The sequence below is a fragment of the Garra rufa genome, chromosome 8 (assembly GCF_049309525.1).
Source record: "Garra rufa chromosome 8, GarRuf1.0, whole genome shotgun sequence".
NCBI classification, from domain to species: Eukaryota; Metazoa; Chordata; class Actinopteri; order Cypriniformes; family Cyprinidae; genus Garra; species Garra rufa.
The window spans coordinates 20,837,069-20,909,157 of NC_133368.1; the positions used below are offsets into that span (position 1 = coordinate 20,837,069).

The 72,089-nt window shown below is 41.1% G+C and overlaps 1 protein-coding gene and 1 long non-coding RNA gene across 2 annotated transcripts; both read right to left on the reverse strand.

The window, feature by feature from the left end:
• Window positions 1-34,152: 34,152 nt before the first annotated feature.
• stac3 (SH3 and cysteine rich domain 3) lies at window positions 34,153-55,848 on the reverse strand. The gene is made up of 13 exons (XM_073845622.1): window positions 55,708-55,848; window positions 50,141-50,201; window positions 49,975-50,053; window positions 49,750-49,906; window positions 47,565-47,662; window positions 47,409-47,469; window positions 44,833-44,930; window positions 44,672-44,738; window positions 44,086-44,132; window positions 38,040-38,131; window positions 37,840-37,891; window positions 37,359-37,496; window positions 34,153-36,804 (listed from the first exon to the last, which is right to left on the reverse strand). The coding sequence occupies exons 2-13, from the start codon at window positions 50,155-50,157 to the stop codon at window positions 36,706-36,708; spliced, it is 1,005 nt and encodes a 334-aa protein (XP_073701723.1). The 5' UTR covers window positions 50,158-50,201; window positions 55,708-55,848; the 3' UTR covers window positions 34,153-36,705.
• A 5,352-nt stretch (window positions 55,849-61,200) lies between these two features.
• LOC141340503 (uncharacterized) lies at window positions 61,201-62,434 on the reverse strand. Its single transcript, XR_012356584.1, has 2 exons — window positions 62,320-62,434; window positions 61,201-61,567 (listed from the first exon to the last, which is right to left on the reverse strand). It is a non-coding gene; the product is annotated as an uncharacterized lncRNA (long non-coding RNA).
• Between the last annotated feature and the right edge of the window lie 9,655 nt (window positions 62,435-72,089).

Below are 72,089 nucleotides of genomic sequence, written 5' to 3' on the forward strand. Positions count from 1 at the left end.
CGGTCGGCGGTGAGCCCGGGTGCGAGGGCCCGTTCATCGCTGCTTGCAGCTTTAATTAGGGCCCGAGCACCGATGGTGTGAGGACCCTATTGGATCTGCTTCGTTTATTATTATTATTAGGGCCCGAGCACCGATGGTGTGAGGACCCTATTGGATCTGCTTCGTTTATTATTATTATTATTATTATTATTCTTCTCCAAAATGAATCGCATTTTTGAGGGCTTAGACATACCCGAAAACTCATGAAACTTCGCACGCACATCAGACCTGGCGAAAATTTACGTCTGATATGGGTTGCAGAAGTGGGTGTGGCAAAATGGCTCGATAGCGCCACCTTTACACGTTCCGCGGTGTGCGCTTTCAGTTGTGATTCACGTACATGCACGAAAATCGGTACACACATCTAGCTCACCAATACCTACAAAAAAGCCTCTTGGAGCAAAATTTGACACCCAACAGGAAGTCAGTTATTTTTAATTTTCTTAGCAAAATTTGTGTAATTTTTGCCATTTTCAGGCGTCATACTTGAACGAACTCCTCCTAGAGATTTATTCGGATCAACGGCAAATTTGGTGAGTCTAATCTAAAGCCCTTTGTGACGTTAAATTGCGAAGATCTAGAGTTTTCATCGGAGGGCGTGTCCGTGGCGGTCTGGCAAATTTCGATGCTTCGCCATGAAAAAGGAAGTTGCTATAACTCAGGCATAAAATGCCCGATCTGCCCAAAACTTCACATGTGTGATAACACTCCTGACCTGATGACATCTACATGTCCATATTCAGTTTTACTCATAGCGCCACCTGCTGGCAACAGGAAGTGTCATGCTGTACTCTACAAACAACTCCTCCTAGAGATTTATGCAGATCAACACCAAAATCGGTCAGTCTAATATAAAGGCCTTAGTGATGTTAAATTGTGAAGATCTTGAGTTTTCGGTAAAGGGCGTGTCCGTGGCGGCCTGACAAATTTCGAGGTCTTGCCATGGATATAAAACTTGTTATAACTCAGCCATAAAATGTCCGATTTGCCTCAAACTTCACATATTCGATAAGAGTCCTGGCCTGAATACACATGAAGGCCAATATTCTATTATAATCACAGCGCCACCTGTTGGCAACAGGAAATTACTTGTATCAAACTCCTCCTTGAGATTTAATGATATCAACATTATATTTGGTCAGTCTGATCTAGAGGCCTTAGAAATGTTAAATTACGAAGATCTTGAGTTTTCATTAAAGGGCGTGTCTGTGGCTGCATGACAAAGTTTGATGTTTCGCCATGGACATAGAAGTTGTTATAACTCAGCCATAAAATGTCCGATCTGCCTCAAACTTCACAGGTTTGGTGAGAGTCCTGGCCTGAAGACACCTAAAGACCAATATTCAGATATTATCATAGCGCCACCTGTTGGCAGCAGGATATATCATATCTTTCACTAACTCAAACATACCAAGGTCAATCTGCACCAAACTTCATATGTTTGATGAAAGTGGTGGCCTGAACACATCTACATGTCAATAATCAGTTATAGGCATAGCGCCACCAGCTGGCAGCAGGATATTTGGCACATTTAAGTGACATTGACATATTTCTCCTATTTTTACTGTATTAAAAGCATACTACCCACCATTTGCTATGTTCCTAAAGCCACCGGTCGGCGGTGAGCCCGTGTGCGAGGGCCCGTTCATCGCTGCTTGCAGCTTTAATTATTATTATTATTCTTCTCCAAAATGAATCGCATTTTTGAGGGCTTAGACATACCCGAAAACTCATGAAACTTCGCACACACATCAGACCTGGCGAAAATTTACGTCTGATATGGGTTGCAGAAGTGGGTGTGGCAAAATGGCTCGATAGCGCCACCTTTACACGTTCCGCGGTGTGCGCTTTCAGTTGTGATTCACGTACATGCACGAAAATCGGTACACACATGTAGCTCACCAAAACCTACAAAAAAGCCTCTTGGAGCAAAATTTGACACCCAACAGGAAGTCGGTTATTTTTAATTTTCTTAGCAAAATTTGTGTAATTTTTGCCATTTTCAGGCGTCATACTTGAACGAACTCCTCCTAGAGATTTATTCGGATTAACGGCAAATTTGGTGAGTCTAATCTAAAGCCCTTTGTGACGTTAAATTGCGAAGATCTAGAGTTTTCATCGGAGGGCGTGTCCGTGGCAGCCAGGCAAATTTCGATGCTTCGCCATGAAAAAGGAAGTTGCTATAACTCAGGCATAAAATGCCCGATCTGCCCCAAACTTCACATGTGTGATAACACACCTGACCTGATGACATCTACATGCCCATATTCAGTTTTACTCATAGCGCCACCTGCTGGCACCAGGAAGTGTCATGCTGTACTCTGCAACAAACTCCTCCAAAAGATTTAATCAGATCAACACCAAAATCGGTCAGTCTAATAAAAAGGCTTTAGCGATGTTAAATTGCGAAGATCTTGAGTTTTCGTTGAAGGGCGTGTCCGTGGCGGCCTGGCAAATTTCGTGGTCTCGCCATGGATATAAAACTTGTTATAACTCAGCCATAAAATGTCCGATTTGCCTCAATCTTCACATGTTCGATAAGAGTCCTGGCCTGAACCAATCTGAAGGCCTATATTCTATTATAATCACAGCGCCACCTGTTGGCAATAGGAAATGACTTGTACCAAACTCCTCCTAGAGATTTAATGATATCAACATTATATTTGGTCAGTCTGATCTCGAGGCCTTAGGGATGTTAAATTGTGAAGATCTTGAGTTTTCGTCAAAGGGCGTGTCCATGGCGGCCTGACAAAGTTTGATGTTTCGCCATGGACATAAAAGTTGTTATAACTCAGCCATAAAATGTCCGATCTGCCTCAAACTTCACATGTTTGGTAAAAGTCCTGGCCTGAAGACATCTAAAGGCCAATATACAGATATTATTATAGCGCCACCTATTGGCAGCAGGATATATCATATCTTGCACTAACTCACACATACCAAGGTCAATCTGAACTAAACTTCGTATGTTTGATCAAAGTGCTGGCCTGAACACATCTACATGCCAATAATTAGTTATAGGCATAGCGCCACCAGCTGGCAGCAGGAAGTTTGGCACATTTAAGTGACTTTGATAAATTTTTCCTACATTTACTGTATTAAAAGCATACTGCCCACCGTTTGCTGTGTTCCTAAAGCCACCGGTCGGCGGTGAGCCCGGGTGCGAGGGCCCGTTCATCGCTGCTTGCAGCTTTAATTATTATTATTCTTCTTCTTCTCCAAAGTGAATCGCATTTTAGAGGACCTAAACATTCCCGAAAACTCACAAAACTTTGCACACACATCAAACCTGGCGAAAATTTACGTCTGATTTGGGTTTCAGAAGTGGGTGTGGCAAAATGGCTCGACAGCGCCACCTTTAGACGTTCAGCGGTGTGCGCTTTCAGCTGTGATTCACGTACGTGCACGGAAATCGGTACACACATGTAACACACCAAAACCTACAAAAAAGCCTCTTGGAGCAAAATCCGGAACCCAACAGGAAGTCGGTTAATATTAATATTCTCAACAAAATTTGTGTCATTTTTGCCATTGTCAGGCGTCGTACTTGAACGAACTCCTCCTACAGATTTATTCGGATCAACGCCAAATTTGCCGAGTCTAGTCTAAAGCCCTTTGTGACGTTAAATTGTGAAGATCTAGAGTTTTCATCGGAGGGCGTGTCCGTGGCGGCCTCGCAAATTTCGATGTTTCGCCATGAAAAAGGAAGTTGCTATAACTCAGGCATACAATGTCCGATCTGTCCCAATCTTCACATGTGTGATAACACTCATGACCTGATGACATCTACATGCCCATATTCAGTTTTACTCATAGCGCCACCTGCTGGCAACAGGAAGTGTCATTCTGTACTCTGCAACAAACTCCTCCAAGAGATTTAATCAGATCAACACCAAAATCGGTCAGTCTAATAAAAAGGCTTTAGCGATGTTAAATTGCGAAGATCTTGAGTTTTCATTGAAGGGCGTGTCCGTGGCGGCCTGACAAATTTTGAGGTCTCGCCATGGATCTAAAACTTGTTATAACTCAGCCATAAAATGTCCGATTTGCCTCAAACTTCACATGTTCGATAAGAGTCCTGGCCTGAACCAATATGAAGGCCAATATTCTATTATAATCACAGCGCCACCTGTTGGCAACAGGAAATTACTTGTATCAAACTCCTCCTAGAGATTTAATGATATCAACATTATATTTTGTCAGTCTGATCTAGAGGCCTTAGAGATGTTAAATTGTGAAGATCTTGAGTTTTCGTCAAAGGGCGTGTCCGTGGTGGCCTGACAAAGTTTGATGTTTTGCCATGGACATAGAAGTTGTTATAACTCAGCCATAAAATGTCCAATCTGCCTCAAACTTCACATGTTTGGTAAGAGTCCTGTGCCCGGTTGCATAAAGCACCTTAAGTTTTTCCCTTAAGTATGACACTTAAGTGTTATGCAGCAAGCAGATTCAATCCAAAAACATTCTACCAGACACGATCGGCAACTTTATATGTTAAACATATTTATTCACGTGTAATTCATTGCTCAAATTACATGCATAGCTCAAATTTTGATTCTTCTGTAATATTTTATTTCTGTATTTTCCTGTATATTACCGGGAGATGACTTAAAAAAGACACATAAACCATATATTGTCGCAATCGTGTTATTTTGTTTACCTTTCAGCTTAGCTACAGCGATTCATGCTATATTCCATCATAGATACTTCTATGAGTCGGGATTGGTATGTCAGCGCAAGAGCGCCCTCCGGCTTCGAGTATGAATGATAAAATAATAAAAATGTCATAAAATGTCACGTCATGCATAGAAGTATCTCGTCTTTTTGTATTTAAATATAGATTTATTAACACGAGTCCCTTAAAAACTCGAAATGGACAGAAGTAATGAGAGGTCTTTATTTGTTTTCCAACCCAGCTGGCATTTTAACGTGGAGTCAGCGTTGAATCAACGTCACTACGTCAGGTGTCAGTGTTGGATAACCGTTGGATTTTGTTTAGATTTTGCAAATCTAAACAACAGTTAATTGATCAGCATTGTTTGAATGTTGGAACAACGTTATTTTTCTACTGATATATTTCAACAAAATGTTTAAAAGTCATGGTTGTAAAAATAATGTTGATTTGACGTACAACTCAAATTTTATTTATATTTCTTTGTTGAATCCATAGTTAGTTAACAACACCATTTCAACCATTTGGTATTCAACGTTGTTTTGACGTTGAATGAATGTTTTTTCATAAACTGACATTATTTCAACCACATTTAAACGTTTAAGGTCAGTCGAATGCCAGCTGGGAAAGATGAATGAAAGTCTTATGGGTTTGGAAGGAAACAAGGGTGAGTAAATAATGACAGAATTCGGTTTTAGGTTAATTATCGCTTTAAGTTTATGTCTCGTGTGATCCTTCTCTTTCATATTTGGCTTTTTTTTCTTTTCCTTTTTGTTTGCCTTATCCAGGTTATTGTTTTTTGTGAAAACTTACACCGCTATCTGCGTTAACAAATAACGTATCCATGGCAACAGTAGATTTTTTTTAATGGAAAACGTACTCGGTTACTAACGTAACCTCGGTTCTCTCAGAGAGGGAACGAGTACTGCGTAAGTATCTTACGCTTGGGGAAAATCCTTTCCGCGAGAGATATTGAAGCCAAAAAATTATCCTTAATTTTGTATTCATGTAAAACGCGTTGCCGCAGTGTGCAGACATAGGCGAGGCGGCTCGCATGCCTATTGGCTGCCCTGCTGCAACTGCAGCACCTATCGAGTGAGGCTTGGCGCGGTGCCAGCTCCAATGAGGGCATTTCGCGCCTAATACGTCATCTCCCGCCCAAAGTGGCGTGATTCAAGCCTATAAATATCGCTCGAAGGTAGCTACACACTGGTTTTTTCATCATAAAAGCGCCCAGAGCATGCGCTTGCACGGCAAGATACGCAGTACTCGTTCCCTCTCTGAGAGAACCGAGGTTACGTTAGTAACCGAGTACGTTCTCTTACGAGAGGTCTCTCGTACTGCGTAAGTATCTTACGCTTGGGGACCCCATGTAAAACGCCGTGCATGCCAGGATCTGATACCATAGACCCAAGGGCAATAGCCCGGGGTTCATACAGTTCATAATCACCTAAGAACTCACAGGGAGTCCGGGGAAGAGGGAGGGGCAACGCCGCACTCTTCCACATAGTGCAGCGTCACTCAAACGCTAATTAAACGTACATACAGGGCGGGGTTACGGCCTGAGCTGACGTAAGAATAAGGGTCTTCACACAGTTTGCCCAGACACATCTTGTGCTATTACTTTCACTGTCGACCCTAGAGCTGTGCTCAGTAGACGCAGCATTCCGAGCTGATAACATCAGGTCAGACAACACTGAACATCTAGACTGACAGCAATCTGGCCTGCAAGGCGGGAACCTCCAGGTTGTAAAACCTTATAAATGTAGACGGAGAGGCCCAGCCCTCCACCGTACAAATGTCTTGTAGGTTGATCCCACTCGACCAGGCCCAGGACGAGGCCACGCCCCTCGTGGAATGTGCTCTGACACCCAGCGGGCATTGCATGCCCTTGGACTCATATGCCAGTGCAATAGCATCCACTATCCATCTGGATAAACTCTGTTTTGACGCAGCCATTCCTTTAGAATGCCCGTAAAACGAGACAAACAGCTGCTCTGTCTGCCTAAAAGCAGACGAGCGAGACACATAGACTCTTAGCGCTCTAACTGGGCATAAGAGTCTCGCGTCAGCCTCTTCATTCACAACCGGTAAAGTTGACAGGGCGATGACCTGTGCTCGAAACGGTGTGTTAATAGATTTTGGCACATATCCATGCTTGGGTTTGAGTATAACTTTAGAGTCATTAGGTCCAAACTCCACACATGTCGCGCCCACGGAGGGTGCGTGCAGGTCTCCCACGCGCTTCACTGAAGCGAGCGCTAGGAGGAATATAGTCTTAAAAGACAGGTATTTTAAGTCAGCCGCCTGTAGTGGTTCGAATGGTCCGCTCTTCATAGCGTCCAACACCACAGAAGGGTCCCACGTTGGGACTGAAGGCGGTCTGGGTGGATTTAATCTCTTAGCTCCTCTAAGGAAGCGGATGATTAAATCGTTCCTTCCTATTGACTGACCTAGCGTTGTCCTCGAGAACGCTGCTATAGCCGCCACATAAACTTTGAGCGCGGACGGGGACCTGCCCTTGTCCAGTAGCTCTTGTAGGAAGGAAAGTACATCTGTCACTCCACAGTCGGTGGGTGAAGATCCGCGGGCTGTGCACCAGCCCGAAAATATCGACCATTTCGAGGAATAGAGCCGTCTAGTAGATGGAGCTCTAGCCTGTGTGATCGTTGTTATCACTCCTGTGGGGAGTTCATCATATATTCCCCGGTGACCCATACATGAAGGGACCACAGCTCGGGGTGAGGGTGCCAAATCGAGCCGCCCGCCTGCGAGAGGAGGTCTCTCCTCACTGGTATTGGCCATGGTGCGATGCTCGTCATCTGCATCAGCGCTGGGAACCAGGGCTGGTTTTCCCAAAACGGCGCTATCAGCAGTATTGAACATCCTTTTTCCCTGACCCTCTCTATCACCTGAGGTAGGAGAGAGACGGGGGGAAAGGCATAGAGATGACGGCGGGGCCATTCGTGGGCCAGCGCGTCTCTGCTTTTTGAGTAAAATTCCAGACAGTGAGCGTTGTTCGGAGACGCAAACAGGTCTACTTCCGCTCTGCCGAATTTTTTTTTTTTTTTTTTCACAGTAGTTGTACTGTCTGTGGGTGTAGAGACCATTCGCCTGCTGGAACATCGTTCCTGGACAGTCTGTCTGGCCCTATGTTTAGAAGCCCCGGCACATGCGCTGCTTTCAGCGAGCGCAGGTTGTGCTGAGCCCATACCAGGAGGCGTTCTGCAAGTCTGTATAGGTTTTTGGACCTGAGACCGCCCTGGCGATTTATATAGGAAACCACTGACATGTTGTCCGAGCGGACTAGTACATGGTTTCCTTTTATTTGGGGACAGAAGCGCATCAGCGCGTTCTGTACTGCCAGCATTTCGAGGCAGTTGATATGCAGGAGCTTTTCCCGTTCTGACCACTGGCCAAAAAACGGTCTGCCCTCGAGCAGAGCCCCCCATCCCGAGGTGGACGCGTCCGTAGACACCACTTTTATTCCCGAGGAAGTCCCCAGGCTTACACCTAACTGGTACCAGTCGATTGCTCTCCACGGTTTCAGGGCTGTGACACATTTCTGATTGACCGTGATACGAAACCGACCGGGCGCCCACGCTTGACGCGGGACGCGCGCTTTCAGCCAGAACTGCAGTGGGCGCATACATAGCAGACCCAGCTGAAGAACTGATGACGCTGAGGCCATGAGACCCAGCATCTTCTGAATTTTTTTTTTTTTTTTTTGAGCGGAACGGACGCGCCGCAGCGGAACGAGCCCGCTGTGCGCTGAATGTCTGCTGCGCGCTGTGGTGACAGCCGCGCTATCATTGACAGCGAGTCCAATTCTGTGCCCAGGAAGGAAGTTTTCAGACTGGGGGACAGGGAGCTCTTCGCCCAATTGACTCTGAGACCCATATTCTCGAGGTGATCAAGTAACATGGTCGTATGCTGTACAAGCATTGAGCAAGACTGCGCTAGAATCAGCCAATCATCCAAATAGTTCAGTATGCGCACGCCTTTCAGTCTGAGAGGAACGAGCGCTGCGTCCAGGTACGGGGTGCCTGGGACAAACCGAACGGCAGGACTGTGTACTGATATGCCTGGCCCACGAAGGCGAATCTCAAAAATCGCCTGTGACGTGACGCTGTCTGTATTTGAAAATACGCGTCTTTCAGATCCACTGACACGAACCAGTCTCCTTGGCGAACCTGCGCGAGGATTTTTCTGGTCGTAAGCATCCTGAACCGACGCTTCACCAGCGCTTTGTTCAGCTGCCTTAGATCTAATATGGGTCTGAGACCACCGTCCTTTTTTCTGTACCAGGAACTATCTGCTGTACAGCCCTCCTTCGCTTTGAGCTTGAGAAAGGGGCTCTATGAGCCCTTTGCTCAATAGTTTCGCCACTTCGGCTCGAAGCAGGTGTGCTGCCTCTGTCTGCATTGTGGTCTCGACGTGCGCTGTATAGAGGCGCAGGCGTCGGTGAAACTGTAGCGAATAGCCTCCTTTAATAATGTCCAGCACCCATTGTGAAACCCCTGGGAGCTTTTCCCATGCATTTACATGTAACGCAAGGGGGTAGGTGCGAAGCGCGCTCCGATCTGTCAATAACGGGGTCGCTTCGGTGCGTTGTGACGCACGAGTGTCTGTGACATTCGAGGCTCGGGGTACACTGACCGCGGGGACTGCTATCTTTGTGTGTATATGTGGTTGCGTAGTAACGGGCACATTCAACACACTCAGCGCAGCCTTTAGCCGCGTAGACGGGGCGTCGTCCGGTTTCGTTTTTACAGAAACCGTAAGACCTGCCTGATGTGATATGTGTGGGCACTCTGGGGTGGGCACATTTATCACATGTGAAGCGCAGCCGATTCGGGTCGACTTTATGTGCGCGGGGTTTGTATGACAGGATGTGCTTATGTGTAGTGATGGGCACTGGGCAGTGGGCATGCGAGCTACACACAAAACACCTTCGGCTATGGCCGGAACACCCGAAAATACACTCCTTTGAGGATTTAATTGGGTAGCCGTGAGAACGGCTTTTGAGTGCAGACAAGCAGGCTGCAGCGCCGGCTTGATGACTGCGGATAATGCTGGAACAGCCACATTTCTTGGAGCTGAGCGAGCGAATACTTTCGGTGGGAGTCTGGCAGCCGCGGGACTCGCGCACCGGCGTTTAACACTCCAAACAGCGCACTCTTGGTTTCGTTTTTACAGAAACCGGTTGACGTGCATAATGAGGTGTCTGTGAGCACTGTGAAGCGGGCACATTTAACACTCCAAACAACGTTCGCCTGCATAGAGCGAATGCACTGTTGGTTTCGTTTTTACAGAAACCGGTTGACGTGCATAATGAGGTGTCTGTGAGCACTGTGAAGCGGGCACATTTAACACTCCAAACAACGTTCGCCTGCATAGAGCGAATGCACTGTTGGTTTCGTTTTTACAGAAACCGTTTGACGTGCATAATATGGTGTCTGTGGGCACTGTGAAGCGGGCACATTTACCACGTGTGACGCGCAATCGATCTGAGTCGATTTTATGTGCGCTGTGCTTGTGTGTAGAGATGAGCACTGGTTAGTGGGCATATTCTTACGACACGTGAAACACCATCGGCCGTGGCCGGGACACCAGATAATACACTTTATTGGGAGTTTATCTGTGTAGCCGTGGGAACGACTTTTGTGTGCAGGCAAACGGGCGACGGAGCCGGTTTGTTGGCTGCAGAAAACACTGGAACAGTCACATTTCCTGGGACTGAACGAGCGAATAACTTTGATGGGGGTCCGGCAACAGCGGGACTCGTACACCGTCGTTTTCCTAGTTGTGCTAGGACGATTTCGGAGGCTCAGGTTTCAACTCAATCCTGGGCCGCGGGCCGCGTATGGCGGGGCGGCGGCCAGACGAGAAAAACATCAGAAAGCGTTAGCCACGGGTGCCTCTCAGCAACGGTGAGAGGCCATGTTACGCAGCGCTGACGCGGCTAGGCGGCGGCGAAAATGCGGCGGAGCAGGTTTGACGTCTGACGGCAAGCTTTAGAGGGGAGGGCCGACTTAGCACGCCGTCCAGCGGAGGGCAGACATAAGTGGGCTGTTATCGCCTCTTCTGAGCAGCATGCGCGTTCCCGCTCTGGCGGGAAACGGAAATCCTCTTCCTCCTTCATGGCCCCCCTCGTCAGCGGCGTCGATGGAAGCGGTGGCATACAGCGGCCGCTTTACATCCGGAACAGAGGCTGACGAAGTCGATGAAGCAGGCGGGCGAACCGGCGAGCTTTGTCGGCTGGGGGAAGGGTCCGGGGCCCGCTGGGCACGGCGCTTTTTACGGCGCGACACCGCGCGGGCGGGGGAGCAGTCTCAGTGAAGAAGGCAAGGCAAGTCCTCAGAGTCGCCATTGGCATCTGCACGAGCCGTATGAAGGCATCTTTAAAAAGATGCTTTGCTCTCTTAGAGAAACAGTGTGTATCGCAGCGGCGACACACACTGTAGATTATAAAGGATATAGGCGCCGGAAAGTGCAGCAGGAAGGCACGGAAGGCGGCGTGGCCAGCAGCTCCAATGGCTCGTCCCGCTGAGATGCTTGCAGTCGACGGCGGCTTCTTCTCCGGCTCCAGCGATGCGTGTGCTTCGCTTGAAGGATGAAAAAATCAGTGTGTAGTTACCTTCGAGCGATATTTATATGCTTGAATCACGCCACTTTGGGCGGGAGATGACGTATTAGGCGCGAAATGCCCTCATTGGAGCTGGCACCGCGCCAAGCCTCACTCGATAGGTGCTGCAGTTGCAGCAGAGCAGCCAATAGGCACGCGAGCCGCCTCGCCTATGTCTGCACACTGCGGCAACGCGTTTTACATGAATACAAAATTAAGGATAATTTTTTGGCTTCAATATCTCTCGCGGAAAGGATTTTCCCCAAGCGTAAGATACTTACGCAGTACGAGAGACCTCTCGTAAGAGAACCTGCGTCGCTGTTGTAAAACACTTAACGGTTTTCCTTAACTAAGGGCAGTGTTCAAGGGCTTATATGCAACACCCTTAAGTCATTCCCTTAGTTAAGGGGAAATCATGCCTTAAATGTCATACTTAAGGGAAAAACTTAAGGTGCTTTATGCAACCGGGCACAGGTGCTAGGATGTGCTCACGGATTTCATCATTTTGCAACATATTTTGGGCTTCCAGGGGTAGTTCAATGAAAAAGTTTCCCTCTTTCATGTATTTGTTCCAGTCGTGTGACTCCTCACAGCTGTTACATGTTGCTAATTTTTCATCAGACTGCGTCACAGCAGAGCACTTTTTACACACTGGATGAAGCTGAAAGTGTTTTTGGACTTTACCAAATGTTTTATAGAAACAGTACTTTGATGTGGACACAACATGTTTTTCACTAACTGCATTGATTACCTTAAGTATGTCCTCAGTGACAGCATCAGTTAGATTATGTTTTAACTTTAATGCCAATATTAATAGTTCATGCTGCTTTCTCCTTTGGTCAGAATCATCTGGACTGTCATATTGTAGACCAGTACATGTGGCCTGATCTACCACTCCTTGCTCAGCAAGGTTCACCCTCTTCAGTTGGTTGTCCTCCTCCATTTGATCCCTGACTGACTCATCTTCTGAAATGGTAATAGATTCATCTCCACAGTCCTGTTAAAGATCGTATTACTGTTAAATGTACTGTTGTCAAAATTAAAAAGTGTGGCAGTGCTCAATGTCATAAACAGTTTGGTTTCTGAGCATTTGTAATCAAATCAAGTGGTGTGTGGATAACAGATCTTGTTTAGACAATTTTGGTCCTTAGAAATTTTGTTGATTTATTTAAAGATAGTTTGTTAGTCAGGGTTGTGTCTATAGAAAGCCGTCATAAAAGATTGACACTGTGTATGTTAATGGGAGTATATGTGAGAGTGTGGCACATGTTCACATAAAAGTGCAGCATAGGTCCACTCTTTGTCATGATCAGGGCTGTGGGTTTTCCCTCAGCCTCTCGAGGTCGCTGTTCCCCTGGCACTGCACTCCCTTAATCATTCACGTTTGTCTTGTCACTTGCACTGATTACACGCACACCTGTTCACAATCACTTCTGGACTATAACAGATCCCACTATTCACTCTGCATTCATGTCTGCATTGTCTCGTCTCCTGTGTGTTTCTGATCTTGGCTTTTGATTTTGTTATTTAGTCTTCTGTTTGTGCCGTGTTGGCCTTTGGTTTTGTTTTGTTTGTTTAATTATATTAAAAGACTACTCACCTGCATTTGGACCCAGACCTCCTTGTTATTAACGTGACAGAATGCAGACATCACTGATGGGTCCAGCGGGGAGAATTTTTTTTGAGGGGGCAGCAACCACCTGCTTGGTTCCGGGCACTGAGGGGATGTCCTTTGAGGCGGCGTCGGCAGCTCGGTTCGAGTTTATCTACGCCTGCCTGGCGGCGATGGACACCCGCAGTGCCGAGACGGCGCGGAAGCGCCCCTGCTTTGCAGAGGAGGTGGCGACAACCGCCATCTCTGTTCCTGGCGCTGAGGCGGCGGCGCGTCCTATCCCTGACACGGAGGCGGCTGAGCGCTCTGTTCCTGACACAGAGGCGGCTGCGCGCTCTGTTCCTGACACGGAGGCGGCTGCGCGCCCTGTCCCTGACGCTGAGGCGGCTGCACGTCCTGTCCCTGACGTTGAGGCGGCTGCGCGTCCTGTTCCTGACGTTGAGGCGGCTGCGCGTCCTGTTCCTGACGTTGAGGCGGCTGCGCGTCCTGTTCCTGACGTTGAGGCGGCTGCGCGTCCTGTTCCGGACGCTGAGGCGCCTGCGAGTCCTGTCCCTGACGTTGAGGCGGCTGCGCGTCCTGTTCCTGACGTTCTGGCGGCGGTTCCTGAGGCGGCTGCGCGTCCTGTCCCTGACGTTGAGGCGGCTGCGCATCCTATTCCTGGCGCTGAGGCGTCTGCGCGTCCTGTTCCTGCGCTGAGGCGGCTGCGCGTCCTGTTCCTGGCGCTGAGGCGGCTGCGCGTCCTGTCCCTGGCGCTGAGGCGGCTGTGCGTCCTGTTCCTGGCGCTGAGGCGGCTGCGCGTTCTGTTCCTGCCGCTGAGACGGCTGCGCGTCCTGTCCCTGGCGCTGAGGCGGCTGTGCGTCCTGTTCCTAGCGCGGAGACGGCTGGGCTTTCTGTTTCTGGCACGACGGTGACTGCGATGCACGGACCTGGCCCGCCATCCCTCCCCCTGAGTTGCCCTCCTCCGTACCTCCTCCCTCCAGACTTTGGGAACGTCTGGAAGCCGTTCCGTAGGGAGGGGGTACTGTCATGATCAGGGCTGTGGGTTTTCCCTCAGCCTCTCGAGGTCGCTGTTCCCCTGGCACTGCACTCCCTTAATCATTCACGTTTGTCTTGTCATTTGCACTGATTACACGCACACCTGTTCACAATCACTTCTGGACTATAACAGATCCCACTATTCACTCTGCATTCATGTCTGCATTGTCTCGTCTCCTGTGTGTTTCTGATCTTGGCTTTTGATTTTGTTATTTAGTCTTCTGTTTGTGCCGTGTTGGCCTTTGGTTTTTGTTTTGTTTGTTTAATTATATTAAAAGACTACTCACCTGCATTTGGACCCAGACCTCCTTGTTATTAACGTGACACTCTTACCTGAGAAACACTGATGTCCTCTACAGTTCACACTGGAGGCTTCTTGATGTGTACATGATGCCACATCCACATCTGCAGAGAGTGACCTTCTGTGCACTGTGGGTTTTCTGGTTAACCAATTCTCAGTGTCTCCTATAGGAGTCAACAATATGACAAAAGCAAATTAACCAATACTTGATGAATATGCTGAGGACATGGAATCAGGGTGATATTATTTGTATGTATATATATTATATATATATATATATATATACACGTTGTAGACTTTATGTAGACGTTGTTATATGTTATTACATGATATCACATTATTACTAGCTGAAAATAACACATTACTTACCCTATACACTATTGTTCAAATTAAACCCAATACAAATCAGATTTCAAATTTCATACCTGCTGAACCATCATGTTGTAGACTAGTACATGTGGTCTGATCTGTCAGTCCTAGCTCAGCATGGTTCACTTTCTTCAGCTTGTTGTCTTCCAGCATTTGATCCCTGTCTAATCCATCTTCTGTCATGGAAATATATTCAGCTCCACAGTCCTGCTAGAGAGGAACAATGCATTACTGTTAAATATTGTCAGAATTATAAAGTGCTGAATAATTCTTTGATGTTTTGCTTTCTCACCTTTTGTAATTTCTAAATTAGCATTATTATTACTATTATTATTATTATTATTATTATTATGTGCGTGTGCGTGTGTGTGTGAGAGTATACATGAGTATATATATATATATATATATATATATATATATATATATATATATATGTATATGTGTGTGTGTGTGTGTGTGTGTGTGTGTGTGTGTGTGTGTGTGTGTGTGTGTGTGTATAATTATATTAAACCAGGCTGAAGCTCAAATTATTTTAAAGTATTTATTTGAATAAATATTTTAAAAAGGCACTTTTACATATGTGTGCACTAAATTGGATGGTTTAAGTGCAGAGGACAAATTATGTGTATTGGTTATCATATACTTGGCTTTCATATGTCACTTTCACTTTCATTATTCCAATCTTTTCAACAAATTGTGGCCATCTAGTGATCATAAAGATGAATCGCACATATCAAACTGCTGTATTCTTTTGGTTCTAGTTGATTCTTTTATTTTATGTAAATAATGTCCATTGATGAAATTATAAATTTGCACTATAAGTAAAGTAAATTAAGCATAAATGCATCAATTAAATCTGTGATCTGTCTATTTTAACTGCCTCAGAAAGCTCTTTATTCATGGCTGCAACTCAGTGACTCATGTAATGATATTTCAGATGTCAGAATGCTTTATAAATGCTGTTTCCTGTAAGTTTGATAAAAAATGTTGTCAGTAACAGAGCCACTGTTATGTTCTCAATCAAAAGCCTGTCAGAAATTTAAGTGTTTGAGTAAAGGTCTGGAGATTGTTTTTCTGAGGGTCTAGTGTCATTAACAGCCCCGTCACTAAGAGGAAACTGAAGGAAGGACTAAATCTTATCTGGTTTTCTCCACATTACTGGAATAAATACACATATAAGGTTTGACATACAGTTTCTTTCTGATGCATGTTACATGTAAGCAATTACTATTTCTGCCTTCCATAGATTATTTCCATTAAAATGAATGTGCACTTTCCCTGTCTCTGTGTGTTTAACAGTTATGGTAAATGATCAAAAACAAAAAAGCATGGTCACTTCCCAGGCTAAACTGGTTGTCAAATATTCCCCTTGGCTTCTTTCCATCACAGTCAGACACGAAGATAAACTGCTGTTTCTTTTTCAAGTTCACACACTGAGCTCAATAAATCATTGATAAACCAACTTTTGGGAATGTAATAGTTTTATGACTGAAAATCACATTTTATTATAGCTTTGTCTGTCTAATCATTAGAAGGCATTGCTCACACTCTCACATGTCAATTGACATTAATAGACCAATAATATGCTTGTTTGATCACATGCACTGCTTACCCTGCTGAAAAAAAAAACAGCTAAAACCAGCCTAGGCTGGTTGGCAGGTCTAAGCTGGTTTAAGCTGGAAGTAGCTGGTTTTAGCTGGTCTCCCAGCCTGACTAGCCTGGCCAGGCTGGGAAAGTGGCCAAACCCTCTCTAAAACCAGCCATCCAGCATAGGCTGGTTTTAGCTGTTTTTTAAGCAGGGTAATCTGACAACCACCAATTCAGAGTTAAACAATCAAATCAATGTGCAAAATGTCAGGATATTTAAGATCTTTATTTAAAAATCTACCTAAAGATCAGGTGTGGTAAACCAGACTTTGAAACACCATTAATGTTTTCCTTTTAAAATATTTGTAAATAACAAATAAAGGCGATGGCCTTGGACAGCTGAACTGGTTGTCGGGAATTCCATGTTTGCATGTTTAAAGTTCACGTTCGGTTTTAATAAATACTCTAGAGGTACTGAAGAATAACAGTGAAGTCTAAACTCACATTTGAAGCAAGTTTCATCAGGGTTTTCTAAGGTTTGTTCATTACTGAGCTGTTCATTCACCCAGAAAAACAAGGTAAGAACTGTAGCGTCTGGACCAATCAGACATAGTTATTTGTTACATTTAACAAATTATCCTTAAAACCAACAAGCCAACTTCAGGTTGGCGTTCCCCATACCGAAATGTAATATATGACATATATGTCCCTATATCAGAAGTGCTACTCTCATATATGTTAAATATAGGGCAATATATTATTATCACATATATACATCTTCTGGATATATGTAGATATATGTTTATAACATATATGAATTTCCCATAGTACAATTTGTATATAAACATATATTGAAAGTATATATATGGTCAACTTTTATATGGTATTGCATGTTATGACCATATATGTTTACAATATATATTAAAATTGTATATTGTATTATATGATAAGACCATATATGTTAACAATATATATCAAAATTACCAATGTATATATTGAATTTATGTGAGTTTATTAACCATTTATGCCTAAAAGATACTGCTTATTGTAAATCACATAACAAAATATTTTTTGCTTAACTTTATTGTTTCAATTCAGTTTTCTGGGGAAAAAATACAGATGAATATATAACCTGTTCAAAAAATGCCAATGTACTAGTTACTTGTAGTAAAACGAATGTATTATGGAGTTATTGAGGGGGAACACACTTCATGTAACTGTTTGTCCATATGTGCTGTCATCATCAATGAACTAAAACGCATTTCATTAAAATACATGAGCGATTGAGTGCATGTCACAATACCGCTACTGCGCATGCGCCACAATTCAAACTCACCCGCGCTAACGGCAGAGTCTGAGCAATGGCTGGGCAATGATACAAGTCATCTGCGGTAAGATGTTTTTCTTAGTAAGTGGAAGGATAACAAATGGGCCAATACATTCACATAATAAACGACAATGATTTTATAGACGGGCACGAAGACAGACCGACTTCACGGATTGGAAAGAATGAAACGCCTTTGAATGTGGCAGCGGTGCAGGTAATGTATGCTAATTTACTCAACGCTTTATACCTAACTTACGCTAATATTTCATAGAAACTAAGTGTTATATGATTGTTTTGGTCTGCAAGAGCCTCTGTCTCTATATAGAGCAGATAAGTTTTTTAAAATATTCCCTTGCATTGTTTTATATATGATGTTATGATTACAGTTGCATTGATGTGTTTTGCAATTTGCTTGCATTAAAGTTAATTTTAGCTAACGTTACTCGGTAGGTTAATGAACGATCTGTATGGAGATACTGTGAGCTCATTGTTTTCACTGGATAAGCAATACCACATTTGGAAATTATTTAAAGCTGTCTGACAAAAATAACGGATGAAAATTATGTTTATCTCTGAGATGTAGTCTAGACTAGAACTATAAAACTGCACAAAATGGAATTATTTAAATAAAAGCACCTTGAATTCATATAGTAAATTACAGTACTTGGTTATATTGCATAAGTGCATTGACATGTCAGTGACATGCCTAGAGAGGGTGCATAAGAACATGCATGTTGTGTACATTGCATAAAGGTAACAGTACACCAAAGGATGTGATTATGGGGTTTTAAAAATATGGTTAATCTATCGTAGTAAATTTTGTTCATATCTTTGCTGATAATTGTGCTATTCTCGTTTGTGTCCCATGAATAGGTAATGTCCTGAAATTCTCAGAAAACAGAAATGGAGGCCGAACCTGCAGATGTGGATGGCAGTGATGTGAATGATGGAGCGTCTACACAGAAAAGGTTAAATATGTAGACAAATCAAATCAACAAAACATGTGTCTCCGTGTACTATTTAATAAAATTCTAGTGCACTTAATCTATAAATAACTGTAGAGGTTTTGGATATGGTAAGATTAAACTTATTTTAGTGAATGAAGTACCACATTTTAGCTATCATGTTGTTAGGGTGGGTACACAAAATATTATTTTATCCTTGCTTCAAGAAAATCCTCAATCTATCTGCTTTCTAACAGCTTCATATGGCCGTAAACATTTATCTTAAACGTGGCTTTAAGCACTATAGATTATTAAAGTTTCACTTTCACTGTGACAAAGGCAGTAAATGTGGTGCAGGAAACTATTAATTGATTATTCTACAATTAATTGCACTATAAATTACACTACAATGCAAAACACAGTAAATTGATAAACTGTTTGGCGTGATGACGTTTAATGCCTCCGACAGGCCCTGTAGTCCCATTAAGCATGTTAGCAACCATCTTTTTTAAGAAACATAAGAGTTTAAAAATTAAAATACGAATCAAAAGTGGGGTTTAACTGGTGTTTTTTTATGTCATAGAATAAAATGTTAAAGGATTATGAGTTTGTGTGAACGGCGGACCTTATTTTAGGGGATTTAATCAAAATTGTCATTCAAAAATCCATGTAATAGTTCCACCCTGTTTTCTCCAGGCCAAAACAATGCACATATTAGGTATTATGAATGTCAACACTTTATTTAATTGATACTAAATAGCAAATTAAATTGTAACCTTAGCTGTGAACTCTGTCATTGAACATTTGGGCTACTATATTTTAGTTCTTCATGTATATAGAGACATATTATTTGAATGGGCATGCAGGCTGTGCTTTGTTGTTCTGCCATGTCCTTGTGGTATCTGGGAATATTTTACAACTACAACTTACAAACATATATACATAATTAGTATTCTGCAGTTTTAAAAGAATCTTTAACTTTACCAACTGTTTAATATTCAGTATATTTGTCATCTTATAGTAGTTTATCACTTTGGTACAGTGTTGGATTGCAAGTCTTAAGTATATGGTTCAGAAAATTTATTGTAATTATCTTATCAAAATCTAACTTTTATCTTTTTTTTTTTATACAGATGCTGGAATCCAGACATTTCTTCTCCTGGGGCCTTCTGGGGATGGCAATAAACCAAAAACTAACCAAGCTGTGGGAATACAAACCTGTAGACCTTTAGCTGAACCATTACAATTGATGTTTTGTTTCTTATGCCTGTTCAGTGTTTTGATCAGTTATATATGTAATTGTTTCTTTTTTTCTGTTTGATTGTGCATGTCAGTAACATTTTTTTTTTCCTATTTAAATAAATTCTGTTTAAATAAAGATGTTTCTTTGTGTAACATTTAACATTTAAGGCTCAAGGTGTGAATTGTGCAATGCACTGCAACTTTGTAGAGTGTAGTGTCTCACCTGTGTCCTGTATTTAAAGATCAAAGATCACATATTAAAATATTAAATATGCATGAAATATATGGTTTCATATATGTCTAATTTGTATATAACATAATAAAAAAATGCATATATCACACATATATTAATAAGTATATATATTCCATATATGGCAATACATGTATTATACATACATAAACATATATTTTTGTATGGGGTAGACTTATATGTCAATATATGAAATTGTTCCATTTTCTAATAGGAATCATATATGGATATGGCATATACAAGACATGTATTTAATACATGGTTATTTCATATAAGCACATATATTACATTTCGGTATGGGTCTAGAAACAACCCCCAATTCGACAAACATTAAGGGAACTGGGCCTTAAGGGCTCAGTTGCCAGGGCAACTAGCTGATAACACCAGTTTTACGATGCAAAGGAATGCAGGTAGACTAACTATATGAAAGACATTTGGCCTGTTGAAATGGACTCTTCCCTAATTCATAGGAAAACCTTCCTATGAATGAACACACACACAGCCTCAAATCATTGTGTATATTATTGTGGTTTATGTACCTTGTCTTTTGTATGGTGTAATGTTTTTATGCATGTGTTACTATAGATATAGATAGATATATTATGTAGTATAACCACGCGGTCATGTTTGGTATCTCTGAATTCGTATTTTGATGATCTAAAAGATGATGCATATTATATGTTGATACACATGTAACATATTAGAGTTTCAAGAATCTGTAGTAGTGTTGCATGAATACCCAATCCAGGCAGACATGCAAATTGCCTTGCTTTCAGACAAAGAGTCATAAAAGTTTACATTATCTCCAAATCTCCCGCTTGGAATTCAGCCTCTCTCATTGGTCAAGTCCATCTTTAGATGTGTGATCTTCCCAGATGTTAAAAGGGCTCACACACCGTTCCGCCAGGGGTTCTTCTGAAAAACTCGATTGCTGCCTGTGGGGAGGGCCTCCACAGGCCCAGGCCCAGAGGGGGGCCTTAACATATGTAGCTGTGTGGACTCTCCCCGGTCTAGAAGACTCAACCACACAGAGTCAGAATACTCCCACTGGAGTTCATTTCACCCAACCATGGAACTTATCATCATGAAAATGACCACGATCAGACATCTCTCTATCTTCACTCCTGGCCGTCTCTGGATCCCCAGCTCTGAAGTGCGGCCTGCAGTTCCTCAGGACTGCTTACACAGGAGAGAGACCTCTCCTAACTTCAACAGAGTCAAGAACAACCTTGGAGTTTCAAGAAATTGCAACTTTGGCCATCAAATGGAACCATCCAGGACTTCTTCAGAGGCTCCACGAGACTCTCGTTCGGATGCAAGTATCGTTTCTTCCACTAATCAGAGGTTTGGTGTAAAGCTATCGTATGCTATGTTTTCGAGTAGAAACTGATGGTTCTTTTAGATGGTCAGCTCAGCCTCACACCCTTTTCCTGTACTGTTCTAACCATCCTCCTACCCTACCCTGTATGAGTGAGTATATGTTTGTTTGTTTAGATTAGTTATATGTTAGTCGTTAGTTAATAAAACTCTTGTGCACAAATTACATGAGTCTCTGATTCTGCCTTGCAAATTAATGTCCCTTTCCGATTTCCAATCAAGCTATATGCTCTAATACATTATTACTGTAAGAATGTTATTTTTCTGTGGCCAAGAAAATATCATTGCTTAGGGTTGATATGAAATTACCCCGTATGTTCGCTAGACAAACAGATTAATTGATGCCGATTCAATTCTGCTACAGTTACTACTGGCGGCTGATATAAATAATGGTAATTAATCAAAATTAATTGTAATTATTTATATACATTTCCCTTTTGAGCCAAATTCACTACAGAACTTTAGAACTTTTTCTTTAACACAGATCCAGGACTGGAACCGTGTATGTATGAAAAAAATGCACAGCTGTGTTAACGTAACTAAGAAATGAAGGGTTCAATCATTTACTTTAATATAGTATGTTCTTAATTAATCACGGCTAAACTGCTTTAGTATGTCAAATGTGAGTAGGTGTTTTGATATATGTGTTGTTCACCAGGTCATGGAGATTCATCGGTCCACTGTGATTCTGCTGCTGCTCTTGTGTGTGTCATCCTCCACTCATGGTCAACCAGCACATATAATGTCTCGTTATCGAAACTTCCTCAACCAACACTGGGGTCCTTTTGTGAATGTGGAGATGTTTACCAGTGAAATCCGAAAAAGAACATCATTGTCTCTGGAACGGCAGGTGACTGCAAACCTGTCAACACCTTCATACAAGCGAATCAAGCTGATATTAAAGCAGTTTGTGGCAGAGGAGTGAACTATAACCTGTTTCAGAGTGGCACGCAATTTCCTGTGGTCACATGTAGACTAAAGAGTGGGCAGTAGAGCCCTGCATTTAAGCCCGAGCCCGTCGGGGCCCGACTTTTTTATGCCCCTAGGGCCGGGCTTCGGGACAATTTTCATGTCATAGCTCGCACGCATATCGGGCTTCGGGCCTGCTTTAGAAAAAGCGCCAGTAATGCCTAACTCGCGCATAGACATTTCCAGCCACGTGCAATGGAGAATATAATGAGAAAAATTACCAATGGCGAACTTAAAACTGTGAAAAACGCTAGAGGAAAGGCAAACTTCTGGTCAACTTTTCAAATAGTGACAACTTTAAATGATGAGCCAACTGGTTATGCACAATGCACAACTTGTAAGTCTGTGCTAAGATACGATAGCAAGAAAACGGTATCATCTCATTTACAGAGACATTTTGAACGTGGAGGATGTAGCGGTCCAGCAGTCAGCAGCAGTAAACAGATGAGTGTAAGTGATTTCCTCCCCAAACCAATTCCCTTCACAGTGAAATCACAAATCACAACTGCATGTGTGAATTTCTGCTGTATGGACATACGGCCGTTTGAATCAGTAGCAGGTGAAGGTTTCGTTAAGTTAGCACAAGAGCTAATAAATGTAGGCGCAACCCACGGCCGTCTGTCAGCGAAGAATTTATTCCCTGACCCCACTACAATCTCCCGAAAGTGCAAAGAAATGTTGATTGCTAAGAGAGGGGATGTGGTTGAAGAAATCAAGGGGGTCATGTCGTTAATTAATGTGGGAATGACAACGGATGATCACTGTAAATTGAGCTACATGTCAATTACATGTCACCAGTGTTGTAGTCGAGTCACCAACTGTCGAGTCCGAGTCGAGTCTCGAGTCCCAGTGTTCGAGTCCGAGTCCAAGTCCGAGTCACCAAAGAAGAGTCCGAGTCGAGTCCGAGTCAAGTCACCATTACCAGAGTTCGAGTCCGAGTCGAGTCTCGAGTCCCGTATTCGAGTCTGATTGTGCCTACATGTCTCCACTCTGGGACTTTCAAAAAAACTGATAAAATGTATTAAAGATGTTCTACATTAAACAAAAATGACACCACTGTCACAATTGCAAAGGGAGTTTATTTACTGATTTGACATATACACTTTTCAACACACTTTGCAACTTTACAACGCCATCAAAAGTATGTGTTTACTTCCATTGTTGTGAACTTGTGATTGAGAACTAGCGTAGAAAATTTACAAATTGCATGTTTAATCATGCTGCATTTTCATGTTGCATTTTAAAAGCATCAGATTTGAAAGCATGGTACTGCTCAATCTTGCACGGTGAGGCCTCATCAAAATGCCTCCATGGCTAAATACCCTTTCAATGGGTGCACTGGTGGCAGGAATACAGAATACCTGAGTGGCAAGCTGATAGAGTGCAGGGAACTTGACTTTGTGCTGCTGCCAAAACTCAAAGCATGGGACTGAGTCCTGCTCGGCGATCAGGTCAAGATATGCAGTCAACTGAGCATGGACAGATGGCTTGTTAGTCGAGGAGGGAGTCTTCCGATAGTGGGAGAACATTTTCAGCTTCTTCTGAGGGGCCTCAGGAGGAGATGCTGCAACATCACCTACCCCTGGCCCTGTTGCAGCGGCTGATGATGGTTAACTGTTGTTTCTCGCCTTCTGCTTTGATATACTCTGAAACAAAAGGAGGCAGGAGAGGTATGGGTAACACTTTACATGATGGTTCATTAGTTAACATTAGTTAATGTATTAACTAACATGAACTGACAATGAACAATGTATTTGTTCATCTTTATTAACGTTAATAAAAATACAAGTATTCATTGTTGTTTCCACATTAATATTAACAAGATTTTAATAAAGTATTAGTAAATGATGAAATTAACAAAGATTAATAAATACTGTATAAGTGCAGTTCCTTATTAGTTCATGCATGCTGACTAATGTAGTTAACTACATTAAACCGTATTGTAAAGTGTTACCAAGGTATTTTATAAATATGTTATTAAATAGGCTTACATTAGTAAATGTGGACATAAAACTCATAAAGGTTTTTAACTCACTTGTCTGCATAAAAAAAAACATTTCTCACCTTTAATTTGACTCTTTAGTTGCCCTTTAATGCTATTGTCCAGCTGCACATCATGTTCTAGCCACTGGAAATCAAATGCTGGGTCCAACACGGATGCTACAAAGTAGGCAATGGCGAAAGGAAATTTGGTGGGACCTCTTCCTTCTTCTGGCTCACATCCTGGCATCATCACTGCACTAAAGATCTCTGTAAACCTTGCTTTCATGGAGTTCTCCAGAGCTCTCACCAGCGGCCCACAGTATCTGACTCTTTCTCTTACTTCCTGCAGATGACTGTGCAGAGTGAGGACACAGGGCACAACAACACTGACAGTGACAGTTTTCTCTCCCTGAGTCAGGTTGGTTGCCTCTAAGAATGGGTCGAGAACTTCGATCAGTTCTTTAAGCTGAGCATATTCTCACTGTGAAAGGATTAGACTTTTGTGCCCCTCTGAGTCCAACACATATGCTAGCATTTGTATGTCAAAATTCACATATGCCTTCACTTGCTTCAAAGTAGAATTCCATCGCGTAGCATTTGCTGTTGGAATCGTTGCATCAGCGAAGGTTGCTTCAAAGCAGTCTTTAAACGAGGTGCCACTGTGAAGGAGGTTGGCGGCACGGGACAGCTTGGATAGGGTGCCTGACAGCCCACTGGCTTCTTTCAAACCATCTTTTATGACCAACTGCAGTGAATGTGTGAAGCACGACAGTCTCTGCATCTTACAGTTTTCATCCAAAGTAGCATTGACTGCCTCTTGGTCTTCTGGTGTCAGATCTTGCCAGATTTCATCCTCCTGCTCTGGCTCTGCAGCCTCATCTTCCTCTGGCAGAAATCTGGCCTGGAATGCTTTCCTCATATTGGATGCATTATCAGTGATGACAAAGTTGATCTTATTTTTAATTAGATACTCTTCAGCACAGCATTCAAACATCATTGCAATCTTTTCTCCGGTGTGTTTGCCATGGACTCTTTCGCAGGTAAGAAGATATGACTGAAGGCTGAGTGCATGTTTTACCTCGGTCACTGTGTGTGCTGTCACTCCAAGGAATGAACGCATCTTGCGATCACTCCAAATATCTGTAGTAACAGCAACACTCGATGCTTCAGCCAGCTGGCACTTTATCCATTCCTTTTGAACTTTTACCATTCCTGGAATGGTCACAGAAGAGATAGTGGATCGTGCTATAGGCCTATACTGAGGGTCCAGGACATGAAGGAAGTGCCTGAAGTCCTCATTGTCGACAATGGAGAGAGGCAAGCAACAGCTAATGATAAGATCTTTCACAAGGGCATCACTTATAGCCTTTTGACGTGGATGCTTGGAGTCATAGATCCCTTGTGGTCCCGTATGGAAAAATGATGTAATAGCACTCTGACCTGAAGCAGCTGGTGTCAAATGTGATGCAACGGAGGCACAGTATTGTTGGTACCTAGTGGAAGAAATTGTATACAATTAAGCCAAATCAAGCAACATTTTTCAGGCACTCTTTCTTACAGCTAGAAATGTGTATATCACATCACTAGAATTGTCTTTGACCTTAGTTAAAATCATTGTTAACTAGCTGTGGCACGATTATATTTATTTAATAGTTAAATATTTTTTATATATTTCTAATATATAAGTAACATTAAAGGATTAGTTTACCTCAAAATGAAAATTTCCTAATAATTATTTATTTATTAACAATTTATTTTCCACTGAAGAAAAAAAAAAGATCCTGGATGGCAGTGGGAGGAGTACATGATTAGGAAATTTCCATTTTTGTGTGAGCTAATCCTTAATCACTGTATTACAGAAATACACTCAGCGAAAAAAAGAGGACACTGTATTTTAAAGATACTTAAAACGTAAAAAACAAAACGATATGCAGAGAGTGAGAGAGAGAGAGAGAGAGAGATTGTGTGTGTGACCGAATTATTTAACGTGTGTGTGTGTGTGTGTGTGTGTGTTAGAGGGCTGCATTGGGATGGGACCCAACGCAAATCTCGCGGGAGCGGGCGGTTTGAACTTTGCTGCGGGCGGGAATGGGCGGCTAAAAAAAAGCACTGCGCAGTGCCCTCTCTCTTCCCTCGCCCGATGCAAATCCGTTCTGTACTTCTAACGGCATGTCAACGGCACAACGCGCTGAATTAGTCTGTGTGTTGTAATCTATGGTTGTAATGAGTGTCGCGGCGCTCCCTCCTCTGGCTGCATACGGCGATTACGTGAAAAAAAAAGTACTTGAAGCGTTTTAGATGTCCCCGATAGCCCAGGCTACTATTCCCTGCAAGCCAGGGAAAGAAACAAACATGAATCTCTTTAATAACAGCAATACAAATATGTTTTTTTCCCTGCGGGACGGGAGAAAAGGCGAAATCAATGCATTTCTATTATCGTGCGGGAATAAATTCACAGAGTTTTGCGGGTGCGGGCGGGAGTGGACATACATATTGCGGGAGCGGGCGGTAATGGTCAGAAATTCGGCGGGCGCGGAATGAAGAAAACAGTCCCGCGCAGGGCTCTAGTGTGTGTGTGTGTGTGTGTGTCTGTGTGTGTGTGTGTGACGGCAAGCGACTGGCCAGAAAGCAACGTGAAACGTTAGTCTGACATGTTTCTTGTCGACACCACAGGATTTTAAGAGTCAAAATTGCAAAAAAAAAAATGTTTAATCTGACAGAGTGACTATCGCAACAGACAAATATCGCAAAAATCTGATCTGGCACAGTGACTAGTAACGTTAAATTATCAGCAGACCAAAAAATGCTGTAATCTGAACCAGACATACATTAACCCTAGCTTCTTCTGTTTGTTATCATTTATGCATTAGTCAATAATATATTTTTTTTAAAAGCTAACGTTAGGCAATGGAAAGCATTTTACTTACTTTTCTGGGTGCATCCGTGACAGGTGTCTGTTAAAGTTTGAGGTTGTCCCAGTCTTTTCCTCAATTGTGCGATTACACACACAACATTTAGCGCTGCTCTTTCCAGCATTTGATGCAAAATTCGCATAGGCGAACTTCACGATCCGGGGCACGTCTTTCTGCATTTTACAAATGTGAACATTTAGCCCGCGAATCATGCATAATGCATTGCACCAGCGTAAAAGTGAGTGACGTCAGTGAGTGTGTTGTCAAGCAAAGAGAGCGAGAGGTAGCAGTGTCTGTGAAGGGAGATCGCGGCCGGTCTTGGGCACAAAACAGGAAAAGTGTAACACCTTATATAATTTTTTTTATAAAATATTTAGTCAAAAACAAAGTGATGTATGCTCAAGTCCGATTGTATATATCCTCGAGTCCGAGTCCAAGTACGAGTCATCAATCCGCGAGTCCAAGTCGAGTCACAAGTCCAGAGAGTGGATTCTCGAGTCGGACTCGAGTCCAAAGAATAGTGACTCGAGTCGGACTCGAGTCCGAATCCAGGACTCGAGTACTCCATCACTGCATGTCACTATGTCACACCCCAGTATGACATGAAGAGCAGGGTACTTACCACAACAAGCTTCCCAAACGAAGCCAAAACAGGAGACAACATAAGAAAAGAGTTGCAGCAGCAATTAGTCTCCGTCTTGGGCTTCGAATCAACTGTTATGAATAACGTTGTCTGGGTAACCGACCAGGGGGCTAATATTGTTGCCACTCTCCGTGCATACCAGCGCCTGGACTGTCAAGACCATGTCTACAACACTGTCCTCCGACATGCTTTAAACACAGATGAGCTTGAAGAAACTGTTCCAGAAGTAGCAGAAACCCTTCGGGCTGCCAAGGTTTTGGTGCGATATTTAAAGCAATCTGGTCTGACCAGCCAGTTATCAAAGACTGTCAAACAGATGGCAGAAACAAGATACAGCACCATATTCATTACCTTGGAGTCCATTGAAACCATCTACTTGGACATACAGGAGGTACTTCAGAGTCGTGGTGAGACTCAGCGGCTACACAATGTATCCCCAGATGTTCTTTCCTTCCTGGAAAGAAAAGAATAACAGGAAAGAATAACTTTTCCTTCTCTCACACCCCTCGTCAGACTGGAAGGGGCGGGGGGACGGGACTTCTTATTTCTAACAACTGGAAATACTCAACCCATTCTCCTCTATGCAATTATAGTTCATTTGAATCTCATACAATCACTGTAATATCTCCTATCGAACTCCACATTGTGGTAATCTACCGCCCTCCTACTCAACTTGGCATCTTCTTAGAAGAGCTGGATGGGCTGCTGTCCTCGTTTCCAGAGGATGGCAGCCCACTTCTAGTCTTTGGGGACCTCAACATTCACCTTGACAAACCCTATGCTGCTGACTTCAATTCACTTCTAGCTTCATTTGATCTACAACGTGTTATCACTACATGCACTCATAAATCTGGCAACCAACTTGATCTCATTTACATGCGAAATTGTATTTCAGACAACATTGTGGTCAAACCCCTACACATCTCTGACCACTTCTTCATTACATTTGACCTACATCTTGCTACTTGTGCACTCCCAACCCCTCTACCTGTTACTTTTAGAAGAAACCTACGCTCTCTCTCACACTCCCATCTTTCTTCTTTAGTATCCTCCTCCCTTCCCTCTCCTACTCACTTCTCATCCCTGGACACTAATGCAGCAACTGACACCTTATGCTCCACTCTTACCTCCTGTCTAGATGTTATATGCCCTCTCTCCTCCAGGCCAGCACGATCTGCTCCGACAACCCCTTGGTTATCCGATGTTCTTCGTGAGCATCGTTCCAAACTTAGGGCAGCTGAGAGAAAATGGCACAAATCTAAGGATCCATCCGACCTCAGTAAGTATCGGTCTATGCTCTCATCTTTCGCTACCCAAGTACATACAGCCAAATCTTCATACTTCCACAACAGGATCAACAATTCCCCGGACGCACGCAACCTTTTCAAAACATTTAATACACTGCTTTGTCCCCCTCCACCACCTCCCACAACTTCTATAACAGCTGATGATTTCGCCACATTTTTTACAGACAAAACTACATCGATCAATAATAAGTTCTCAGCTCCACACATACAGGAACTAAAATTGACCACAATCACGGCTGGAACCCCCCACTTCTCCTTCTGTCCTTGCTCGGAGGCAGAAGTAACCAAACTTTTCCTCTCCAGCCATCCGACGACATGTCCTTTAGATCCTATCCCCTCACACCTTCTCCAAGCAATCTCCCCTACAATCCTACCGGCACTCACACACATCATCAACACATCTCTTCTCACAGGCACTTTTCCTACTACATTTAAGCAGGCCCGGGTAACCCCACTGCTCAAAAAACCTACACTTAACTCTTCACTCATAGACAACTACAGACCTGTCTCCCTCCTTCCATTCATAGCAAAAACACTGGAACGGGCTGTTTTCAACCAGCTATCCTTATTCCTCTCACAGAACAATCTACTGGACTCTAACCAATCAGGGTTCAGAAGCGGCCATTCAACTGAAACTGCGCTACTGTCTGTCACTGAAGCCTTGCGGACGGCAAAAGCTGAGTCCAAATCATCGGTACTCATCTTGCTGGACCTATCTGCAGCTTTTGACACTGTGAATCACCAGATCCTCCTGTCCACCCTCTCAATGCTGGGTATTACAGGGACTTCACTTCGCTGGTTCAAATCCTACCTCTCTGGTAGGTCTTTCAGAGTGGCCTGGGGAGGCGAGGTATCCAAAACTCATCAACTGGTCACTGGGGTTCCTCAGGGTTCAGTTCTTGGACCTCTCCTCTTCTCCATATACACTACATCTCTGGGCCCCATCATACAGGCACATGGCTTCTCCTACCATTGCTATGCTGATGACACACAGCTCTATCTTTCTTTCAAACCAGACGATCCATCGGTAGCTGCACGGATCTCAGGTTGCCTGGCGGATATCTCTGCATGGATGAAGGAACACCATCTACAGCTCAATCTAACAAAGACGGAACTCCTTATCTTTCCTGCCACTCCATCTCTACAGCATGACTTCTCCATCCAGTTAGGTTCATCAACAATTACCCCATCAACTTCAGCCAGAAATCTGGGTGTTATCTTTGACAACCAACTGACTTTCAAAGATCACATTGCTAAGACCGCTCGATCTTGCAGGTTTGCATTGTACAACATCAGAAAGATCAGGCCCTTCCTAACAGAGCATGCTACACAACTCCTCGTCCAGGCCCTGGTCATTTCCAGGCTGGACTACTGCAATGCTCTTTTAGCTGGTCTTCCAGCATGTACAATCAAGCCTCTACAAATGATTCAGAATGCAGCAGCACGACTGGTCTTCAATGAGCCCAAAAAGGCCCATGTCACACCTCTCTTCATATCCCTGCACTGGCTACCGGTTACAGCACGCATCAAATTCAAGACACTGATGCTGGCATATAGGACAGCCACCGGATCATCACCTGCCTACCTCCATTCACTACTACACATCTACACTCCTTCCAGAAGACTGAGATCCTCTAGTGAAAGACGCCTCATTGTACCACCACAGAGAGGTATTAAATCACTGTCCAGAACATTCTCGTTCAATGTCCCTGCCTGGTGGAATGATCTTCCCACCCCTATCCGGAATGCAGACTCCTTAACAGCTTTCAAACGACTGCTGAAAACCCATCTTTTTCGACACTATCTGACTCAATAAAAAAAAAAAAAAAAAAAAAAAAAAACCTCCCTTCTAGCCTGTTTTTCCTCTCTTTCTCGATCTTCTCCTTCTAGCCTGCACTCTTCTAACAACGCCTGATATATGGTATTTTTGAACACTTCCTATGTTGATCTGCCTCCTTAGGATGAATCACTTGTTGTATTCCCAATTGTAAGTCGCTTTGGATAAAAGCGTCGGCTAAATGAATAAATGTAAATGTAAATGTAAATGTGGTGGGATTTCTGCGCCCATTCTACGATGCACAAAGGGAGTTGGAGGGGGACAAATACCCAACACTAAACCTCGTTGTGCCCTGGCTACATAAACTGAAAGCCATTGCCAGCCAAATGTGTCGGACACTCCTTCTCAAGCAATAATCCGCCAACGACAACTTGAGTGGATAATAAAAAAAGTCCACAACCACCCACTTCACAAACTGGCAATATTTTTATGGCCGAAGTTCAGTCAATTAAGGATGTTCACAGACACTGAACGGAATGACATTTACCAGCTGGCGAGATGTCATTTATCCCGTTTCAGACTCGGAGATGAAAAGGCTGGAGCGGAAAGGACAGGTCAACTAGCTGGTGAGATTTTCTTTTACGTGCACTTTATTATTATTATTATTATTATTATTAGTATTAGTATTACACCTCTAAATTAATGTATTAATCATCATTATAATTATGATTCATACAGTGGCGAGTACCTCTGCAGACCCTGCACCTGCTGCTGCTGCAGCAAAGAAGAGATGTCTGGCCGAGTTTGAGGAAGAGTGGGAAAACGTTGTGGAGCAGGAGGGGGAGGATACAGATGAAGTACAGATTTACTTGCATCTAAATCCCAACATGGAAGGTGATGGCAGAGATGTGCTGCGCTGGTGGAAACAACAAGAGACCATGCTACCATATCTTTCTAGACTTGCTCGCATGATTTTAAGTGTCCCCGCAAGCAGCAGCAGCAGCGAACGTGCCTTTAGCACAGCTGGAAGAATTTTAGAGGAAAGGAGGACTGGGTTAAAACCTTCCACTGTGGATGCTGTGCTTTTTCTGCACGATGCCCTTTGAGAGACTGTTCTTTAGGCTGTAGCCAAAAAGTTTTTTTTTTTCATTAGATGTAAATAAGAAAAAGCTATTTTCAGTGGTAAAGTTGTGTTTTTAAAGTTTTCTTTATTCTTTATATATTTGTTCATTATTCGTTTACTTTACCACTGCGACTTTGCATGTTCCGGTTTTGCGCAGCAGAGCTGCCTGCCCTGCTTTCTATTTTTGTTAGAAATGCATTTGTTCTGAGATGGTGATAATAAACGTTAAATCTAACATTGTGATATATGTTTGTTATATATCTGTGGATTGTATTGTAGACTAGTCAAGTGTTGATTTGATATATAGGTTTAATTGAGTAAACTCACTGTGGACCACATACCGCTTGGATATCGATGTCACTTAAAAAAACTAAAACTTACATAAAAAAAAAAAAAAAAACTCCAAACATTTCTCTAAATTATTCTGATTAAAAAACAAAACGAAAAAACATAAACTTTCTATTAAATACAAATCTGGTCTATTTTAACGGCTGTAACAGTATAAGCTTTTTGGCGGAAAAAAGATGGGCTTCGGATCGGACTCGGGCCAAAAATTTTTGATAAGCTGTCGGACACGGGCCGGGCTACAGCCTGTGCGTCTCGGGCCAGGGCCGGGCTAGGGCTTAGATTTAAGACTCGTGCAGGGCTCTAGTGGGCAGACACACCCAAACTGTGAATATGAGAGAGGGAGGTTGTCCACTCGTTACATTGTGTTAGGGTGTGAACACGGCTTGCCTGTACATTATCAAAGCATTGTGCAGATGGCAGGCTGAATAGAGCCTCAGACCTTTACAATATTTTGCTAATCATCTGTTCACTTCTGCTTTTCTTTTCTGAAAAAATTCTAACAAATAATAAATATTTGACTTCGGTTAGAGGTTAATGTGTAATCAGTGGTTTTTAACTAGTTCTTCATATGTGCTGTAAACATGACAAACAAGGACAAGCAAACCAAGTTTGTTTACCATTAACCATCAGGACTGGATGGACAGATAAACTTGTGAAATAAAGTTCAAAACTGAGGTTCGGGAGGAGCCAGAATCATTCAGTCCCATCAATCAATTTTTAAGAGTGGCAACGTCAGAGCTGCAGACATGTGCAGTATAGGGGTCGAAACACATGACAAGATGCGCTGGTGTAAACACAAACACTGACTAGAGTGGCAATCAGTTTCGGTGGCCACATCAGAGCTGTAACGCGCCACAGACGTCTGCAGTGTGTGGTAAGAGATATATGTATCATACAGTTTAGATAGCTTCAGACAGGAGTTTTTATCTTCAGCAAGAATATCTAATGCTAATAAATAACTTGTGATCAACATTGTAGGTATCTAGTGCCAGGTAATCGACCTCTTCACTTGAAGGGATGACAGTCTATTCATTCTCATGTCACACACAGTATGAATAATAATGACAACAAAAGGAAACAGAAATTAACAGCTTTCAACATCTTTGTTGGCTTTGATCTTGCACCATGCCCAGAACTTCAAGAAGTGCTACAGATCCCAGACTTTTTTCGGAGGCCTCAAGACTTATTAAGTCTCCATGCATTGCATGCATGAGTTTTGGAAATCACAATTTGAGTTGACAAAACCTGTACTATAAACACTAAAGGACTCAAATGGTAACAAGACTGGAAGTTACTCTTATGTTTCTATTTGTGAGGCATTGCTGGAATATTCTATATACCTATACATATTGCTGTATGTGTGTCATTTTCTTTACGTTTCCTTACTAAAAGCAACCAAAAAGCCATTTTAAAGTGGTTAAGCTAATAATAATAATAATAATTGTGAGGAATCTGCCTCTGGATGGCACAATGAAACTATGGAGTGTGATGAAACTAAAGGTATTTTAGTGCCATATATGATCATACAGCACTTCAGTTTTTATTTATATTATTAAGAGCATACACATTATACAATTTTAAGAGACAAAAAATATAGAAGAAAATATACAATGAAACAGTAAAATCTAACTTTTAGTCAAACTATTTTCTGACATAATGGCAGTAATATTGAAATGTCAGTTAAAAAATGATATATCAAATCATCAGTTGTATTTTAAGTTTTTATTGACAGGAAAGATACATAGTCATTACGAGAAATGGAAATTTAACATTTCCTTTATTTTAGTGCATATTTTATACACACTCATATGATAGCCAATGGCTAATGAGGTTTTTTTTTATCACTTTCTATATCTACTATAATATTTATTTTCTAAGAGCTAGAGTAAAATATAATAGGTTTATGTTTTTATGCTTATTTTTACACTGATAAATCACATGACATTTATGATTGTGTCCAGTTGAGTGCTTGTCATTGAGATGAATGGGAATGACACTGTACTGTATGCCTTCTTAAAACACCTCAAAAAATATTTGTTCACAAACTGAACAGGGACATTCCTATTATTTGACTAATTCAGCAAGGTATATTCACAGAATTGAATCAATGATCCCATTTGAGCTTTAGAGGGACCTTAAAGGTGATATAAGCAGTTTCACCCTTAATGCCAACTTCCTTCAGACATTCATAGCCAATTTTTCGTAGCATAGAAATGATTGGCTCTTCCATCAATTCCAATGCTATGTCACAGTGAAATTCCAGAGAAATGTGTACTTCCATCTTTGCCGTTTTAGTTTGAGGAGGGTCATTTTCTGATCCAAAATGACCCAGGCCCCTTTTCCACCAGCAAGAACTGGGTGCTTGTTCAGTAGTAGATAGTGCTATTGCTAGTTTGGAGTTGGTTTGACTGGTGAGCCTTCTGAGAACTGGTTTGCTTTTCCATGGGCCACCACAGAGCTTAAGTCACTAAACAAGTCTCATCTTCCCTAGTAACACTATAACGGCAGCACCAGATGCATCAGTGCTGCACAGGCTGACCGCCCTGCTGAAAAAAAACAGCATATGCTGGTTAGGTATGTTTTGGTGCTGGGATGCTGGTTTTAGCTGGTTTATGCTGGTCCTTTGCTGGTTTATGCTGGTACTTTGCAGGTTCATGCTGGTCCTTTGCTGGTTTATGCTGGTCCTTGACCAGCATAAACCAGCTAAGGACCAGCATAAACCACCTAAGGACCAGCATCAACCAGCAAAGGACCAGCTAAAACCAGCATCCCAGCACCAAAACATACCTAACCAGCATATGCTGTTTTTTTTTGAGCAAGGAGGCATTCGACACCAAAGCACAGCAAGGGCGATTGAATAGAAAGTGACTCTTTAAGCTTTTGAATTGCTCTAGCGGTACTTCGGTGTCACATGCTTAACGGTCCGCACAGTGTTGACAAATCCCAAATGAGACTTATATCAACAATGGCTTTGTGAACCTACATCAGCATCCAAACACGGCGAATCCAACATGTTCGTGTTTAGCTGCTAATTAAAAAAGAAGCCCTTGTGTGTCACGGTAACCCCACCCCCAGCCCCTGATGCATACGGTTCTTACTTCTAGAGCAGCAATGTTTTGGTGCTACTTACGAACCACTTTTCCTGGTTCCAAGCTGATGCTTTGGGTGTCCAAAGACAAAGAACTTATTTGAAACTAGGCTCCATCTCCGAACCAGCACTTGAACTGTCTTAGTGGAAAAGGGTTATGAAAGGTGTTTAGTGATTTTAGTACTCAAATTCTTTCACACCTCAGTAAAGCATTTGTTTATGGACTCAATTTGTCTAGATGAACTAGTGCTAATGCAGAAATGTCTGTTTCTCAGGCTGTTCCAACAAGCTCACAATTCTCTAGAACAGTGCTTGCCAACCACGTTCCTGGAGGCCCACCAACACTGTATGTTTTCCATGTCTCCTTAATCAAACACACTTGATTCAGATCGTAAGCTCATTAGTAGAGACTTCAAGAACTGAAATGGATGTGTCAGACAAAGGAGAGATGCAAAATGTGCAGTGTTGGGGGGCCTTCGGGAACGTGGTTGGTTCTGCTCTAGAAGGTTTTTGTATGGTGTAGGTTTAAGATTTGCCTTCACCGAATTGACTGAAATGGTCAAAAACATTCATCAGAAGGAGAAACAGAAACAGATCCTTTTGTTGTGTAATTCAATCATGTAACCTGTGACAGTGGTCTTCAACCCTGTTCTAAGAAGACATGTAAAATGTTCATTGTTGGGGGGCTTTAGGAACAGGGTTGAAAACCACCTAAGATTAGCTAGTCTCCATGAAGACCCAGTTATTTTGTTTTAGGTTGCTCAGTGTGATCAATGCAAGTATTGCCACAATGAGTTCTAGAGAAAGTTTCTCTTAATAAAATGTAGTATTGTGACTGCAATGATGTTTTCTTTAGAAAACAGTTTGTATGTCGCTCACATCAGCTATGATTGACTATCATTCTTGAAGTGTCAATTCCTGTATTATGTTCCTAAAAAAAGGAATTTTTCAACTGGTGAACAACATTGTTTTTACTTTCTGAGTAAAGATTTTTTGTATTCATATATAGTGCTTGGTGAGTCTTAAATGTAGACCCTGTGCACATTTACATGTGTTCATATTTCACAGTGGTATTGAGGTCTGATATTGCTTTCTTTCTTATGTTTAATTTATTCCTTTCTTCAACCATTCTTCTGCTTTACTTTTTTTCTTCATTATTAAATCTCAGACGTTCAGATCTCCTGTAGCAGGTCAGCAGGGAAGAAGCCCAGTTTGCGGCCAGTGCTGACCTTCAGATATCCATTCACCTCCTCTCCTTTCTTCACCACAATCTACAAACCAAGACACAGTTAAACACACTGCAATCTGAACAATCAATCAGTAAACTGTCAATAAACTGCCTCTAAATATATTTAAAATTTGCTTCTTCATGTTTACTCAGGTACAAACATTAATAAGGGAGACAAGATTTTTTTATGCGGGACATACAGAGAGTGAGGGGTATTCCTGTGGACTTTGAATGGTGCCACCCACCCTTATCTGCACTAATGAGATGATGATAGCTGGTGCATATTACATAATTTCACATGAAAGACAACATTAAAGAACTCTGTAGTTTTGACATTTATTTGTGCATTTACAGTTAAAGTACTGTACAGAAAATGGTAGCAAATACCTCACTTCACACAAAAAAAGCTGCTTTCACTCGCTCACCAAAAACGTTTCTTTTTGCCATTTCTCATTGTCCATTAATATATAATTTGAGAAGTTGCTTGCACTGTGAAGTTATTAGTAATTCATGTGTGCACTGAATTGCTAAAAAACTTGTTACTATATCACTCACTCATCTTATTCCTCAGTCTCATCACACAAGACACACACTGACCTGATCTTTCTTCAGGGTAATCTGGCCCATCTCTCTGTTTCCCACAAAGGAGCGTGTCACTTTATACACCCTCTCACCAGCTCGCACTCTGATGATATAATTCATGGGCAAGTATCCTGTCTTCTCCCCAATCTTACCCTAGAACACTCACACAGATTAGAGTAATTCTACACTATTCTTAACATACAACAGAAGGCACAATATAAATCTTGTGGGCAAAACCAAACACATTTCCATTAGATGGAACCTAATCAGTCATGTCAATTCTCTTAGCCTTTTTATGCTTTTCATTCTTCTTTTCTGTTGCTTAATGTGGATTTATCCACTGTATTGTAGTTGTGTGTGACATTGTAATCCTCTGTAGTGAGAAGACATCGGTTGAGATCTCTTCCAGTCATTCCATTGCTCATAATAACATGAAAGATTGTTTTACTCCTGACTTTTTTCATATAGAACTCCAGCAGAAGGAAGAAGAACTCACCCTCCACCACTCCTCATTGGAGTCATCCAGCACTGTGATGCGATCTCCTGGACTGAAACACAAAGACACACGTACACACTTAGAACACCTGACCAGATTTACATATGAAAAAAAAAAGAAAATCCAACTTATAATGTTTATGAATATTCATGAATGCTATGGCTAAACTGAAATGTTAACAAATATGTGAATAAACTCACTGGAAATCCAGGTCATCTTTCTCAATGGCTTTAAAGCGATATAAAGCCATATAATAGTGAGACTGACTGAACGTCTGCTGCTGCTTCTTGTTCTGCAAACATTAACATCAACAGCTGGTTAGAGGGATTTATTTGCCTGTTATAAATAAAACCTGATTCATACTACGTTGAGACATGTTGTACTACCTGCAAAGGTTCAACAAAGTCTCTCACAGTTAAAGAAATTTGTTTTAATTTATTCATTTGTAAATGATGTGACTCGGGAAGAACGCATCGTCTCTGGGAGGGATTCGCATTAGTGAACAATTGTGCATTAGTGCAACATCCTATAGGTTCTGTACTGGAATTAGTTCACCTGTTTCGAGTTTTCAGGTTTTTCAAGTCAATGGTTCATCACGTGACAGCCCCATAAGCTTTACCTAAACTGCCGGAAAGAGAATTGATTAGTTCATCTCTTGAGTCTTCGAGTTTCAGTTGTTCGTTATTTTGTCATGTGACCACTTACCGGATCAGTACCTCAGTCAAATACTAATGTAAATCTCTATTTGTTGTATGTTGGATCAAATTATCAAAAGATGTGTAAAACGCATTTTGCTAGAAATAAAAAAGGTCTGTCAATTTCTGTCACTATGATTTTGTTAATGTTTCTTGAGGATCTGTGGTGTTATTTTATAAATAAATAACCCTGTTATAAATAAAATATTAATTTGTTCTTTCATTGTCTTTCAGTAAACATATACTAGGCTAATAAAATAATTCAAGCATCCAGTTACAAAGTACTTATATTTAATAATCATAAACTATTCTAATGTTCATTTTTACTCCAATTTTGAGTTTACTGGTATAGTAATAGTTTTTCCTATGCAGACTTGATATATTGGTCTAATATTTGTATAAGAAGATTGGTCAAACAGAACAATGACAAAATAAAAGCAAATAACATTTTGAATTTGAATGATTAATGTTAGTTTAAAATATTAACATTATGATAATGTAATACTTCAAGTTGTAACCTAAATTGAAATAAAACTGGAGAGGTAAAGTAATTGTTACAACCCTTGGTGTTCTAGGGGTATACGGGGTCGCACACTTAAATTTGTAAGACATTGGCAAGTTGAATTCCCAGCACTGATTGCAACCAAAGTGATGACAAACTAAATACTTTATCAACAACATGTGTTTATTTACATAAAGTACAAGAGAAGTGGTATCAAGTGGAATATTTACAAGTGAAAATAATTGTTTAAAGTCAGGCACTAATAGAAAGACTGGCTAGGGTGCGGCTGAAAATAAACAAAAAAACCCAGCCTAACTAATCACAGTTTTCCCCCCCATCTAGTCTGATCTAAAAATAAAAAGGGGAAAAAATAAATCTAATGAGCAGAAACACCCTAACTGGCTACACTATCTAAATCAAAAGGGATACATAGGGTGGCACGCACCATCTTACCTAGTGTATCTCTAGACAGCAAGTTACCTACATGTTGATATGTATACCACGTGGCTTACTTCCCTACACCAGTCTCTCAGTCATGAATATCACCAACATGTTGACTGACAAAAACAAAGTGTAGCCAGAACAAAGTGAGTCTCAAGACTAACTCTAATTCCTGAAATGGCTTCTTAAAAGCCAGCTGGAAAATGGGGATTGGTTGAGGACGGTGCACTGAAACAGATTATCGTCAAATCAGAAGAATGGAGTAACAGGATTGGATGAAGTGTTGAGATGTACAGTACAGCATCCAATCAGAAGAATGGAGTGACGGGATTGGTTGAAGTACTGAGATGTGCAGCAACCAATCAGAAGAATGGAGTGACGGGATTGGTTGAAGTACTGAGATGTGCAGCAACCAATGAGGAGAATGGAATGACGGGATTGGTTGACATAATGGAACATGAGCCAACCAATCAGGAGCAGCAAGCAATGGAACCACTAAGGACCTGAAATAAAGAAAAAAGAGCAACAGACAAAACAACCACCTAATAACTTTCTGGAATGTAACAGTAATTTACTTAGAAATAGAATGTGCTTGGGTCACACAAAGGTTCAACCAATGGTTCAGCTGAAGGACAACTGTCACTCAAGACTGTCACCAAGGGAATGGTGACCATTCCACACCCATCCCCTGTTGTTTTGCACTAGATGAGGGGCAGAAAAGAGCCTCAGTCTGATTTTAACACCTCAGCAGAATGAGCACTAGAAAAAGGAGTCTCATTTTGTGGCAACTTCAGCCACTGAAGCAAAATGTAACATTTAAAAAATGTTTTAACTAAAGGAGGAAGCTCTTCTAATTTGAGGAGGCACCTTAAATCATCACATCCAACTGTGCTGTTAGCACAAGGTAGAACAGAGACTGAAGATGGAGACTGGTGCTGTTTCTACCACCAGCACTTCTTCTGCTGGACCTTCAGCTTTGGCTGGCAAGCTGACCACATCTACAGCATCCAGTACACCAGCAGCACCCACCGTCATTCAAGGAGCATCATCCAAGGAGGCCACAATAGCCAACTGGAATGAGCAGTTTTGTAAACAAAAAATGTAATGCCTAGGCTGTATGACAAGTTAAGAGGTGACATAATGGACAAAATCATGCCTCTGCTCTTTGTCTCACAACAGACTGCTGGACCTCTTTGACTACAAGTTACATGACTGTGACATCATTTCATTGAGGACTTTCAGATGACCTCTTATCTCCTGGACTGCTTTGTTTTGACAGACACACTGCTGCTTACCTGGCAAGGGAGCTGACAAGGGTTACAAATGAATATAGGGTGACAAAATTGTATCTTGTGTCACAGACAATACCAGCAACATTGTTTTAGCCCTGAAAGACCATCTCCACTGGGACCACATACCTTGTTTCACCCATATACTGAACCTGATTGTCAGAGCTGCATTAAAGGAGGTCAAAGCAATATTGCAGAAGGTCAAGACAACAGTTGAATACTTCCATAAAAGTACAGTTGCTTCAGACAAACTTGAGGCCACACAAAAACAGATGGGTCAAGAGCTGTTTCGGTTAAAACAGGATGTGGCCACTAGGTGGAATTCAACATACTACATGTTGAAAAGATACATTAAAATCAAACATCAAATCATCTCCACTCTGTCTTTTATGATGCATGATTTTCTGTAGCCTTATTTTCTAAACCCTTTCTTTTCTAAAACTGGCCAGATTGTCTCAGAGAGAAGAAACAGACTAAGTCCATTCAAGGTCCGGGAGCTTGTCTTTTGAATGTGAACATGCCTTAAAGCAAGTCCTAAAAATATTGCCACAGTGTTTTAGGCCTATTTTTTATTTAACTTGTTTTAATTCATTTGGGAATAGTTATCCTCTTTGCTATAAAGTTAATTTGTTAAGGTAATTAGGCTCTGTGGCTTTTAATTATCTTTTAATTTTAATTTATTTTAATTTAATTTGTTTTATTTCATTTTCCCACAAAAAAAAACAAAAAAATAAAACAAAACAATAAACAACCATTCAAGAGTGTGTACACAGTGTTTCTAATGTCTAAAGTGTCATATGTTTCAAAAGTATAGTTTTACACAATCTGATTTAATAAATAACTGCACAGTAAAGTAATCAAGTGTAAAAGTTATTTAGTTACAAGTTAACTATGCACCCGTTTGTAAGGAAGTTTGCAAATTATTAACTAAACTATATCCAGTGCTGTCACGTCACATAAAAAAAGAATGCAAGACTCAAGAGATGAACTAATCAATTATCTACGTAACACGTAGCATTTTAATTATATTTTGCTAAAATGAACGAAATGATTCGAAAAAAAGGTTTGTTCATTTTGCTGAACGAGACTCAAAGGTCAGAGTCTGTAAAATGATCCAAACTTTTTATCACTATTCAGTATTTTATTTTCCGAGTTGTGTTGCAGTAAAAATAGCGTAGCAACCGTTCTACATAATCAAAATAATTGTTCTACCGTTCTACCAGGGGCGGAGAGGGGCACTAAAATCCACCGCACCGGCCCTATTGACCATATCCCAAATATCAAAACTTATAGACTTCATTTCCATATCTAAAATACACATTTTACAGTTGTGCACATTGATCATAAGCACAGCTCAAAGGCTTCCTACCAGTAGCCTTCACAAAACCTAATATCCAGCACTGTTTTATCATAGATAGAACGCAAAATATTTAAATACAGGCATTTTATTGAAATTTAATTTCTGCAATATTTAAAATCTTTAAATAACTGGGGGAAATCAACCCATGGCAACAGTTTAAAAGTAGACCAATTCTGTGGGGAAAAACGCGGACTTGGCAACACTGCATCCAACACGAGCTGCTGGAGTTAATGTCATCATTGCACACAAGAGTACTGAATTTTCGTCCGAGATTTTTGCACATAAAAAAAATACAAGTTATGTTAATCGAGTTTACACAGTGCCTCTGAAACTTTCGTCCGTCATAAAAAAAAATTCGGATCGTGTTTGATTTTCTGCATTTTCGCATCCATAATAAGCATTTTGATAAGGATGGTGAATATGAGAAAACTAAAAAAAAAAAAAAAACGCATACGAAAATCGGACTCAGTGTGCAATGACCTTTAGATTTGAATGATCACTGGTCGAAAGTAAAGAGAGATGGCAAAAATAGACTGGAGGATTTGCTGCTCAATCTTGTACTCACTGACAAATATCTATTATAAGATGTGCTGCTCCCTTTACACAGAGTGTGCGTTATCGCAAAATCGAAAGTAAAAGTAAACAGCCCGAGCACTCATTTAAAAGCGATTTCTATACCCTGCATATAGAAAGTGCGAAAATTATATACAATATTAGAATATTTGCGGGTGCGCCGATAAGAAAAAAATATGGAGCTTAACTAAATATCACGCCAATTTTGTGATTGGCTATGTAGTGTGGGGCTCGGGTCGGTGGGCCAAGCTTCGGATTGGGTGGCCGTGGAGCCGGGCCTGTAAGGAACTATAGAACTAAGAGCATTCTAGAAAGAGCTTTGTGATTGGATGGAAACTTCAAGCATCATGCAAGGACATGCAACTGATGTAAATATTGGTTGGACATTTAGGGGGGAGTATGTGGGAGTATTTGGCCGCTATTCACGGAGAATTTAGTAACATCAATGATTCTAATAAGCTCAGGCTGGTCGTGTTCGCCTCGCGCCCGCTCAATTTGTGATCCGCTGTGTAAATCCTTCGGCTGGCCGACCGGGAAAAGTCCCGGTCGTCCCGATTGCCACTCCGCCCCTACGTTCTACCCCCATAGTCCAAAATATGTATATAATGATATTGTTTTTTTAAATAACTTAAATCTTTCATGGGTTTTCTGCTACATATTTCAGTAATAATTTACATTGTTTTAAGCTATACAAGCCTTTATACCCAAGATTCCCTTTAAATAGCACACCTCTTCACAGCAAACCACACATTTTGAGGTACCTTTCATGCCCACTGTTGGAGTTATGCAATTAAGTGCACCATTTAAAAGCGAGTTTCAACTCCTAATCCACCACTATGAACAATAGTAATAGTGATAGAGATATGTGGCTTAGCAAGTACCACTAATGACAGCTAAAAACTACCCTACAAATGACAAGACAAACTGAACCCAGAAAGCACATGTACATCAACAATATGCCTGTTAAAGATCTTTTGATCTGGAAAGCATCTGCTGTGTACAAACGTCTGGCAGATGTCTGTAAGATGTCAGTTTTACATACATTTTAAACCATAAACATCTTAAAGGCATCTAATAGATGTCTATTTGACATCTGATAAGAAACGTCCAATAGACGTATTGCAGATGAGCAAACTATGTCTTGCAGATGTCAAATAGATGTCTAAGAGATGTACGTGTGCTATCAGGGAAGGACACACACACAAACACACACTTAAACTCACAATGAAATAATAATATTGAATATTCTGGAAACTATTACGGTCGGAACAAGTATGTTTATAAAGGCTGCAAACCAGTCCATGCAACTTTTAAAAGTGTTTGAAAGGTAAATCCAAACATTTGTTGGTTTGACACAGCATGAGCACTAGTGCAACAACCTTTTACCTTGTCATCTGTTGCTGTTTTGTCTTTCTTGTCCCCATCTTGCTTTCCTAAAGGATAAGGTGTACCCATTCATTTAGTTTAGTGTCCAGTCTAATTTAGTTAGGTGAAGTGAAAGAGATCAATAAGCAGTTAAGCTGGTGATAATATATTGCTTTTTTTTTTTTTTTTTTTTTTGTGGCTTAATAGGTGGAGTGTTCTCTTTCATAGTAACTCGGTTCTTGTTGGTGGCACAATGTGAACACAAATCAGTGATCACATGCTCAGAAGTTCTACAGAATCACAACAATTCTTTGGTACAGTTCAATGGTACACAATGCCCATAAGGAGCCATGTCATCATAGGCTACTAAATGCAGATTGCATCATCATGGCAGATTCTTTAGTGCCCAGACTAATTGGAAGGATCTACCTCTTTGCATGTGATTTATTGTTGGTGACAGTATGCTCAATGTGTATGGTGCCTGTTTGGATGTCTGTACTGCAAACTTATAAATGATGTTAGCAACTCTCGACATCTGGGCTACAAAAGCAGAGTTGAAAAATGAGCATTTGGGGATCATGCTCTCCAGACTTCAGCTGTAACTTACCCTCAGCAACCTCTTCATCCTCTTTTGGTTGTTGAGCTTCCTCCTCTTCCATCATCATCATCATAATCTTAAGGAAAGATACAACTTTGTGATATTCTTCATTACAGGAAGAGCTCAGGTTCATGTCTGATCATTCCTGACAGCAGAATGTGATCACTTACGTTCTTTTTGTCCTCAGAGCCTTTCTTCCTCTCTTTATTGGCCATGATCACACCCACTCTCAGCGTTTCAAACACTGGATCAGAGCGGTTCTGCTGACCTATGCACATGCAGTTTCAAAAGTATTTTATTGTGTTTTTTTTTTTTTTTTTTTTTTTTTTTTACAATTTATTTAGTCTTTTTAACAGCATTTTATTTTACAACAATCTTTAAACAATATAAAATGTAGATGTTGCTTTATTAGAACTAGTCTCATCATACACTTCGAATATAAAGAAGACCTCACAAGGAACATAGGAAACACAAGGGTCATATATACACACAGGGTAAAACGACTAACAAGAAACAGCTTCACACAATCAAGGAGTAAAATCTTAACAGAGACCAGAAATACAGGTCCTTCTCAAAAAATTAGCATATTGTGATAAAGTTCATTATTTTCTGTAATGTACTGATAAACATTAGACTTTCATATATTTTAGATTCATTACACACAACTGAAGTAGTTCAAGCCTTTTATTGTTATAATATTGATGATTTTGGCATACAGCTCATGAAAACCCAAAATTCCTATCTCAAAAAATTAGCATATTTCATCCGACCAATAAAAGAAAAGTGTTTTTAATACAAAAAGTCAACCTTCAAATAATTATGTTCAGTTATGCACTCAATACTTGGTCGGGAATCCTTTTGCAGAAATGACTTCTTCAATGCGGCGTGGCATGGAGGCAATCAGCCTGTGGCACTGCTGAGGTGTTATGGAGGCCCAGGATGCTTCGATAGCGGCCTTAAGCTCAACCAGAGTGTTGGGTCTTGCGTCTCTCAACTTTCTCTTCACAATATCCCACAGATTTTCTATGGGGTTCAGGTCAGGAGAGTTGGCAGGCCAATTGAGCACAGTAATACCATGGTCAGTAAACCATTTACCAGTGGTTTTGGCACTGTGAGCAGGTGCCAGGTCGTGCTGAAAAATGAAATCTTCATCTCCATAAAGCTTTTCAGCAGATGGAAGCATGAAGTGCTCCAAAATCTCCTGATAGCTAGCTGCATTGACCCTGCCCTTGATAAAACACAGTGGGCCAACACCAGCAGCTGACATGGCACCCCAGACCATCACTGACTGTGGGTACTTGACACTGGACTTCAGGAATTTTGGCATTTCCCTCTCCCCAGTCTTCCTCCAGACTCTGGCACCTTGATTTCCGAATGACATGCAAAATTTGCTTTCATCCGAAAAAAGTACTTTGGACCACTGAGCAACAGTCCAGTGCTGCTTCTCTGTAGCCCAGGTTAGGCACTTCTGCCGCTGTTTCTGGTTCAAAAGTGGCTTGACCTGGCGCCTGTACACGGTGGCTCTGGATGTTTCTACTCCAGACTCAGTCCACTGCTTCTGCAGATCCCCCAAGGTCTGGAATCGGTCCTTCTCCACAATCTTCCTCAGGGTCCGGTCACCTCTTCTCGTTGTGCAGCGTTTTCTGCCACACTTTTTCCTTCCCACAGACTTCCCACTGAGGTGCCTTGATACAGCACTCTGGGAACAGCCTATTCATTCAGAAATTTCTTTCTGTGTCTTACCATCTTGCTTGAGGGTGTCAATGATGGCCTTCTGGACAGCAGTCAGGTCGGCAGTCTTACCCATGATTGCGGTTTTGAGTAATGAACCAGGCTGGGAGTTTTTAAAAGCCTCAGGAATCTTTTGCAGGTGTTTAGAGTTAATTAGTTGATTCAGATGATTAGGTTAAGAGCTCGTTTAGAGAACCTTTTCATGATATGCTAATTTTTTGAGATAGGAATTTTGGGTTTTCATGAGCTGTATGGCAAAATCATCAATATTAAAACAATAAAAGGCTTGAACTACTTCAGTTGTGTGTAATGAATCTAAAATATATGAAAGTCTAATGTTTATCAGTACATTAATGAAAATAATGAACTTTACCACAATATGCTAATTTTTTGAGAAGGACCTGTACACATAAGATGACATAAATCATGGCATATTTCATAAAAAACTAATTGGATTAGTTGGTCACACTTTATTTTAAGTCCCAATTCTTACTATTACCTATAACTATGCCTCAATAAATTTGCTGCTACCCTAATAGCACACGTACATCTCAGAGACGTCTATTTGACGTCTGCATTTGCAAGACGTAGTTTGCTCATCTACAATATGTCTATTGGACATTTCCTATCAGATGTCAAACAGATGTCTATTAGATGTCTTTAAGATGTTTTTTATTAAGAATGTATGTAAAACTGACATCTTACAGACGTCTGCCAGACGTTTGTACATAGCAGATGCTTTCTAGATCAAGAGATCCTTAACAGACAAATTGCAGACATACGCGTGCTATCTGGGGTAGTTGTTTAGTTTCGTGTGGGGTCAGATTAAAGGATCTAGAATATGGTCATGCAGAATAAGGCATTGATATGTGCTTTATAAGTACTAATAAATAGCCAATATGCTAGTAATATGCATGCTAGTTAATAGTGACAATTATTCCTAAAAACACTGCTTCAACACTGCAGTCTATTTGGTGTTGTCAAAAATGATCATTCATAAATACATCATACTCACCAGGGTTATTGATCTCTTGATCGTAGAGAGGAGAGCTGTATGCCCTCCTAAATCCAGGAGGCTGACAAGGAAGATATTAATGAAAGGAATGAAACTGACAGTGTGATTGTACTGTATCTTACATCATATTAGAATGCATATAAAATGTTGTCTCACTATTTTGCCAAAGCATCTCTGAAACTGCACATATGATTGGCATGAGTGGTGAATATTGGTCTTGCAGTTTTTGCAGCGCAAGGCAAATTTATTATTGACTGAAAGAAGAAAGGGAATCAGTTACTAGACCAAATGACACAAACACAAATCAATGCCTACTTCATCATCATCCTGTTGACCAGCCCACTGTCCTAACCAAAGACAGAAGAACTACTACAACAGGACCACTGGACTAAAAAACATCACCTTGCAAAGCATCCCAAAATTAGGACAGCGGCTGTTTATTATTTTAACTATGTGAATGTCTTGGTGGATCCTTTGGTATAGGTGTTGCAATTCAACACAGGTTTTATAACCTATGCTCTCAATGTCAAATGCAGAAACATCAATTCATGTGTTCATGACCTCAAGGATAGATTATTGTAATGCTTGATTGGGTGGTTGTTCTGCACATTTAATATACAAACTCTTTCTGTCAACAATGCACTGGCGAATTACATATAAAGCCCTCAGTTGTTCAGCTCCTCAGTACTTGAGTGAGCTCTTATCACATTATAGTCCCTAATGTCCATTTGATAATACCTAGAATATCAAAAGCAACTGCGGGCAGCAGATTACTTTCTTATTTAGCACCTAAGGTCTGGAACAATCTACCTAACACTGTTTGGGAGGAAGACACACTCTGTCAGTTTAAATCTAGATTAAAGACACATCTCTTTAACCTGGCCTACACTTAACACATTCCTATAATCCAAATCCGTTAAAGGATTGTTAGGCTGCATTAATTAGGTCAACCAGAACTGGGAACACTTCCCATAACACCTGATGTACTCATTGCATCGTAAGAAGAATGGTATCTACGCTAATATTAGTCTGTTTCATTCTTATTCTGAGGTCACTGTAGCTACCAGATCCAGTCTGTTCCAGATCAGATGGTCACTGCAGTGCCCCGGATCCAGTCCGGACCCAGCTCAGATGGTGGATCAGCACCTAGAGATGACCTCTACAGCCCTGAATGTCAACTAGATCATCAGTGAAGACTTCCTCATGTAGACGGCCATCCGTGCAAGACCACAGGAACCTGATGAATCCTCTGCACAATCTGACTTTGCTGCAACATGGAACAAACAAGGAGAACTGGTCCCCCGACTGAGCCTGCTTTCTCCCAAGTTTTTTTCTTCTCCATTTCTGTCACCTGTGGAGTTCTGGTTCCCTTGTCGCTTTCGCCTCTGGCTTGCATAGTTGGGGACACTTAACTTCCAGTGTTATTGTATAGTACAGACCAAAAGTTTGGACACACCTTCTCATTCAAAGAGTTTTCTTTATTTTCATGACTATGAAAATTGTAGATTCACACTGAAGGCATCAAAACTATGAATTAACACATGGAATATACTGTATACATAACAAAAAGTGTGAAACAACTGAAAATTTGTCATATTCTAGGTTCTTCAAAGTAGCCACCTTTTGCTTTGATTACTGCTTTGCACACTCTTGGCATTCTCTTGATGAGCTTCAAGAGGTAGTCTCATACATAAAAAGTATTATTCAATGTTTTATACCTAATGGTAATTATAATTAGCATACAGAGATCGACACTTCTTGACTGGCAAGACGGCCGCGAGAGGAAACTCAAACAGTGAAAGTGAGTTGTTCAAAACCTTTCTTTTTAGTAAACTCTGTGTACACAAACAATGTTCTCAATGCTTGAGTTCATGTGTAGAGACCCAGGCGATACTTCGAGCAAAGTTTCATGAAAATAAAGAAAACTCTTTGAATGAGAAGGTGTGTCTAAACTTTTGGTCTGTACTGTATACTAATTGAATTGAACTGAGCTGGATGATGACATCACTAAATTCAATGATGAACTGCCTTTAACTGAAATTGACTGTTCACAATTCTGCATTATTGACACACTATTGTCCTGTTTAAAGTTGCTTTGATACAACCTGTATTGTTAAAAGCGCTATATAAATAAAGATTACTTGACTTGACTTGTATGAAAAGACATGGACCTGTCAGGAATGCCAGACAAATCTCATCATGATAACGTACAGGTCTTTATCTTGCATAATATACTGACTACAGTGCCAGAAAATGTAATACACAATATTTACTATAAGGAAGACACACGCACACATATAAAACTGCTTTTTGTTGTTGGAGTGTGTTGGTGTGAACTTACGAACAATCATTCGTGCACAGACGTCACAAAACTTCGGTTTCTTGCAGTAGTGGTCCTTAAATTTGTGCGGTCTCTCATTGATCTGAATTATAGGCTCAGGGGTTGGAGGAGGAGGGGCCTCTTCTTCCTCCACCTCTTCATCATACACAAAATAAACCTGTGGAGGACAGAAATTGAGCTGTGTGCACATGATACACACGTGAAGAGAGAGACTGACATACGTACAGTGTTGTCGTCCTCCTTCACAACATTTTCTGGAGCTGGAGGGTTATCATGAATATCCAGCGAATCTTTATCCTCGAGTCTGAAACACAATCAGCATTTTGGATAGTTGTGGAAATAGTGAAATATAGTTGTCTTGAAAGACAGTATAAACTGTGGAAATACTCACTGGTCATATTGAGCCATAACTGCAGCCTTGTCAGCCTCAGTCAATCAGGATAATTCAGCACCTACAAAATGAGGCAAATATTGGGAGATCCTTTGAGCTTGAGTGTGATGGTTATTGTCTTTTTAGTTTTTTATTGTCAGTTGTTGATAAACTGAATCTGCTGTAAAAGTGCAAGCTGTTTAAGGCCACTGTGTAAATTGCAGGGTGTAGGTAGTTTAATGTTAAAATAATGCAAAATACTATGTAAAGTACTACCAAAACAGACATCAGAAGACTACAATGTACAGTCAGGGCTGCTGCAAGGATTATTGGTACCCCTCTACTCAACCTCCAAGATCTTTACACCTCCAGAGTCAGGAAAAGGGCTAAGAAAATCACTCTAGACCCCTTACACCCAGCCTACTCTCTCTTTGAACTTTTGCCCTCTGGCCGATGCTACAGAGCGCTGTGCACCAAAACAGACACAAGAACAGTTTTTTCCCCCAAGCCATATCCCACCTGAACCACACTTAACACACCTCAGTGGTCATGTGTATCAACTTAACTTTATGAATGTCTGCACTATGTACTTTCTGTACTGGAAGCTCCTAACACCATGTAATGGGTGGTTTGGGTTTTGTTTTGGGGTTTTGTATCATGTTCATGTTTTCATGTCTTTTATTATGTAATCTTTTCATGCTGTTGTGTCTTGCTTCCCTTCCCTCATGTATTCCTGCCATTGGTCCCTTTGTTCCATGTGTCTTGTTCTGATTGGTTGCTATGGTCTTGTTCCTTGTTTCTCATTGGTTGTTTGTGTCATGTGACCTGTATTGTCTAGTATAAATAGCCCTTGTGTTTGAATGGTTCCCTGTGGCGTATTGAAGTGTAATTCTGCTGTTTGGTGAGTGTTGATCAAGTCTGTTTCAAGTCAAGTTAATGTCAAGTCTGTATCAAGTCAAGTCTGTTTCATGCCAAGTCAAGTCAAGTCTAGTCTCGTCATTGTTTGGATTACGTTTGTTGTTTGGATTTCACGTTTGGATTGATTGTTTGGATTATGGATTATCGTCACTGTAAATAAACTGCACTTGGGTTCATCACATCTCGCCGTCTCAGTGGACTAATTGTTACAGAATACGCGACCGTCAATATGAACCCAGCAGTTGCTCTCTTGGAGTTACGTCAAGGTAACCGCTCGATAGAGGAGTACGTTCAGGACTTTTGTGGACTGTGCCATTTGGTGGCTTTTAATGACACTGCTTTAAAGGGTATTTTCCGAAATGGGCTTAAGGACTGTTTGAACTATGTAATGCCCAACAGCAATGGCCCTGCTACCCTAGAGCAGTATATTGACTATGCTTTGCTGCTAGCTGGTTCACCATTTACTGTGGGGATTGCTAATGAGGAACCCTGCTATCCCCCAGTATCTCCCAATTTTTCTGTCATGTCTGGAATTGTTCACGTCATGCCTGTTGCTTCAAAGCCTGCTACCGTCATTCCTGTTGCTTCAAACCCTGTTCAAGTCACGTCTGCCAAACCAAAGCCTGCTCACGTCATGCCTACTGTTTCAAAGCCTGCTCACGTCATGTCTGCTGCTTCAGGGCCTGCTCACGTCATGTCTGCTGCTTCAGGGCCTGCTCACGTCATGTCTGCTGCTTCAGGGCCTGCTCACGTCATGTCTGCCACTCCAGGGCCTGCTCACGTCATGTCTGCCACTCCAGGGCCTGCTCACGTCATGTCTGCCACTCCAGGGCCTGCTCACGTCATGTCTGCCACTCCAGGGCCTGCTCACGTCATGTCTGCCGCTTCAGGGCCTGCTCACGTCATGTCTGCCACTCCAGGGCCTGCTCACATTACACCTACCACACCACAGCCTCCTCACGTCATGACTGCTGCTTCAAGGACCACTTCAGGGCCTGCTCACGTCATGTCTGCCGCTTCAGGGCCTGCTCACGCCAAGCCTGCCGCTCCAGGGCCTGCTCACGCCAAGCCTGCCGCTCCAGGGCCTGCTCACGCCAAGCCTGCCGCTCCAGGGCCTGCTCACGCCAAGCCTGCCGCTCCAGGGCCTGCTCACGCCAAGCCTGCCGCTCCAGGGCCTGCTCACGCCAAGCCTGCCGCTCCAGGGCCTGCTCACGCCAAGCCTGCCGCTCCAGGGCCTGCTCACGCCAAGCCTGCCGCTCCAGGGCCTGCTCACGCCAAGCCTGCCGCTCCAGGGCCTGCTCACGCCAAGCCTGCCGCTCCAGGGCCTGCTCACGCCAAGCCTGCCGTCCCAGAGCCTGCTCACGCCATGCCTGCCGTCCCAGAGCCTGTTTGCAAGATGGCCGCTATTCCAGAATATGCTCATAAGATGGCTGCAATCCCTAAGCCTGTTCACAAGATGGCTGCCATGCCTGAGTCTGCACCCAAGATGGCTGCCATGCCTGAGTCTGCACCCAAGATGGCTGCCATCCCTAAGCCTGTTGTCAAGATGGCCGCCACGCCAGAGTCCCCGGCCCAGATGGCCGCCACGCCAGAGCCATGCCAAGCCTCAATTTATCCTTCAAAGCCTCATCAGGTCTTGATTGCCAGCATACTGGATCCTCTAATGTCAGTACGGGCTGCAGGCATACCCACAGAGCCAACGTTCCCAAGCCACACACCCACTAGCCTGGAGGGCTCCCCTCTATCCACTGCGCTGCCTGTGATGGCCATCGCCATTTTAAGTGTGTGGGCTGCTCACTGCGTCCCAGAGGCCACGTCTGTCCATGAACCCGCTGCGCCCATGCCTCTTACCGAGGCGGCGTCCATAGCGGGATTTCCTGCTCTGCCTGCACCGCCAAGGCTTCCTGCTCTGCCTGCTCCGCCAAGGCTTCCTGCTCTGCCTGCTCCGCCAAGGCTTCACGCTCTGCCTGCACCGCCAAGGCCTCCTGCTCTGCCTGCACCGCCAAGGCTTCCTGCTCTGCCTGCTCCGCCAAGGCTTCACGCTCTGCCTGCACCGCCAAGGCTTCCTGCTCTGCCTGCTCCGCCAAGGCTTCACGCTCTGCCTGCACCGCCAAGGCCTCCTGCTCTGCCTGCACCGCCAAGGCCTCCTGCTCTGCCTGCACCGCCAAGGCTTCCTGCTCTGCCTGCACCGCCAAGGCTTCCTGCTCTGCCTGCTCCGCCAAGGCTTCACGCTCTGCCTGCACCGCCAAGGCCTCCTGCTCTGCCTGCTCCGCCAAGGCCTCCTGCTCTGCCTGCTCCGCCAAGGCTTCACGCTCTGCCTGCTCCGCCAAGGCCTCCTGCTCTGCCGGCTCCGCCATGGCTTCCTGCTCTGCCTGCGCCGCCTAGGCTTCCTGCTCTGCCGGTCCCGCCATGGCTTCCACTACTCCACAGTCTGCCACTGTTTCATGGCCCAGATCCTCCAAGTTTCCACTGTCTGCCACAACTCCATGCCCCAGGCCCTCCATTGTTCCAGAGTCTGCCACTGCTGCACGGCCCAGGTCCTCCACTGTCTCACTGTCTGCCACTGCTCCATGGCCCAGGTCCTCCCATGCTTCACTGTCAGCCATTACTCCATGCCCCAGGCCCTCCATTGTTCCACAGTCTGCCACTGCTCCACGGCCCAGGTCCTCCAGTGTTACACCATCTGCCATTGCTCCACGGCCCACGACCTCCATTGATTCACCGTCTGCTACCACTTCACGTCCCAGGTCCTCCAAGTTTCCACTGTCTGCCACAGCTCCATGGTCCAGGTCCTCCAGTGCTTCACTGTCTGCCACTGTTCCACGGCCCAGGTCCTCCACTGCCTCACTGTCTGCTATTACCCCACGCCCCAGGACCTCCATTGCTCCACTGTCTGCCTCGGCTCCAAGGTCTAGGCCCTAACTCTGATCCTGTTCCCCTGCATGGACCCGGCCCACCGTCCCACCCCCACAAACTGTCTTTGCTCCACCACCCTCCTGGACACTTTTGGGTTTTGTTTTGGGTGGTGTTTTAGGGCGTCTGGAGCCGCCCTTAGAGGGGGGGAAATGTAATGGGTGGTTTGGGTTTTGTTTTGGGGTTTTGTATCATGTTCATGTTTTCATGTCTTTTATGTAATCTTTTCATGCTGTTGTGTCTTGCTTCCCTTCCCTCATGTATTCCTGCCATTGGTCCCTTTGTTCCATGTGTCTTGTTCTGATTGGTTGCTATGGTCTTGTTCCTTGTTTCTCATTGGTTGTTTGTGTCATGTGACCTGTATTGTCTAGTATAAATAGCCCTTGTGTTTGAATGGTTCCCTGTGGCGTATTGAAGTGTAATTCTGCTGTTTGGTGAGTGTTGATCAAGTCTGTTTCAAGTCAAGTTAATGTCAAGTCTGTATCAAGTCAAGTCTGTTTCATGCCAAGTCAAGTCAAGTCTAGTCTCGTCATTGTTTGGATTACGTTTGTTGTTTGGATTTCACGTTTGGATTGATTGTTTGGATTATGGATTATCGTCACTGTAAATAAACTGCACTTGGGTTCATCACATCTCGCCGTCTCAGTGGACTAATTGTTACACACCAAGACAAATTCATTGTGTGTGAGAACACACTTGGCAATAAAGCTCTTTCTGATTCTGATTCTAAAGTACTATGTGCATGTTTTTTTATGTTGCTTTAGCAGATTTTAAAAAATTATAAATATATATTATTATTTTTTACACACTAATACTAAATTTGTTTCATGAATTTTTATAATTTAAGATAATCTTAAAATTAACTCATTTTGTCTCATTTTTAATGTTTATATATTTCGTTATGTTTACTTGTTGCACATTTGAATTGTCAGTAACTGAAGACAAATATAGAGTCATTGAAAATCCTCCTGTGCAGATTTGTCAATGTGTATCTGATGTTTGTAAAGTTTGGCTTAATTTTGAGATTTATTCATGTATTTATTCTTTGGTTTCAGGTTAACTTTGTTGTTGTTATTGTACAATATAAAGTGTTTCTCCTCATAACTTAAGAAAACATCACAAAGACTGTACAGGAGCAGCAACATTCATTTTTATAAACAAAACAGGCAGATTGCAGAAATGTATGTATCATAGCATATAAGACAATCAAACATAAAGAAAAAATAAGAAAATAAAAATTTGTCAAATCAAAAGCATTCATTTAAGCATTTAATCTCCCGCCTCTCTCTCTCATACACAGACACAGACACAGACACAGACACAGACACACACACACACACACACACACACACACACACACACACACACACACACACACACACACACACACACACACACACACACACACACAGACACACATAGGCACAATGGATTTTTTTTACTGTACAAACTGTATTTTCTATCACCTAACCCTAAACCTACCACACAAGAGAAGGATTTTGAAAATTGAAATCTTAATGTAGAATATACTTGAATATACTTGAACCACACACACATTGTGTTTCTATTTCTGGGCCTGGAAACTCTATCTGAGGCAACAAAATTAGGATCTCTCACTAGGCAGATTTTCAGAGGAAATAACATTAGGATTTTATATTGAATAAAGTAAATAGATTTAAATATTGTAACACGTAAATGTACACATTCTCAATAGGAGGAGTGAACAATATGGCCTAAACTATAGTAAACATACATACCTGTTAATGATGTTTTGCTTTATTATAATCCAATGTCTTCAATGTGTTATCAATCAGAGGTGTTGTCCTACAGCAAGTTAATCTGAACTCATTAATAAGCAGACTGGTCTGAGTTGAGGAACTAACACTGTACATGTACATGTGCCTCTGTGTCACTCTGAGTGTTTTAAACAGATGGTAGATGACGAACAGTAATAAGACACTCAGTCTCTCTCCATGTCCATCTGACAGACAAGCACATATGCGGTCTCTTCTAGTCAATCACAGATTTACAGATTCAGCTCCGTCAGTTTGCATCCAAGGTGTAACAAAGAGGCCGTAACAACAACACAAAAAGGAAAACAATAAAACAAATGTCCATTTCTTTTTCAGATCGGAACTTTTGGGTACCCCACATAGAGACAAGACATGGTTTCACTGAGTCTAATGATAGGTGTCACTATACTTGATCCGTACCAGAAACAAGATTTGTACTGCACATGCGTGAAAAATCAAGTTTTGTTCTGTGCATGTTTGAAATTGCTACCACTTCAATGTTTTTACGAAAACTATTATTTCGCACAAAAGAGAGGAGACAGTATCGTGTCTTTTGATACTTTAGCTGATGTGCTATTTTGAGCTAACCCTGACATTTAGCCAACAATAGCATACATATCAGTTTGGGGCAAGTCGTCACATGTGCTAAAAGAAAAAAAAAATCATACAAGAGTTATCATCAGATGATGAAGAGTGCTTCTGTCTTGTCTGTATGGAGCCATTTTCAAACAGTCGTCCAAAAGAGACCTGGGTAAAATGTGTAAAATGCAACAAACAGGCCCATGATGCTTATACCTCAGGCCAGGCAATTTATGTGTGCCAGAATTGTAACTCTGAAGATAAGTCTGATTAATCAGATACAGGGCATCTGTTTTGTTCAGAGGTTAAACATATTAAGTTAAGCAAGTTATTTGCAGCATTCCATTCAGTTATCATGGATTTATGTGCAAGCCGGAGAACATTTGATTTTAAAGTTCAAAGTAAAGTTGTCTTGCCACTTAATGTTTTGATTGAAATGTGTATTGGATTGAAATAATTGTCCCCCACATATATATACAAACATTAGTGCAGTCAAGCAATTAAAATTTTTGATCTAATTAATTACATGGTGTAGCGATTAATTAATCTAATGTAATCTAAAAGCATTTTTGGTAACACTTTCTATGAAGCCCCTATTTATAACACATTATAAGGGTATTTCTAAGGCATTATAATAAATGCATAATGCATTATAAGAAACCTTATAATATGTTATACCATCTCATGAATAATCATAACAACAATTGTAATACATTATAATACTTGAGTATTTGAGGTTATAACTTTTAAGATTATGATAATTTATAACACACAATGAACGGCATATTAAATCTTTTAAATTTATAATGGACTATATCATATTACATTTATTTTTTACATTATACGTTTTATTTTGATGGTCCCCTAAGTCTACTGACTATAAGCTTAAACTTTCTAACTACATGTCAACTAACACTCCTTATAGTAGACTTAGGCTATGGTTGGGCTAGATAGAATGTTCATGTACTTGCAGAGTTACCTAATATAACATAATAGTTTGTCTTTTGGGGAAACATCGAAATTTAGTGTTAGCATATATTCAGCATAATAATAATTACTGCTAGTTGACTTATCAAAAATAAGAGTTACTTATCAAAAGCTGTCTGAAGGGTACCATCAAAATCATCAAACTGTTCATATTACACATTTCTAAACTGATACCTGATCTTAGGGTTCTTTGGGAAATATTATTATAATTAATTATAAGTGGTCTTTGTATGCTTTAAGTAAAGTGACGTGAGAAACATGGCAAGATATGAGACTTATAATACATTATAACTATGAGGAGGTAATCATTGTCACAGAGAGGGTCAGAGACATGCGGATCCATTTGCAGCATTTATTGAGAATGGTCAAATGGCAAGAGTAAACACCAGAAAACAGGAACAACGTAGGTAATCCGGGAAACAGTTCAATACTCAAGCAATGGTCGCAATGGCAGGCAGCAGGAATCAATAACGGGGTACACAATCCAGAGTCATACACAGAGAATCCAACACAGAGATAAATGCTTAGAATTACGACCATAGGAACAATAAGACTTCGCCAGGAAGTGTGTGTGTCTGTGGCTTAAATGCATGTGGGTAAATGATAAACAGGTGTATGCAGCAATCAGTTCAGTGGGAAACGAGGAGCAGCTGTGTGCAGTGATTGGTGCAGTGGCTTATGGGGATTGAAGTCCAGAATGTGTGTGCAAGAGTTCATGATGAGAAGACAGACCAGATACATGACAGAGCCCCTCCCCAAGGAGCGGCTTCCAGACGCTCTAACCAGATAATACAACCTGGAGGGTGGTGGAGCGGAGGCGGAACAGGGGGAGGGATGGAGGGCCAGGTCCATGTAGGGGTACTGGAACCACGAACTGAGGCGGAGCCGACGGAGGGAGAAGCCATGGTGGGGGAAGGGTTGGCTCCTGCATGGGGCCGACCGACGGAGGTGGAGCCGGTGGAGCCCGAGGCGGAACCGGAAAGTCGATGGTCCTAGGTGACACCGAGGATCCGGAGGGCCAAGGCGGAGCCCAAGGCTCTGGCGACCCCGGCGGAGATGGAGGTCCGGAGGTACGCAGCGGAGCCGGAGTGACAGAGGATCGAGGCTGTGCCCACGGGAGGGAGGAGGTCCACAGAGCCGGCAGGACGGAGTGACGAGGCGCAGCCGGAGGAGTAGAGTCCAGAGGCGCAGGTGGGGCGACGACTGACCGGGGCGGAGCCGGAGAGACGATGGAGCCCGGAGGAGCTGGTGGGCCGACGGCCGACAACGGAGACGAGGGAGCACAGAGCCGGGGTGGAGCCGCAAGTCCTCTGCACCGAAGGTGGGATGTGGGTGAGCAGAGGGACTGTCAGGAGGCAGAGGTGGCGGGACTGGAGCAGCAGGGAGGGTGGGTGGGAACAGTCCATGCATGAGCTCCGTGACCAGAACCGGGGAGACAGGAATCTCAGGACGACTGGATGGAACCAGCGGAGTCTCTGGAAGGCTGGGCGGAACCAGCGGAGTCTCTGGAAGGCTGGGCGGAACCAGCGGAGTCTCTGGAAGGCTGGGCGGAACCAGCGGAGTCTCTGGAAGGCTGGGCGGAACCAGCGGAGTCTCTGGAAGGCTGGGCGGAACCAGCGGAGTCTCTGGAAGGCTGGGCGGAACCAGCGGAGTCTCTGGAAGGCTGGGCGGAACCAGCGGAGTCTCTGGAAGGCTGGGCTGAACCAGCGGAGTCTCTGGAAGGCTGGGCTGAACCAGCGGAGTCTCTGGAAGGCTGTCTTGAGGAGCGGGCTCTGGACGACGCTCTTGTGAAGCGGGCTCTGGATGACGCTCTTGTGAAGCGGGCTCTGGACGACGCTCTTGTGAAGCGGGCTCTGGACGACGCTCTTGAGGAGCGGGCTCTGGAGAACTGGACGACCCCAGCGGAGATTCAGGAGGGCTGGGCGTCTCCAGCGGAGACTCTGGAAGAGCAGGCTCTGAGCGAGCGGTCACTGGAGGGCGCTCTGGCGGCGCAGTCACTGGAGGGCGCTCTGGCGGCGCAGTCACTGGAGGGCGCTCTGGCGGCGCAGTCACTGGAGGGCGCTCTGGCGGCGCAGTCACTGGAGGGCGCTCTGGCGGCGCAGTCACTGGAGGGCGCTCTGGCGGCGCAGTCACTGGAGGGCGCTCTGGCGGTGGAGACTCTGATTTGACGGTAGCCATCTTGTGCCATGGCTGTGGAAGGGGGCCCATCTTGAGAGCAGACTCTGGAAGGGCAGCCATTTTGCGAACAGAGTCTAGAAGGGAGGTCATCTTGTCAAGAGACTCTAGAAGGGAGGCCATCTTGCTTACAGACTCATGCGGGTCCATATTGTGATGCTGGAGAATAAAGCTGCTGGATCCTTGTAGGGGCGAGGTCTTCTGTCACAAGGAGAGTCAGACTGAGACGTGCGGATCCATTTGCAGCATTTATTAGAATCGTCAACAGGCCAGAATAATCACCGGAAAACAGGAACAACGTAGGAAATCCAGTAAACAGTTCGATACTCAGGCAATGGTCGCAATGGCAGGTAGCAGGAATCGTCAACGGGGTACACAGTCCAGAGTCATACACAGAGAATCCAACACAGAGATAAACGCTTAGAATTACGACCATTGGAACAATAAGACTTCGCCAGGAAGTGTGTGTGTCTGTGGCTTAAATGCATGTGGGTAAATGATAAACAGGTGTATGCAGCAATCAGTTCAGTGGGAAACGAGGAGCAGCTGTGTGCAGTGATTGGTGCAGTGGCTTATGGGGATTGAAGTCCAGAATGTGTGTGCAAGAGTTCATGATGAGAAGACAGACCAGATACATGACAATCATTCTCTTAAAAGCTATAACCACAAAAAAGTACAAACTATAATACATTAAAACTGTTCTTATGAATACTCATGAGATGATATAACATATTATAATATTTTTTATAATGCATTATGCATTCATTATAATGCCTTAAGAATACCCTTATAATGTATTATAAATACGGGCTTCATAGAAAGTGTTACCGCATTTTTTTTTTTACCATTTATTATTGAATACAAGCCTATAACCAGGGGTGCACATACGTTTTATAGCCTGGTTCTCATAAGAGTACCTGGAGATTTGGTCTTCACTCTACACATAGTGTGACCCATTAAATATAAATATATAAAATTAATAATACTGATAGTAATATAATTTTTTTATGAAATAGTAAACAAAATAATAAAGTGTGGTAGTTATGTTTTAAAATAAAAAGGAGAATTTTAAACTTAAAAATAAAATTATAGTATTTACTTTTTTATGTGAATGTTCATCATTTTCAAACTTAAATTGGCAAGCTTTTTATTTTGTTGCCAGCCCGTACGTAATACGAAGGTGCGTGGATGCAGGCGCCCTTCAGTATACGCGTTCCCGATTAAAGAATGTTCAGTGAAGAGCGTCAGTAAATAAAATGTCACGTTTTTGCACTATGCTTTAAAAAAGGCTGCGAATATCCTATAATTATGCTTTCAATTCAAATAGAAATACTAGGAAGTATTACAGTTTGTCGATCTAAAATGGTATTTGTACACTGTAAAAAATTTACTGTAAAATTTACAGCAACTGCAACTTTACTGGCAACTACAGTTTTACTGTTAAAACAGTAAAACTGGTTGCCAGTAAGCAACCAAAGTTGCCAGTAACTTGCTGTAAATTTTACAGTAAATTTTTTAAAGTAGTACAATATTTTTACTACTTTAATTTTTGTATTCTTTATTTGCAGTATTTATTTTCCAGATTGCTGAATAATAATGACTAACAATTTAAACAATTTATTAACTGCATAAGCTTTAAACAATATTTAACTGTATATAGAAACTCAGTGCACCTATTATTTAATAAAAACAAAAAACAAAATTATTTGACACATCTTAATCTTGAAAAACAGGTCCAATTTTATTTAACAACTCTCTTATTTAATAACTCTCAAATTTGCATGAAAGAAATGTCATAGAACAGTGTATTCAGTATTTATTATTTACTTGAAACATATATTACCCTGCAAAATTTTAAGTTAAACCAATATTTAGCCAAAGTTTAACCAACATTAAGTTAACCAAAATGGTCATAATTAAATGGTTCTAAATACCACAGAGACAGTGATGAATTTTCACAACTTCATGAACAGTCCAACATGGCCAAACAACAAGTCCCCAAGTGAGTCCAACAAAACTTCTGATCAAAAAAGGAGAACAGTTCAGCTCCAGATGCTGTTCCATCCCAGGATGCAAAGAGTGGCTAAAAATATAGAAAAGAACAAAAAGGGCAATACATTAGATATTTTACAAAACAATGATTCAGTCAGACAAAGACAGAGGGATGACAGATACAGTCAAAGGCAGAGAGAGTGATGATTGTTACAGTTAGATCAGTATGATATTAAACAGTAAAACACTAAAATTGTGAAAAATTATTACAAGTTTTATATTTTACTATACTTTCAAATAGAATTTCTTTCTTTCTCATTTATTATCAATATGCTGTTTTATTGTCAATGTTGTCAGTGTATGTTTTGGAGTCTGTGATACTTTTTCAGGATTCTTTGATAAATAAGTTTAAAAGAACAGCAGTTATTTAAAATAAAAAACTATCTAAAAATATAAAAGAATCATGAAAAAAGTATCACAGGTTAATAAAAAATATTAAACAGCACAATTGCTCCTAACATTGATAATACATCAGCATATACAATAATTTCTAAAGGATCATGTGACACTGGAGTAATTAGAAGACTAGAGTATTGATGCTGAAAATTCTGAAAAAAATGACATTTTAAAGTATATTAAAATGGATAAAACATTTTAAATTTTAATATTTCACAACATTATATTTTTTTCTGTATTTTTGATCAATTAAATGCAGCCTTGATGAGCAGAAGATACTTATTTCAAAACATAAAACCTACTGATCACAAACTTTTGAACGCTAGTGTAGATAAAGGATAATGGAACATAATAAAAGGAAAAAGATCTTGGTGTATTTGTACTTACATGTCAGTAATTCCACTGAAAATCCTTCGCATTGCAAAGAAAACTGGTAACTTGGGTTCACTTTAACTGGTTTCTTCTGTGCCCTGTCGGTTTAGATGGGTCTTTGCCTTTCAACTTCTTTGTTTCTCTCTCAGGATAAATATCTACAAAACAGTCAGGAAGCAGACGATATGTAATTCACATTAGTTTTAGCTTTTGTACATCTGAATTATTCTCCTTAAAAAAAAGTCTTTCTTCTTGAGTTGAGAAACATATTCTATCATATCTACATGTAAAATGCAGGTACTCAGATTGTTAGAATGCAACTATTACCTTTGAATGAACTCCAAAGCTCCGTCTGTCTCCTCCTTGTAACGTTAATGTTAGTCCAGAATATGTAATATGCTGCGAACAGGACAGACAGATAGACTGGATTAACTCATTCTTTAAATAAAAGTTTGCAAAAAAGCATTAATGTTACATTCAAACAATAAGCGAATAAGCAAGTTATCAAAGGTCCTAGTTAGTACATCTCACTGCTTACGTTAACCGCTTTAACAGCACCGTTCAGAGTTTACGTGACACACACATCCTCCGTGAGCGGCTGACCGCGAATCGCGAGCCCTAAATACGCATTTTATTTTGGTGCCCGTGTTAATAGATGGCTACCTGTGCAACTCTGTTTTACATCATAAAATAATCACGAGAAAGTGTGCTAATCAGCACGACGCCACTGTGAATCACATATTTTGCCAATGAAGCTTGTAATTCTTAATGTAGGAACCCAGAGATGTTACGCCTATAGCCGATATAAGGCCGGGGAATGTGTAAAATCCTCACGTGAACACGGTGCCGAATCCCCGCACAAGCCTCTCTCGTGCTCCGCGGACGGAGGATTCGTTAATCTGCGGTTACCGCGAATGTTTATGACACCTTAATATACTAATACAGTTACGAAATATGAAAAATAAAACAGAAATAAGACACTTACCACAGTTGTGAATCGTTCTTCTTGCTGCTTCCAAATGTCGACCGTTGAAGATAATCCTGCCTCTTTAGATTTGAAATTTACCAGAATGCATTGCGGTTTACAGCAATATGCTTTATTGGCTGTATTATAAGAAATACAACCCGCTGCTGTAAAATATTGCTGTAATTTTTACAGCAATTCGTTACAGTGTACATTAACAGCTGCAACCATACCGCAAATGTGCGCTTTTATTTACACAGCGCATTTTCTTATTTTGGTCGTGCATGCGGACCAATTATGTGCATACATAACTTACTTCTTGATGGTAGTATGTAGGTTGTGTCGGAAGAAGCGATTCGAAATGCATTCATGAGCACCTTATCTTCCACAACATTACCATGCTGTGAGTTCAGTTGGTATTTTAAACTAAAACTGCTTGGATGATAGACAAATTCCTTGTCACAAACAATGCAAATGACTTTGGTTTTATGAATGGGTTCACTAGTAGCAGATGGAAGTTTTACTTACTCAAACATGTTCTGATGGCAGAAAGGAAAATAATTGGTTTACAGATTCAACCAATGAAATTGAAGCAGAGGCGGGGTCAAGAAATTTGGTCGTGTGGAGGGAATCCTTCAGACAAATGCTTTATTAACGCTTCCTGTCATTTATTGCAAGGTAAGTGAATTTACCATGTATTTATAAAAAAAAATCAACATATGTGTCGTTTACTAAGATAACTATAGCAAACAATACAATAATATCGTATGCACTTGACTGCTTCATCAGTCAATCACACCAAAGCTGCTTATGTGGTAAATGTAGTAAAACATGCTTTTCTAATGCTACCGTGCTGTCTGTGAAACCGATATGAGTGAACACAAAACTCAAATCTCTTTTATGTTTCATCAGTTTGCGTTAGCATTAGCGCCACTCTCAGGAGTTTCCCAGCTAACAATTTTTGGTTCCCAGAACGTTCTGGGAACGTTAGTTTCTGGTTCCCAGAACGTTCCCAAGAACGTTCCCTATTGGTTAGCCAGGAAAGTTTTCTTAACGTAAATAGAACGTTCCCTTTAGGTTCCGAGAACGTTCCGGGAACCTACTGGAAACGTTCCGGGAACGTTCCCGGAACATTCCCTTTAGGTTAGGGGAACGTTCTGGGAACCTTCTAGGAACATTCCGGGAACGTTCCCAGAATGTTCCCATTAGGTTAGGGGAACGTTCCAGGAACCTAAAGGGAACGTTCCCACAAAGTTCTGGGAATGTTCCCAGAAGGTTCCCAGAACGTTCCCCTAACCTAATGGGAACGTTCCCAGTAGGTTCCCGGAACGTTCCCCTAACCTATAGGGAACGCTCTATTTACGCTAAGAAAACTTTCCTGGCTAACCAACAGGGAACGTACTTGGGAACGTTCCCAGAAGGTTCCCTGAAGGTTCCCAGAACTTTCTCCTAACCTCTACATCCTGATGCCAGTACATAAATAATCAGCCAACAAACCACTTTTCCTACGTTGTTTATTAATCTTATAAACCATGAATGTTATATTAAGTAAATATAATTTGCATTTAACAAGAAACAATCTCAGAAACAGGACACAAACATATTTATATTATATTATATTGTATTATATTATATTATATTATATTATATTATAACTTAAAACAAAATTGATTTCAATAAATATGTATGTAATATGTATGTAATGTATGTATGTATGTATGTAAATATGTAAACTGTGGAAACTTTTCCTCCATAAGAAAACTTCACCATCATCTGCAAATCAAAAACAAAGGGAAAATAGTTAGATAGAAGCCTAAACAATTGACTACAATGCAGTTAAGGATTGTGAGCCAATGGCAGGCGAGTTGACAAAATTTAACAGCCACGAATCATTTTTATTAGCGAGGAAACTTTTTTTTTTAACCCAGAGAGAACATTTTAATGCATATGAAACGTCTTTACACAGGCTTTTGTATCGCTGTTTCTGTGTTACAAACATCCAAGCATTCACAAAAGTACTGGAATAAACGTTTATAGTTCGGAAATAATCACTGTTGTCTACAGTAGCGAACAAAATAGAATAAATCACCTTTTTGACGACACTTCAAATAAAGATTGTATCAATTACAACATAACGCCAGCAGGTGGCGACAAGTGACTGATAGATTCGTTCAAAAAACGTTGATTTATTCAGGAATGAAACAAGTGACTTCTTTATGAGCGAGTCCTTGAATCATCTTTTCTTACTTTTTAACTTCATTTTTTTAAACAATTCGTTTAATATTTAATATATTTTATAAATAGACTGCAGCAATTTTAGTAGAAACTCTAGTAAATTATATGTTATTTTGTTTAGTTTTTTTCAGAATCATGGTAGGAGAATAGTGATACCTATTTTAAAAATAAAATTGTTATTCTCCATTTATCATTTATATTATATCATTTATGGTTTCATCTTGTCAGTGAGGTTTAGCAATCAAGAACATATACATTTATTTTGTGCTAAGTATTCTTTAAATTTAAATTTTATTTAATTGAAATAATTGTGTGGAAGTAGTGCTAAAGTCCAACTAAAGATATAGCTACTGTATATTTGATTGTGTTGAAGTCGAACTATTGCAAGTATACTTCAGGTACACTTTAAATATCTTGCATTTAAAGACATACAAAAAATATTTTACAGAGATCATACAGTCTTTATTAATAGTGGTATTAAAACACATTAAGAAATGTGCATTGTGCAATAACAAAATATATAAAATTATAATTTATCTTGATTTTGAGTAAGTAAGTGAAATGTCAATAAATATGTTAATGGATTTGAATTTGAGTTTTTTTTTTTTTTTTTAATGGGGCTAAGGCCCTTATCTCTCCCAACTCTAGCAACGCCCCTGTATGGGCCTATAATTCAAATGATTAACAGTCTATAACATTTCAAACCATGCAGTCATCAATGAAAATTTATAGCAACTTAACGATTTTTAAAACTGCTGTTACAAAACCTTACAGTTGTCTCGTCTCTGAGAATTTTGCACCTTTAACGTAGCGTCAGAGTTCGAAAGGGCAGTCAGTTTACTTTATTTATTTATTTATTCATGATTGATTGATTGATTGATTGATTGATTGATGAATTGGAGTTTGCGGCATAATAGTTTTGCCGACATAATTCTTGCTAAATTTGCACATTGCTTGACACCAGCACGCACACAGACAAACGAAGCGAAACGCATACTGAGAAACACAGTTTGGTTCGCTGTTGCGTATGTATGTGAGTGCGTGTGTTTGTGTGCGCGTGTGTGAGAGAGAGAGAGAGAGAGAGAGAGAGAGAGAGAGAGAGAGAGAGAGAGAGAGAGAGAGAGAGTTGGTGAGCCAATTAACAATCTGTACGCAGCTCTATCTAAAATGAAGCAAGATTGTACCCATTTGGGAAACACACTGGCCACTGCCACCGTTTCATATACGCGCCAACGCTGAATTTTACTCGCATTTGGTGATTGGCGAGTGTTAATTTTTGGTTCTGTGTGCAGCTGATGTCTTGTAGACTGATGTTATGACATTCACTGCAAAATTGTTTTTACACTCATCCAGTAACTATACTTTCTAATGTGGGTCATGTCAAAAATAACACGAGGAAGATTTTGATTTTGTATGAGGCCCACTGAACTGTTGAAAATCAAAACAAAATTGACAGTATTACTTACCTTTTCAAATGACGGTGTGGTGCAAATTTTAGCGCCATTGAAATTAGGTCTTCAACCTCACTGGCCTTCATGCTTTTATAAATTTTTTGCATTGCTCCTAGAAGTAGGAATAATAATATAGAAGGTAGTTTATGTAAAAACTGTACAAAAAAAAAAAAGGCTTTTAAACATAACAAATTATTGATAACTTGCCTATAATTATTTCACAAATCCTTGTGCCTTGAAAGGGTAGTTTGGTTTTTTTTCCTTTAAGGCTGTAGGCTCCAAGAACATTGTTCGTTGCAACCTTGCGCAACATGGGTTTATTCCCCCAAGGGACCGAAGGTAGTTATTCTGTTTAAAAGAAAGAAAGAAAGAAAGAAAGAAAGAAAGAAAGAAAGAAAGAAAGAAACAAACAAACAAACTGTTATTTATAATAAAAGAACATGACATCATGACAGCTGCTGAAAATTTTTTGATGTTGTTTGAATGGAAACAGCATGGTCAATGTTTTGTTCACATTCATATGTGAAAAGGTATTTTCTTCTGAAACCACTCTAATACCATTATAGTTTTTAAATGAATAAAGATAATGTAAGAATATGTATGTATGTACGGTATGTTTGTTTATTTATTTATTCTAACCTCAATTCTAGTAAAAAAAAAAAAAAATATTTATATATAATGTTTTTTTTTAACTAGAATTGAGGTTAGAATAACATATATATATATATATATATATATATATATATATATATATATATATATATATATATATATATAATATAGGTTTCACAGACAGGGCTTTTATTAAGCCAGGATTAAGCCATACTTCAATTAAGCGTTTTTAAAAAACGTGCTAAAAGAAAGAAAAAAAAAAATACTGGTGTGCATCTTGAGACAAATCAATGACAATTAGATATTTTAATATATGTCAGTGCAAGTTTCTTTGTTTTAAAAGAGCCCAGACATGCAGTTCAGTTTGGTACTAGGCTTAAGCCTTGTCTGTGAAACCAAGGGCTAAGGTTTCAGATTTAATTAAACTTATTTCAAGTGAGTCCACTAACACATGTATACAATAAGTACACACTGCATTCAAAAACAAATATAGCTGAAACAAGCTCTTCGTGATAACCAAAAACTTCAAAGAGTGGGTGAGTTGGAGAATTTGACAAGGCAAAATAACCGAATTAACACAAGAGATCCATTTCAAAAGTTTACTTGAATCTAAAATCTAAATTTTAATGAATGTTGCCACCGGGATGATCAAAAGCTGCAAAAATTCGTTGGATTAAGCTAGCACAAGAACTAGGGGATGTAAACATGTAACGGTAGGATTGGTGGACATTTGGTTCTAATTTTAAATATGTTATTTCATTAATTTGTTCATTTACTCAGTCAATAATAATAAAGCCATAGTTGAAAAGCTTCAGTTATGCAGAAGCTGCTGGAAAACCAAAGAATGTGCAGGAGACAGAGGATTATTCTGAAGATCAGTGGGTAGAACAGGACAGTACAGGATGAGCAAACAAATCATTTTAAAAAAAGTACCTTTTGATCAAGGTAATGACAGTATTGAGAATCAGGGGTATGTAATTTTTTTTTATCCACTTAATGCCTAAATTCAGATATTGTCTTAATTGTGGACTATGTAAACATCTGTTATGTGAAAAAGCTTTAGGGAAACAACTTAATTTATGATCCTTCTTGTATTTATTATTTTTTCATTATTAATATTTTGCAGATTCTGTTAGGTGTAGGTAGGCCTATGTTAAGGTTTCTTAGAAAACAAACAAACAAAAAGAGTGCAATATGCGGAATAGCTATTAGAGTTGAACATAACTGAAGAAAACTGGCCTGGAAATCACAATTTTAAAATTCTCTATTAATATTTTAATACGTTTTCCAAGCCATCCCCAAAAAAATCAGGTTAATGTTTTATGAATAGCCTTGGTTTGGAGTTGTTGTTAGAAAAAAAGTTTCCTATAGTAGTAAAAGTATCCTACTATATTTTTGCGGTTTGCGTGCCTTCTGCTGTGTGCCGAGGGAGCGCACCAGAGTAGGAGCGCATTTTAATTTAGTGTTATGTCCTGCCCTTCCTGCGCACATAAGGCCATGAAAAAAGCATAGGCTAAAATGTCACTCAACCCTGATATTAACTGGTTTAAGAAATTTCTGAAAACCTGCTTCTTTTCATTTTTAAGGTGTTAGTTTCGTTGTAATGTACATTTACTGCAGTTGTAAATCATGATGTATACATATTTTTATTTGTTTTAGACACCACACATACGCCTTGTATGTAAGCTAGTGTAGGGGAGCGCGGGGCACAACCTTTTGAATTTCTCAGTTTGTTTAAATTCACGTGTAGTTCAGAGTATACTTTTTTATATCTATATATAGAATTTTACACTTGTCTAGTACAAATATGTCGCTTTGTTTCATAATTAAAGTGTATACTTTTTCCGTTATTTACCTCAAAAGAAAGGAAGTGAAATGTTACAACATGCCCCGTCCCGTAGGTACATTGTAACGTGGGGGGCACGTTGTAACATTAACATATGAAAGCTTAAAATGATATCTGGTCGAATTAAACAAAAAAATACAACTATACAAAAATATACAACTTTAATAATAACTATAATATTTAAAAATTAAAATTATTAACTTTTCCACATAAAATAATGGCTTTTTTTTTTAAGAATAGAAAAAATTATCGAATTTTGGAGTTTGACAATGAACATATCGCAACCATGCTTGGGACGGCCTTGATCGCAACACACAGTATAGTATAGTTCAAAACAATGTGCATGAATGAAACACATTTAGAAAAAAACACTTTACTCCCTCCACACACAGCTCTCACAAAACACGAGACTACTTTTACCATCTGCGCTACTGGAATTTGAAAGAGATTAGTGTCTTCTGCTGGTTTGCAAAGCATTAATACATTATTTAAACTGATAAATAACAGATTGAAGATTAAAATAATAGCAGTTTTGTCTCGTTTAAATGAATACTAAAAACTGAGATTAAAAATTTACTTTAGCCAGAAATTTACTTTTACTATGGTAAAATAAATATTCAGCGATATCTTCAAAAGACTTTTGAATTTTGGCGCACTTTTTTCTCTGTATAGTGTTGCTATGTCAACTAGTAAATACCATAAATTTGGTTATGCTAGAATGTGTGGCAACAACTAACCCCGCGTTAGTTTGTGCCCCGCGCTCCCCTTGACACTGTGGAGCATCTGTGAGCACCGAACTCTGGGTTTTGCGCGTTTCGCCAACGCCTCTGGTGATCACGAATGTTAAAAAGCCCAGTATTTATTAGAATTTCCTGATTTGATGTATTACGTGACTCACAGTAGGCCTATGGTCCGCCCACAAGAAAGGCGAAATGGTCTTTACAGTCCTGTCAACGGCTCGATACATTTGCTTTGTGTGTTTGTTCAAGAGAGGTAAGAGTGTTTGTATACTTATTATGCTTGCATGTTTCTAAGACCTTGTTTCGTGTCTTTAGTGCGAAGTTTTAAGTTTTAAGCTGTTACATTCTAGATGTCTGCATTCCCGGTAACTCTGGTGTAATTTGAACGGGAGCGGGCGGTAACAATATCCCGTTCCCGACGTCTTTTCTGAACAGCAAATCTGCGCTACTCATTCCTATCGAGCACCATGCTACAGCCTGCGCTCAAAACTGTTATGCACTCGCTGCACTCATGGCCCAGTGCTTTCTGCTTCATGCATTTTATTGGCAAGGTCTCATAGGCGCGGAAAGTGGGGGTACTGATGGTGTTTTTTCTGTGGGCAACTGTTTATCAGTTTATCAGCGTTACTCCAGAGCGCAAAGCCACGTTTGGAGTGCCAAAATCTTTATTCTGATTTTTCGCAAACAGTGTGGTTGTTAACTCCAGACCCGAGCACGTCTTTTTTCCCTTTTGCCAAAACAACTTATACTACTGTTTTGGCAATTAAAATAGTTAAGTTTTGCATGTAATGGCGTTATAATTTCGTTTCTTTTTTATTAAGCTAATTTAGAAAAAAACAAAAACTTTGAGCATTTTTGTTTGTTAAACGTAAGCTTTTTGTTTCTTAAAGGAAGCGGCAGGCGGAAGACAGTGAGTTGGCCTACGTTTAAATTTGCCTTCTCAAATCACGATTTGGCTAAACTAAAATCTATATATTTTTAAATAATATATATAAATGTGCGCTATTAGGCACATATCCAATCGTTTGTGCAGAGAGTGGAAGCTAAAACGCCTTTTTAGGACATGGAGGCGCAAGCGCGATCAGTTACATTTTTTTCAGTGGAAACTATTTAACCATTATTTTTTTGTCAGACATGATAAATATATATGTAGAAAGCTTTAAATTAGTAGGCTACTTAACGAAATAAAACAAATCGAAAAAAAAAACGTTTATTATGTAGCTAATCCGTAAAGATGCAAGGTGCGTCCAATGAGGAGATGGATGAGAAAAATTGTTAACTTCATCACTGACTCAGTACACTAGTTTATAAATAAATCCTGGAGAACCCAAGAACCCTTTTCTTCTTTGGAAAATTATGAAGTTTACATTACATTACTGCTACAAGTTCACTGAACACCAAAATATCCACTTTTTCAATTTTAACCCTTTATTCCCTAATTTAGGATTAGTGCCAAATTTGACCCATTGGGCTTTAGGCGTAGCATATTAAAGAATCACAAAAACAAACAGTGTCAATGCAAACTATTTTAAATTTAGGAAAATAATCAGTCAACCACACAGCTACATTTAACAATGTTTTTTTTTTCTTCTTGCTTTATTTGTTGCATGTTAGAACTGGATTTCTAAAGGATAAACACTTTGGCCAATGGAAAAAAGAAAAATCAGGCCAAAATCACAACTGAAAAAAACTTTGCTTATCCAAAAATCTGTTTTGCTAGAGAGAGGAACTCACACTAAACATTGTGGTAGTCTTTGAAACAATTATTTTTTTAGTTGATGCAGAGAGGAACTGCACATTTTTCACAGTGCATTTCAGTTTTGAGGTCCTTGCACACAGCACATTGGAGCGGCCATACTCCCTGAAATGATATACTACTTTATTAGTCTCTGGCCTTGTACTACTGAGGTACCTTATTAAAATATATTATACAAATG

Excerpts from the sequence above, each read along its gene's own strand:
- stac3 (XM_073845622.1), bottom strand. Across the intron at positions 47,663-49,749 it reads CTGTGCACGAATGATTGTTC|TCAATAATAAATTTGCCTTG; the intron begins GTAAGTTCACAC and ends TTCTTCTTTCAG. Across the intron at positions 38,132-44,085 it reads AAACAGCAACAGATGACAAG|AACAAGAAGCAGCAGCAGAC; the intron begins GTAAAAGGTTGT and ends TAATGTTTGCAG.